General features: G+C 49.3%; 6 protein-coding genes across 6 annotated transcripts; 3 read left to right on the forward strand and 3 right to left on the reverse strand.

Annotated features, from left to right (window-relative positions):
• Positions 1-2,351: 2,351 nt before the first annotated feature.
• LOC128278784 (protein FAM117B-like) lies at positions 2,352-6,546 on the reverse strand. The gene is made up of 5 exons (XM_053017512.1): positions 6,258-6,546; positions 3,196-3,570; positions 2,975-3,126; positions 2,642-2,890; positions 2,352-2,561 (listed from the first exon to the last, which is right to left on the reverse strand). Exons 1-5 carry the CDS (start codon positions 6,544-6,546, stop codon positions 2,352-2,354), a joined length of 1,275 nt encoding a protein of 424 aa, XP_052873472.1.
• A 1,347-nt stretch (positions 6,547-7,893) lies between these two features.
• On the forward strand, positions 7,894-11,250 carry LOC128278026 (uncharacterized). The gene is made up of 3 exons (XM_053016660.1): positions 7,894-8,480; positions 8,543-8,942; positions 10,144-11,250. The coding sequence occupies exons 1-3, from the start codon at positions 7,922-7,924 to the stop codon at positions 11,186-11,188; spliced, it is 2,004 nt and encodes a 667-aa protein (XP_052872620.1). The 5' UTR covers positions 7,894-7,921; the 3' UTR covers positions 11,189-11,250.
• Positions 11,251-12,399: 1,149 nt separating this feature from the next.
• On the forward strand, positions 12,400-13,629 carry LOC128267990 (ornithine decarboxylase 1-like). The gene has a single exon (XM_053004973.1). It carries the CDS (start codon positions 12,400-12,402, stop codon positions 13,627-13,629), a length of 1,230 nt encoding a protein of 409 aa, XP_052860933.1.
• Positions 13,630-14,221: 592 nt separating this feature from the next.
• On the forward strand, positions 14,222-15,585 carry LOC128278343 (translation initiation factor IF-3). Its single transcript, XM_053017056.1, has 2 exons — positions 14,222-14,606; positions 14,663-15,585. The coding sequence occupies exons 1-2, from the start codon at positions 14,272-14,274 to the stop codon at positions 15,102-15,104; spliced, it is 777 nt and encodes a 258-aa protein (XP_052873016.1). The 5' UTR covers positions 14,222-14,271; the 3' UTR covers positions 15,105-15,585.
• Positions 15,586-21,774: 6,189 nt separating this feature from the next.
• On the reverse strand, positions 21,775-23,335 carry LOC128278785 (ornithine decarboxylase-like). Its single transcript, XM_053017513.1, has 2 exons — positions 22,092-23,335; positions 21,775-21,910 (listed from the first exon to the last, which is right to left on the reverse strand). The coding sequence occupies exons 1-2, from the start codon at positions 23,333-23,335 to the stop codon at positions 21,808-21,810; spliced, it is 1,347 nt and encodes a 448-aa protein (XP_052873473.1). The 3' UTR covers positions 21,775-21,807.
• A 26,657-nt stretch (positions 23,336-49,992) lies between these two features.
• LOC128276907 (spondin-1) lies at positions 49,993-53,044 on the reverse strand. The gene is made up of 5 exons (XM_053015370.1): positions 52,191-53,044; positions 51,778-52,123; positions 51,539-51,703; positions 51,279-51,463; positions 49,993-51,201 (listed from the first exon to the last, which is right to left on the reverse strand). The coding sequence occupies exons 1-5, from the start codon at positions 52,938-52,940 to the stop codon at positions 50,893-50,895; spliced, it is 1,755 nt and encodes a 584-aa protein (XP_052871330.1). The 5' UTR covers positions 52,941-53,044; the 3' UTR covers positions 49,993-50,892.
• Positions 53,045-69,885: the final 16,841 nt, after the last annotated feature.

The following is a 69,885-nucleotide window of genomic DNA, read 5'->3' on the forward strand; positions in this document are numbered from 1 at the left end:
CGAATAAAATAAAGTCAAACAACACGAAGTTTGATGAAGGGATAAAATATATGCGTTTAATCTTTAAAATAAACAATGCAGGAGTTAAAAAGAAACAATTGCATACTGTTATGCCTTTACACAATGAGTTCCAACAAGCAAGCAACTACGAATAATTATAACAATACGAAACAATACGCAAGAGTAATCGCTAACACGACAAAAGTAAAAAATAAAACTATAACGAAGGGTTTACAATATGCTACATGCTGTGCTACAAATAAAGGCCTGATGTTTAAGACCGTTCTCAGGACAGCTAGCAACGATTCGCAGCTAACGGGAGTATTTTAAGCGCGAGCCATTACGATGGTGCGAGCCATTACGGTGCTATGCTTCTTTATAATCGTTTGAATTGTGAATAATTTCCAATAAATGCGTGCCGTTGGTCTTGAGTTTTTTATCGCGCATTTCGCCTTATCGGACGACACTGCGCAAATGCATCACACAGTATGGCGCTGTCTTATTCGCCCGTTCCATTTGTTCATTTTTATCGCAGACCATTAAGATTTGTACATTATCTATGTGGGATCCCGTCTTGAGTCGTGTTAAATTGCAGCGCACACGACACGAATGCTTCTCTTCACGACGCCTCACATCATGCAACTAGTTATTTATCGGACATTGGGTGATCGATAAAACAGTTTTTGGAACTGTTTCCAAAATGTCGAAATGCTAAGTTGTTATTCGAATAAAAAGAAAACATTCTTGCAACCTAATACCAACGAAATCTTCTCACAGAATGTTGTTCGTGCGTTCCTTTGCTACCAGTTATGCTTGGCAGGACCAGGTATGCTTTCTCACACAAGTTATGCTTTCTCGCAGTCACATGTTATTCATTTGCATTGATGCGTTGGCCCTCTCAGCATTCCAGCTGCAGAATGGACTGTGCGTCACTTTTGATGACTACTCACTTGGTACACAGCCTGGAACGGACTGTAGTGTGTTTGGGGTGTGTGCACGTAAAAAGCTGGTATAGAGAAAATATACATTTTTGTTACAGCATCACGAGCCACGGTGAGCGCTTATATTGTTTTGATTCTATTGTTCTCTTTGCGGTTTCGTCGATTATTGAGCTTGTCGGTTTGTTCCTATGTTGCTCACGTTTCATTATTGTAATTATCTGCTGCTTGTTACGCCGCGATTATACTCTGTGAGCAGGGCTAGTTTTAATCACTTACGTTAAAAGGATAAATTTGTTAAATGAATCGAAAGCTGCTATGTACGGATGGCACGGGTTCACTTAAAAGAGCTTTTGCGCATAAAACATCTAAAACCAGTTGAACAAAACAGGGGTGACACGGGATGGTTCAGCTGAGCACAAGTTTTGCGATCAACGAAGCAAACGAATCGATTGTACTTTTAAGACATTCCACGAGACAGATACGCGTAGCTTTACTAAATCGTATGAGGTTGTGAGACTTTGTACTTGCCACACGTCATCCTCATGTGCAAATCATATAAATTAACGACGGTCGTGCAGAACCAAAGCGTGGAAAGTGCATGGGCGATGGGCTTTATGGGTTCATATAAATGTTTATAGTTGCTGTGTATATAATGGTATGGATTTGGTTATTCATTGGCCGTTGCCAACCCTCCGCCGCCAACTAGTATCTGTGTGGATGTGTGTGCGTATGTTGCTAATCGTTATTTTGAGATAGAAAAAAATGCCTTCCAAAAACTGTTACTTGAGTTCGCGTTTGCTTATTGACTTGATTCACACATTCCGTGGGTCACACTCTTCGGTTGCTTGCAGGTTACAAAATGGGGGATCGTTTACTCTCGCCCCTCCATTCCGGCAATTCGTAACCTTTCTACTGTATTTACGTATGCGTTGCATATTGGCTTGAGTTTGTTTGTATGATTAGATGGTGTCCCTTGTCTCTTTTGCGTCAACCGCCGCCGCCGTACCGTTCCGTAATAAAAGTGTTATCCCACTTCACACTTCAGGGTGCCGTAAAAAGAGTTTTTCTTTTGGGTTGCCGCGGGGAATAAACCTTCATACAAAATATTTGTCTTCTCATATTAATTTCTGTACCGTGCCGCGTTTCTGTGACGTGTTTCCAGCTCGTACTTCATCACCCTTCGGGCGGGAGTAAACGGAACGTAAACAGAGAAGTGCAACTTGCAACTAACCAGTAGAGACAGAAGGAAAACATTCATATGTAAACATCAAAAAACATCAAATGGAATGACAAAGACCCTTGTAATGGTCCATTGAGATGATAAATAAAATGGCATTCGAAATTGCCGTCGATTAAAAAGACGTCCATCCAAGATGGATGCAAAACAGGCTGGAAAACGAATCTGCGTGCTTAATCAGCGTTCCCAGCGACTGCAGCACCGATGGTACCCTCGGCGTCAGCTTCGTCATCGTCGGCTTCCGGTGTTGTCTTGAGCGTCGGCAACGGCTGCAGTGGTTGAAACGCTGAGCCCAGCGATGGCTTCAGCTGGAATGCGGTGGTGCACGGTTTGAAGCATGCCGTGTTTGTACTGGTATCGGCTTCGGTGAGCTTGAGACTAACCTACAATGAGAGACACCAAACAGACAAACCGTTAATGGGCGGGCGCTTGGCAAAACAGCCGGCACCGCGTGCTGTAATACCTTTTCACAACCATCCGGTGGTTCGCGGGCAAGGAATTTGTTGATCCTAGGCGATGCACTGGTCGTCACGGTGCCCTCGTCCGGTGAAGTGCTCTGGCTTCCGTCGTCGGACGAAAGCGTATCGCCGAGCGGTGTCTGCGTGTTGACCGACCGGGTATCTCCGAGTCCTCCGACCAATGAAACGGTACCGGATGCGTGAAACAGGTCCGCCAACGGTGCCCGGTGTCCCTCGGGGGTTCCGCGTGAGTACTGTGTGTGTGAGGGAAAGGCGCAGAGCGCGGTAAGTTGCACGTTGCACTTGCATTGATCGCGGCGCATTGCATTGCGGCCTACCATCTCGAGCTCCGATCGGCAGCTGTGCTGCTGGCCAGGGTAGAGAACCAGCTTCTCTATCTCCTGATTCAAACCCTCGACGGAGTTGCGCATCGGTCGCATGTGCACGGGCGGACAGGTACGTGGTGGTATCGACACTGGGCTTGCTTTCGCTGTCAAACCAAACAATCGTTAGAAGGTATGCACAACACAACACAGCCGGCCGGTTCCGAATGGCTTACCATTGTTGGGGCTAAGCGTCTGGGAGCTAACGGAATGTTCGCCACGATGGGTGCGCTGCAGTCTTTGTCTTATCACTTTTTCCATCTTCAGATCAGTCGGGGTCGTCGCCTCGGTACGGGTGATGATCGGCGACGAGGAAGTGGACGAACAGGAAGGAAGGCCGCCCTCGGTGCCCGTGGCTGCCGGTGAGCCGTGGGCGGTCGATAGCAGACAGCCGCGGGCTCGCTCCAGAAATGATTCCTCCGTTTGCGTCGCCTTGTCGAACTGCAGGAGCGTAGGAGTGACCAGGCTCCAGGCGGGCGCCGGCCGCAGATAGAGTGCATCCAGCGATGCCGTCCGTCGAATGCAACCCTCATTGAGATTAAGAATTTTACCTACGGAGAAGGGAAACGGAATGGGGTTTGAGTTGGCTACACAAGGTGCACGGGCAACTGAAGCTGCAAACGAAAGAACTACCGTTTCCCTCAACGGGCTTCCTCTGAGCGTTGTTTGATGTGCCTATGGTACGTTGGAACAAATTAAAAATACCCACAATAACCAAAAAGTCTGGGAAAAAGGCCCGGGAAGTTACATTGTCTGAGCCCAGAATCTGGTCCGCTTCGGTGGAGCCTATTTATATTCACCAGCACACGAGGCGGTGCATCCTTGAACGGTGCGCGCCCACACGCGTTGCGGCTTCGTTTTGCCCGTTCCACGCCAAATGAGTTTCAAGGATAAGTGTGCTAATGGTATGCATGCGTAAACGCGTGCAATGGCGCGGTATCCTGGTAGTGGTAGGCAACATTACTACGAGTGTAACGGGAAAAAGAGTTTGCAAATATCAAGGTGTGCATGCGATGCGGTACACGGGAGCACTCGGTTCGGCTCCACGTAGAACACATCGCACAGTATCTGCGAGTGTTGTGGTTAGCAATCGATTTACTCATCCTTCCCTGACTGTAGTAACGCAAGCCACACATGCCCTTTGGAGTCGGTCGCTTACTGGCGGTAGTCAGCGAACCGTAGCTTTGCCATGCACAATGGGCGAGGGTTTAACGTCGAACTGTTTCCCTCCAACACCAGTTGGACGCAGTTCCCCTTCAATCTATTGCTTCCCCCCCGGAATGAAGGGGGTCGAAAATGATATGTAATCAAACCCCGAACTCGCGCAATGCCTAGGTAATAGACAAACATCCGGGGTGCTCCAACGCGTTTCAAGAGGTGTTCCGCTCCGAGAGTGGATATGTACACACACACACACACATTTGCCTGGAGGCCAACAATTGATTCGTTCCTTCGGTAGTGTGCGCACCACGACACCGTACAGTAAGGATAATGGTTCAAGGATAGGGCCGCGCGGTGCCACGACAAGGACGGAGCAAGTGTGCGTTGCGCCCGAGACTGCGCGTGTGAGCGGGTCGAGCGAATCATCGGGCGATTCCTGTGGATATTACGCTACGCGTGCATGCAGTTTTTGAAGATCAAGGACACTATTTGTGCGAAGTGTTTCAATGAGTGTTTGCCGGATGCGCTCCGTCTCTTTCGCGCCCGCTGGGTTAAAAGCAGCGCACACTGCGGCTGTCTACTTTGCCTCGAACATCCTCGTATCAATCGCCGGCAGCAGTCTCTCTCGCTCTCTTTCCAATGGTTGCTATTTTCACAATTTCCGGTTCACCGATTAAGCCGCTGACGACACCGCGTGATGGTTGCCTGTTTGCCGGACGCAGCGTGACGTGGAAAACACAGGACCGTAGAATTTCCACGAAGGCGAAAGCTATTTCTAAAATAAATTACATCCCGCAGGCTTGATTCGTTTTGATTGCACGGTCCTGGTGAAGTCAAACGACAAAAAACAAGGTGAGCAGCGCTGAAATCGAATGGGATTCCCTGCTCAATCATTGCTTCCCGGGTAGTTTCCTGCAGGTTCTGGCCGGGAGGTGGGATACGAGACATTGCAAATTTCGCTCTCATTTTCCTTCGACGATCACAGCGCAACGTAGCGCGCGACCTGGCCGGCCGGCGGGAGCCGAGAGCCTAAATCGACGGAGAGTCCCACGAGTGCAAAATCCGATTGCACGACCGGGAATGTGGAATGGGCTTTGGATGCCGAACGTCGGGAGCGGGTTTCCGTGGCTCGGAAGGGAACGTTCGGAAGAGGGTGTGTACGTTCATTGATAAATAATACTGTGTGCTCGGTGCGCGGCTGCGAGCCTCCTCCTTTGGTGGTCGTCGTGATGCCGACTGCTAGAATGGGATGTTTGCCTCGCGTACTTGTGTGCGTTCGCAGAAGTGTCCTGGTGCGATACTGTTCTACCACCAGCCGGGAACGCCGGGACAGCGGATGCTAATTCACTCGAGTGGAAGCGAGAGAGAGAAAGAGCGGCCGGAACGGGTCGAGTGAGGAATTGGAAACTGAAAATGTTTCTTCGATAAACTCTCCATCATGTTGACGGGCTAAAGGTTGAAAATGTCAAGGCATATCCGACGGAAAGGGACCAGTTTTGGGAGTAAATATGGAGCCCTGTTCAAACGGAATGATCCCTCTTCTGGCATGATGGTTTTTGTCAATTTTCTCAACTCATCGTCCTGTGGCGTACTGTGAATCAACACCAGCAAGTCGGTTGAATTCCTTTTAAGGCCTCGTGATAATCGCAATTACCCCAATAATAATCCGTCTCTAAACCGGTTACCGCGAAGGTCCGTCAGGATGGTTTCCCGAGTCGGTTCAACTCGGAATGCTGGAGAGCTGGCCGAGTAAAGCTATTACGAGTGTTGCGCGAGTGGCCAAAGTACGCAAACAAAACGAACCATCATCGTCGTCATCAGCATAGGTGAGAGTAACCGAAGAGGGCTACGAACGACAGAATCTCCCCGAATCGGTGCCGCTTTGTTCGGCGTGTCGCTCATCCCGAGCATTCCCGGCGCGTGCAAATACTACAAAAAAGGAAAACATGACTAGGTGACTGATAAATGGTATCGCTACGGTCCGCGCCAGGGAGGACAGGAGCGCTTCCGTGGAATGCGTTTCTGGGTTCATTCATTTGCGTCTAGAACAGGATTCAGGCGAAAGCAATTGGTTTACCTTTGCCCGTCAGGGCACCGGGACTCCGGTTGCCGCAGATTGCATGTTCCGGCGAGATGTGGCGTGCGGGTGGTGACAAGGTGGCCGAAAGAGACTTTCCACCGGTGCAGTACGTGGCCTCGGCGTGGCCGTGGCTCATTCCGCTGGGGCTGACGGTTTGCTGGCCACTGGCACTCGTGGCCCCGCTTCCGCCACTGCAATGGATCGAACCGGTGCCACGCAGCAGCAGGGAACTGACGGGCACGAATGCCTTCATCGGTTCGTTGTGCTTCCGGACACGGCTCGACATTCTTCCGCTTCACTTCCGTTGATTGTGTTCGCGTCGAGAAGCGCTTGGGCCCTTCACTCCCGGGACGTTCGGCGAATGGCGGATTCGGTCACTACCGACGGGGCTGTCACCGGCAGGTGTTGCAGTTGTTGTTTTGGCATCCGGCTACGGCACCGTACGCGGCTCATCCGGTCAGAAGTCTTCCCAGATCCGGGCGCCCCGAGAGAAGCAACACTCGGGCCAATCGAACCTGCCGTGCCTACTCAGTCGCTGCTGGCCCCGCCACTAACGACATGTGCACCGGTGCACCGGGGAGTGGACAATGGAAACCTTCGAACGACACCCACAACACGCACGCACGTCACTTCGACGGTGATCCGCGGACGAAGCTTGCATTCCACCGTGGTTAGCACGGTGGTTCGGTGGATTGGTTCGCTAGGGAACGAAGCTGGAACGGTTATGCACTTTTTCTGTCTTCAACTGGAAATGTCTCGGGCGTTTCGGTTTCCTTCCACAATTGACACTACCAACTCTGACGACTCCGGCGCTGGACTGCGAACGCGACACGATGGCGAATGGCGAACCTCTTTGTTTGCCGCGAGAGAGCGAGATTGGTTCTCGATTTGCACTCCGTCGTACGCTTCTGCCTGTGTGCATCGGGATGGGTTTTGGCTGGTTGGTCGGTTGGGGGCCGCGGTACAGGTATCCGACTGGCAAGTAATAGAATTTGCCGTCCTGCTCTATTTAATGCTCGTGAACGAGACCGTAATGCTCATCGCGCCAACATAAATCCGCGTGAGCTGGGGGACAAATGCACGGGGATTGTCGATCTGGCGATCTTTGGTTTGAGTCTTTTGTCAGCTAATGCTTTGTGGTTACAATACTCTGGTTTTGATCGAAAAATTCTGTGGCCATGTTGAATGATCTGCGTTCAAAAAATAAGCAAAATCGAAACGATGGTCACCCTATGGATAGAGAAGAGCGCTTTCTATTGACGTTTCTGAGAGCGTGAGTGACCTTGGGATGCTGTCAAACGGGCTTGGTCACAGGTGCGAGGTTAAAGTCGGACTGAAAGAAAAGGATAAATGAAATATGATAGATTTATTAATATTAAACATTATTGTAACACATTTGTAAATGAAACATTCAATGTGATTCCTTACCTGTTCACAGGCAATACAGAATGTAGAAAACAATAAATGAAGCTGCTTGTCGAACGTTTGAAGCCCGCTTGAACCGTTTCCTCGTGAGAGCCCACAGCTGTCAAACGAAGGACGGACACCGCAAACTCCGAACGCAAACTGTTTTCGGTACAACAACAAGAAAATTTTCACCACCTTGCGTCTGCAGGCGGGCCAATTTCAGGATTCTCCGAAACTTCGCGAGCCGTCTGGAGATGGAGAAGAGTGCAACCGAACCGGTGGAGCCGAGCAAACCGCCAGAAATCGATCCGGAGCTGACGGCATCGGCTGCGACGGCGGTTGAGCAGTGGCGCAACTATCAGCAAGCGTACGCCGCGTACCAGCAACAGTATGCCGCCTACCAGCAATACATCCAGCAAACTCAATTCGCCCAGACGGTCGAACAGCAGCAGATGGCGTACAGTCAGTATTTGGAGCAGCACCGCCAGTATCAGTTCCAGCTGCAGCAGTACGAGCAACACAAGCAGCTGCGGCAAAACGGTGTCCCTGCGGGGAATTACGAACCTAACGCCTCCGGCTGGCCACAAGCGCCCGGCATACCGGCCCTTGTCGATCCTGGCTCGATGATCGTTCAGCAGCCAATAGCACCGTTGGCCCAGCCCGGGCGGGATGCCGCGAACGGTTTCCAACCGGGAGGAACGGATGGGAGGTTCGCGAAGGCAACGAATCCCAGACGCCAGTCACGCGAACCGAGATCCAAGTTCAGGGGCCAAGAGAAAAAGTCGGAACTTCACACCAAAACGACCATTTACGGTAGGCTGAAACAGCGATTGATGGATAGTGTGCCGTCTGTGACCTTCCATTCCAATTTACAGTGAATCCCGAGGACGAATCGTTGTTGCCGGAGGATCTGAAGAAGCTGTTCAAGGAGCTACAGTGCGATTTGTGTCGTACGCGGATGAACTCTCACATTTCCGCCAACATCCACTACCAGTCGAAGTCGCACGAGAAGAAGATTAACCAGTGGCTGAAGGAATACTGTACTCAAACGGGCACTCCGATGCCGGTTCGGACGAGACGACAGCTTGAGTTGGTGGCCGATGCTAACGTCGTGGGCCGTTCCGTGCTTCACTGTGAAGCGTGCGATCTGCAGCTAACCTCGATTCAGCACGCAAACCAGCACTACACCGGACGGCGCCACTACATGGTGGTAAACGGCAAGAAGGTACCGTCGGGAAACGGGTACTACAATGCCGATGGCAAGTGGATCAGATCGTAAGTATTGTGGCCAGTGAGCGCGGGACATACACAAGGGCCCCATCGCCGCCAACATTCAAAGGGATCCATTTCCATTCGACGGCTGCCAATGGTAGGGACCGTTAGGGGATAGAGAACTGTACATTGGGTTCGTCAAGAGGATGGGGACTGCGTCCGCTCCACTAACCCTATGCTACCGAGTACCGTGCCTTTCTGACGCTTAGGACGTTCACGGCACCAACGGACATCCCTACGATTCAGCGTGTACGGAATCGCCACCCGTGGTGGCCGTGCGATTCTGACGGACCATGGAAAATGTATTCCGAAGAACGAAGACCCACTGTTTGGAATTCGCTCTGGAAAACCTATACCAATCCGGGCCCCTGGCTTATTTTCCCTTCGTGTCCCGTACCGTTCACGTGACCGCCTCGAGGGCTGCGCCTCGTTTTCACCGTCTTTTTGTTGCGCCATGTTGCCTTAAACGTTTACAACACATTCTCGGCTTTGTACAACACCTTCAGGTTTGTATCACCGTAAACGGAAAGGCCAACGGCAGCGCAGTAACGCACGCGGTACGAGATGAAGCGAAAGAAAGCCGTGCTCTATCGTGGCTCAATCGGTTGTCCTTTCGATCGATGGCTGGCTGCGATGATCGTGTACCGATCTCGAGAGGAAAGATCCCGATCGAAAGGATAAATCGTTGGTCAAACGCTTCGACTCCCTACGAAGAAACGCATACATCTTATAAAGAGGGACTAACTGTACCGTTTTCCCCCTGGTTAACGGTATGCGTTTCCAACCACTGGAAGCCAGGCCCTGCCGCACGACCAGCGAGCCTTGCCCATTGTTTTTTTTTCTCTCCTCACCATCAACACCGAATCAAGCCTCCGTTTCTTCCCTCGCGTTATTTTTCAGCGTTGCACCGTCTGATGCTTCGTTTGCTCGACGCCGGCCAGCCAGGTCGTTGTGGTGCATTCTTCGGGCACTGATGCCGCCTCTGTACCGTTGGGTTTGTTTGATCGAAGACACCCAGAGAGGGAACCGTTTTGTTAGAGGACCAATTTCGAGCGTTTGCGAAAGCGAACGGAAAGAAAGTTCAACCGGCGCACGGTCCAAAGATACTAGACCTTCGATTTCGATCATTTGTACCCACACCCGAAAAGCCCGTGTGGATCCATGTTTCAGCTCTGTTCGCATGTCATTTTTGCTTCATTTTTAGTGGAAATTTAGCCGTGGATAAGGTGGTCATCCCGGAGGCGGCCGGTACTAAGCGGCCAATACAACAACCAACGCAGGTCAACTCCACTTCAGCCGGCACAGGCGAGGTAAAACGCTTGCGGTTGGAACCTCCGCCGGAGCTGCCGAAGGAACTAGTGGTAGCCAACAGTGGATGGCCTTTAGAGGAGGTCTCAATCACTATGACGGGTCAACCGCCGTCAGGATTGCAACCGATCGCCGGTGGCATCATTGACCCGCCAGCGATTCTAACGATCACCGTCGACAGTGACGAGGATGTGCCGGATATGAGCGCTGGTGCGGTATCGACCGCAGCTGGAGTGGCAGCACCGTTGGTACCACCTCCAACTGTTGCATCGGTTGCTCCCGTAGTGGGGCCATTGCTGGAAAAGAAGCCGACCACGCTGGAGCAGGAGATTCGTAAAAAGGAGGGCCTCGATTGCGTCGACGACACCGGCACCTTCTGCTTGATCTGCGAAACGTCCGTCACGTCCCGCTCGGAGATGCTGATGCACCTGAAGGGTGCCAAGCACATCAAGAAGGCGCGCACGATGGGTATGCTGGTGCGGACAACTCCGTTCAATCCGTCCGACACGATACTGAAGAGTGTCACCAAACCGGTCCGCCAGACGGACTGGTCGCTATACCGGATGCCTTCCGGGAAGTTTTACTGCAAAACGTGCAACCTGATCGTGGCCGACGAGAAGCTGTTCGGTCAGCACTGGTACGGCAAGAAGCACAAGCTGAAGATGCGCCAGGAGCAGACGGCACAGAAGAATGGCACTGTTGTTCCCGTACCGGTAATGGCAATCGGTACCAACGGGGACACTGCGGCGGTACCGGAGTTGGAAGCGGGCACCAGTGTGACTCCCGTTGATGCTGCAGTGGCCACTGGTGCCACGAAGAATGCGCTCCCGTTCAAGCCACCGACGGTGAATGGGGGCAAGCGAGGCTGGAAACGGCCACATTTCTTCGGCAAAAAGGGACAACACTTCAACAACAAGCCCAAGAGACAGTTTCAAGTGTGAGCTTACCGCACTTAGCATCAACCATGTCTGCTCCGGAAACGTCCACGCGATTGTATAGTGAATGAACCACACGATAATAAACCAACGTTTCCTGCTAAACAATAGCCCATGAATGTCGCTCGTAATCTAGAACTAATATCACCACGTGCGGCGTACCGATCACTTGATCTGTCCAGGGGGCCATTTTTAGCATTCAGGAAATTGCACACCTTGTTCAGGGGGACTCCGTTTTATAGGCGGCTAATCCGAAGAGGGGAAATCACGAGTTGAAGCGGCGTGCCCTCCACGGAAGTAGTCATGGTGTTGTAAGGTGCACGGCACTACAAGAATGGCAAGAAAAATACTCCCGCAGTGCTTTGGGCTAAGTGGGCCAAAAGCACTTGAGGCCGATTAGCTAATGCTAATTGCGCTATTTACTGCATTCCGAACTATTAAAAAGGGTTGGACCGAGTCATTCGTCTGCTTCGAGTGCATGGGATCTTCATTAAATTACTCAGTTAAGCATTCCGTTACTCAGTGGATGTGCGGTGTTCATGCAGAGACCGTGTACTACTTACCTACCAGCGAACGTTCCGGGATAGAAAAGCCGTAGAAATCGTGCCGAGTGGATGCGTTGGACGATCGACCCCGCACACTGAGGAGAGTAGTTAGCTTCCGGTAGGTGTCATATTTTCAACGTATTTACATTAAGCAGCGATTCGGTGATATTTGTGAAGATTCGAGAAACGAATTCTGGTAAGGGCTCTCGACCGTCCGGAACGCTGCAAATTTTGCACACTGAATGCCCACGTGGCGCTGCCGTTCGGAGACGTGTGCATGAGACTTCTGTTACGGGCAACACCGTTCATCCGCATTGTCCCGTAAGAACATAATTCTCACACTTTATCAAACTTCGGACTTCACATGATACGTTGATCGATTAGGCATAACACACGAGCATGTATGCGAACAGCCCAACGTCCCGCGGGGCAAGAAAAAGCAATTAGAGGAGAGTTTGTGTGTTTGTGTCTAGAGAAAGAATGCATTGTGCGTGCTCCTAGGGCTGTTGCTATCGCAGTGCCGGGGCCCCAGCTAATGATCTGGAAAGCTTCTATCGGAAAATGCTAGGATGGCTGTTCAGTTCCCAGATTTGACCGCCGCGTATAAGTACTGAGTAATGGTTTTTGTAGTTTCAGTTAAATACTCGCGTCCGTTCAGTGCAGCCGATAACGATGGACGCTGGGTACATTCTGATCGACGAGAGCAGCTCTGTCGAGGAGCTGATCAAGATGATCGCGCAACGTGGTTCGCTCGGGGGACCGGTGAACGTGTTGAACTTGGACGACGTCGTACAGAAGCATCGCAACTGGCGCGAAAAGCTACCCTCCGTGGTCCCGTTTTATGCGGTCAAGTGCAACAACCATCCCGCCATATTACAGCTGCTGGTGGCGCTTGGCTGTGGGTTCGACTGCGCTTCTCGGCGCGAAATGGAAACGATCCTGGGCTTGGGAGTGGGACCTGAGAGAATCATCTATGCCAATCCGGCGAAATCGATCGACTCGATCCGGTACGCGAAGAGGATGGGCGTGAAGCGGATGACGTTCGACAGTGCCGACGAGCTGGAGAAGATTGCCCAACACTTTCCGGAGGCCGAGCTGGTGCTAAGAATACGGTACGATGCACGGGAAGCGCAGCTGCCGCTCGGCCGTAAGTTTGGCTGTGATCCGGACTGGGAGGCGAAACCGTTGTTGGAGTGCGCAAAGCGTCTGCATCTGACGGTGATCGGTGTCAGCTTTCACGTGGGCTGCGGTAGTAGAGATGCAGAGTGTTACTACTGGGCGATAAGGAAAGCGATCGAGATCTTTGATCAAGCCAGCGATCTGCTCGGAATGCAGATGTACCTGCTGGATATTGGTGGCGGATATCCGGGCGGGAACGATAGTACTTTCGACGATCACGTACACTTCATCAACAAAGCGCTGAACGAGCAGATTGTGCAGCAAAACCGAAATATCGAAGTTATTGCCGAGCCCGGCAGATACTGCGTGGAGTCAGCCGTTACGGCCCTCGTTAATGTGCTGTCGAAGACTTACGATTGCAACGAGTCTGGAGAAATCGTTCGCATACGGTACTACGTCGACGATGGGCTGTACGATTCTTTCGATTGGTGCGACGAAGTGGCTATCCCTGATATGCAGCAGGGCGACAAGCGCACCGAAACGGGATGCCTTCGGTCGGTAATCTATGGTCGTACCATGTGCGACAACGATATCGTTGCCAAGGAAATTTTCCTGCCCGAGCATAGTGTGGGTGATTGCCTGGTTTTTCCCAACAGGGGGGCGTACGGTATGGCACTGGGCCGCGGGTACAATGGGTTTAGCTCGCCGCTGGTAAAGATTTGTCTCACGAGGGCAACCCTCGATCATCTGTGTTTGTTCAAGGCTAAAACCGCCGCACGGTGAGCGTCAGTCAGCGAGGCACCATCCAAGTTCTACAAAGCGGTGATTGTTAGCATTTAAGAACTCTACATTTAGTTCAACGCAATTTGAATAAAGTTACATGCGCTACAATGATACTTCGTGACAGGCACTGTTGTTTCTATGCGAGTGATGCAATGTGCACTTTATTTGAAATCAGTTTCACATACGGCATGCGAAACTAAGCGCGGATACATTGTTGATAGTTCATTCACAGTGCATTTAGAGGCGTTAATTAATGCAGCGAAATTCAATCCAACCGGCCAAATGAATCACGTGTCGAAACCATGTGCTCGGGTGGCTTTCCGAGTTCCCAACAACCTTGCGGACAGCAACAACACAACAATTACTACATTCCATTCATAAGCAGTTTTGAGGCGTTTATGAATGGGCATCGGATGGGCGATAGCGAACTAAAATATTCCCACACACCTTTTCGGAGCAAACCACAACGGCCGGTATCTGATTTCAAACGTGTTTCAGGGTTGTACTAGATTTGCGCGCGCCCGTTTGACAGCCGCGTAAACGTCAAACTATCACAACAATAAAAACAGCTGTTTGGGAGACGAATTTTAACTGCGACACAATTTTGACTGTGGTAATGGTGTTAAAAGTTACAAAAGCGAAATGATTTTCATCACACGGATCATCGCCAATCCGGCGATTCGGCGGGTGGCGTTTAGCCGGACGACGGTTCGCTGTTGTTTGCCTTCGGTTTCCGTTCCCACGGTGGGCTATTCAGCGAAAACCACCAAACCGGACACTGGCAGCGAAAGCAGAGGCGTCGCCGGTGCACGTAGCGAAAGAAAAACGAAAACATCTCCGAAAGTAACGCTGATCGGATCGGATGAATCGATTTCGGTTGTGAACCTGGAGGAAGCGACCAAGATATCGAACCGTCGGAACCTGAAATTGGTGAAGGTCAGCGATCTCGACACCAAAACACAGCGTCCGGTTTATCGGTAAGGCTGCCCACTGCTTTCCAGCGGTGACCGGTTCATATGTTATCTATTTCCAGCTTGATGACCGGTTCGGAGTACCTAACGGAGGACTTGAAACGGCGTGAGGAGAAGAAAAAGAGCAAACAGGACGCCACCGTCAAGGGTGAGAAGGTGCTCACGATCAGTGCCCGGATAGCGGAACACGATCTTGTGTCGAAGATGCAGAACGTGCAGCGGTGGCTTAACAAAGCGTTCGAGGTTCGTGTGGTGGTCACCGGGGACGGTGCGGCAAACAAGGCCAAGCTAGAGGACATCGTATCACGGTTCGAGACGAGCGTCAAGGAGTGTGGCAAAATTGTCCAGAAGCGACAACGGGATAACGATATGCGTTTCAACATCCTTCCGAGTGGCGGCGGCTTGAAGAAGACACTGCTCGATGCGTCGAAAGAATCGGCCACCGGTGATGCGCAATCCACCGCAAACCGTGGCATACACACCCGCGCGGGACTAATGGCGTGACAATCACAGTCCCAGGGCAGGGCCCCGTGGCCCGCTGGCCCCACCGGGAAAGGAACCGGAATCAAGCGCACTGCAATTACGGGATGTGTCGCGCTGGTACTGTTGGCCAAATATGCGTTTTGGGCCTATCTACTCAGGGGCGGTGAAAGGTGACGTTTTCCGCAAAAGAATGTGCGGTAAAGTGTAAAGCAAATAAATTAGCTTCATTCTAGACCATCGATTTGTGGCCATTGTTCGTTTTGTCGCACAAAAGGGGGATGCAAATCGAATGAGAGACATAAATTTTATCACGCCACCCAAACAATGTCGGAAAGCCCTTCGGTGGGTCATAATCTATGGGACATTTATTAATGACTAATCCTGCGTTTTTGTTGTTCACCGAAATAGAAGTCAATTGGGAATGCGTTGTCGTGCCTGTGCACCGCTGCCAAACATGTCGCATTATTATTCAGCATCACACATTCGCAGTGCGTTCGCGCGTAACGGAGAGTAATTAAATTATTCAGTTCCATTTCGGTTTCGGCAGTCCGAAAGGGCCGACTGCCATCGATTGAAGGACAAGATAGACGGCCTGACGAAAAAAATAAAACGCACATCGCTTACCAAAGCCATAAATTTATCTTCACGAGAGACACATCCGGCAGCTTCGACAGCTGTGTGCACGGTGAGCGAACACGGTGATTTTTGCGGCCGCGAGTGCATTATTTATTGTGTCCGAAGGCGATGAATATGGTGCCGCGTAGCTAATAACGGTTGGTGTGGTTCCGGTACGCAAACGCAATGAATCGCGCGTGCAACGGTAATAAGCCCTCCGTACTGCATTGTTTGTCCGGACCGGAAAAGGCTATTGGAGTGATCTGTTTGATCCAGTGGTGACCGCAGCGGGCTCAATTGGTCGGTGATGAAGCCGTTTTAAAGGTAGGATAACCAATGTTTAAATAAGGCTTTTCAGCACGTTCGTGTCGTCCTCCGTCCGGCTAGTGAATCCTGGTGGACACTCCTTTCGGGCTGCATAAAGAAGCGGTGACCTAGGTGCCGGTGCCGGTGCCGGTGCAAACAATAAAAGTTCATGATTCAGAAGCTTCATGCCATGGCTTGGCGATCCGGTGTTCGGGCATCCGGAACGAATAACGAGCGGACTTTATTCGCTTGCACCGAATGAGACTGTTCCGACAATTTTATTACCGGAACTGGAGTATGTTTTGAAGTACCTTGCCGCTAACTTGGTCGTCGTGCGCAGGCAACAATTCTCTCTGGCTGCTGCTTCGGAATAACGTTTCGCACCGCTGTTGCCGGTGCGTTGTTTGAAACCGAGGGCAGAATACAGAATGCAAAAGGATATCCTTTCCGGCACGAGGAGCGAGAGCTCTGTCGGTTGGCCGTTCGGTTAAAGCCCATAACTATTGGGCAATATTTTGTGGCTGCACTCAGGCCTCCAGTGCACGCCCTCATTCCCTATGCATTAGAGAATCTATGTTTTATGGGCCAATTAAACAGACGAAAGCACAGCACCGTGGTGCGGGCTGGATTGCACCGACCGAAAACGTCGCTTCGGTAGAGCGTCACAGGCACCGGGCGACCAGCAAAAGAAGGTTTTTCAGCATAAAATAATAAATATATTCGCTGAATTTCTTCCGGGAGCTTCTTGGTCTTCTACTGTTGCCTGCTCGTAAACGAACGTGCCAACGTGCGGCCCTGGTTGGCTGTTCCGTTTTTCGTTAAATTAAATTACCATCATCATCGCCTGAGTCGTTCCGATGAATAGTGAGGAAGCTGGGCCTCCATGCATATTCATCACTTTCCTTGAGCACCGCACTCCGATCGATTGTTTCCATCTGATTGCGTTTCCGTCCTGGGCGCATTATGAACGGTACTTCCGTTTTTCCGAGCCACGTTCTAAACAGAGAGTATCATTCATCTTGCCGACGAGTGGGTGCCTTTTCATCGATAGTCATCTTATTGACAGAATTAAAATGGTTCGGCCTTACTATCCGGAAGTCTACTGCCCGGTGTACTACCGGGCAGTGAAACATGCAACGGTCCAGGACATCAAGTGGTGGTCGAGCACACTTGACTATGCGGCACACGTCCCGTCGCTCCGTAGCGGTGAAGATTTCGAAACGGACCCGAAAACGGTGATTAAGCGTTTCCTGCGAAATCACTGAAGCCAGCGACCTGCTGAGGGTCCGGAATGTGATTAATACACTTTTTACGCGTTGGTTCTAATGTACCGCTGATAGTGCCATTATCAGTGGCCACTGGAGTAGACGTTTTCAGGGGCACGCTTGCGATAGAGACCAGCCTCCAAAAGCCGGAGCTACGAACGCGTTTATACGCTTCTTGCAAATCGTAATCGGAAAGAAACGGAATCCAGTGGATGAATCCTAAAGCAAGGGAGGAACATAAAATTTAATTTCAATCGGAGCCCATTTTTACGGGCCATGGTGGCATACTTTGAGGCTTCCAGATGGTTGTGGAAAACATAAAGACTCCGCAACACTCGAGCAGCACCGGAGAAATATATTAAAATACTTTTTTCGGAAACACTAACTAAGGCTGCCTGTGGTCGGCCTAGGCCCCGGCCGCTTAGGACCCAATCGGGGTTTGTGGTTTGAGTTTCGTGTGGTTGATTTGAAGCAGGAAAATTATTCCATCCGTCTATCCGTCCCGCCGGAAGGCATCGCCGAGGCAGCAAGAGCCCGAGCCGGCTGCTGACAAAGTTTAAATATTCAATTTAAAAACCAAAAATGGTAGCAGCAGCACAATCGTTTTGTTTTCAGAGTCAAAAACCTCAGCCGAGGCGAAAGCTGAAGAAACGCATCGAAAAATGTGTTGGCTTCTGCCGCTCTCCGAGAGGCGGAGGTTAACGGAAAGTAAGCCTACATCCCGCTTCTGGTGGAGCCCACAGGAAACCACAAGAAGCACCATCAAGCTGGGGGGAGATGCTAATGCTTGTTACATAAAATTTCGGCCCAGTGGCATTTGTTGCGCCCACGTTTCGCCCAGCTAACGTTTTGCGAGGGTGTGTTCTTTTCATTTAAGAACTTTGGCCGAAGTTTTCGACCAAGTTTCTGTTTTCGGTAGGCCGGCCCACGTCGGCCGACGGACTTTCTGCTGCTGCGATTGTGTGACACTTTACATTAATTATGAACGGCGAAGTACTTAATGGCTGCTTAAGTTGGATTTTTTTTCTTGCTTTCCTCTGAGTGTCCTTTCATCGCGTTCCATCACGGTGGGAGGTTCTACTTCGTTGGGCAGCGCGAAATGCGCGTTGGTTCGATCGTTATGTCGTCGAGTTGAGGATAATGAGTTTATCCGATACTTAACCCAAGGTCCAACGATTCTCTCGCAAGGACACTCTCGATTTTCCGAAAGATCATCGGCCACCCTCGGACCATGCGCCTCCATCGGCCACCTGCCGCCTCCATTCGCGCGTTTAGTATTCGGGAAACTGGAGTCGGGGCCCAGCCCAGCCCGGCGTCGCCTACAGCGAGAAATTGGGAACGGAAATGTGTTTCTGGCCATCATCATCTCACTCTTTCTCTCCGTCTCTCTCTTTCTCTCTCTCTCGGAATGGATGAGACACAAATCAAACGTTGAGCCTCGGTGCGCGGGAAGAAGCCGATACTCGTTAACAGTCGCATAACCGACGCCATTAGAGTGCCGGGCCAACAGAAACATTCACTTTTATTGAGTTATCTTCGGCGCCATTTCTGGGGCGACATATTGGGTGTGGGCTGTGCTGAAAGCACCCGAGTAGGTGGTCGTACAAAGGGGAAAACAAACAGTAACGGGCCCGAGCAAGGGACGAGGCCGTTCATTTACATGTTTGTTTGCTTTTTGTGGTGATTTCTGTGCGAGAGCCGTCCTTGCTCTCCGAGCGGACAAGTGCCCCGTCCGAAATGGGCGGACGGATTTTGTCGTCTGCGGGAAGTGATGAAAATTAAATGATAACATTCAGGCCCAGTGTCAATACTGTAAACATGCGTACGTGTATAGGGTCGGGTCGATAGTACGATCCACGAACAGGGGGAATCGTAAATGAAGACAGCCGATGATGTTGGTACATTCGAACGCTGAAGGATCGTAGGCCCGTAGACCATGTGTGCCGGCTCCATTAACCGACACGCCACGTAATGTTGGGACTTATTTCGACATTTTCATCGCTTCCGGCAAAACGGGATGGCAAAGCAGTGAGTGTTTACTACCCGGTGTGAGCCCGAAGTGGGCTGTATTAATTTCGTGTTATTTTGTTTTTATATCCGTTTGTGGCCCGCGGCGAGAGTAAGGGATAATCCGGCACACACTGCGGAATGCGTGGAGTGTGTTTGTTCGCGGAAAAAAAATGCATAAAATACCACCCAACCTTTGGCGTTCCCACAATTTCAATTTCATCCCAATACTTTGGATGGGTTCGTATGAAAAACACCTTGTTCGGACATCTAGCACCAGATTTAAAATTGATATCAAATATGTTTTACTCTGCTACTAACGTTTGAAGAGCCTTGAACATTTCGATTGGAAAGGACGATTTCGAAGAACCGCATCGAATGCTTTTCAAAGCCTACGAGTACAGTGGGCAAATTTTGGAGAAAGTTGTTTTGAGTGGTTTGAAAAACTTAAAAACGACGATTTTGACGAGACGGACAAAGAAGAACCGAAAAGACGGAATCTTCGACGACCGTAGAAAATCCGTATGAAAAGTTCGATGACAGTGACCGGCAAACACTTTTGGACGAAGGCGACACTCAAACGCAGCACTAACTCGCGGAACAATTGAAAGTGACTCAAGAAGCCATCTTCCTACGTTTGAAGACCATGGGAAAGCTCCAGCGGATCGGAAAATGGGTTCCACTTGAACTGAACGAAAGACAGCAGGAAAGCCTGAAAAACCACACCGCGTGAAATGCTGTTGGCCAGGCACAAAAGAAAGTCCTTTCTCCGTCGGATTGTGACTGAGCAGCGCTTCGATTCATACGAAAATGTGACAAAGTGGCTTGAAAAATGGTTTACTTGAACATAGGAACCGTTCTAATGGCGTGGCCTCCACAAATTTCTGAAGAGAAGGGACGGATGTATTGACGACGTATTGTACGATGCGAAACTCTTTGAATAAAATATGTAGATTTTTTCATTTCAATGCAATAAACCAGTTTCATACTAGTTTATGTCCAAAAAGCTGCGCCACCTGCGTGTCGGGCAATCACTAACCAGTAACGGTGCCCAATTAGAACAATAGCGAGCCACTGCCACAAACTCGGTGAAGAAACTCCAAACAACATAACGTCATCTAATTGCAAGAGCTTTTCCCGACGCAAGACTCGAGCTCGCCCGCTGTGCCCCGCTCGTCGAAAGGTGTGACGGTGCTCGAAACTGCGCCTGCCGATCTTGGCGCGAAATGAATCAAGTTTAATTAGCACATAATTTCCGTCAAGTTGTGTGCCGTAAACTGTGTGGCGCGATTCTTCCGGAACCGTCCTATCTTAGCGAGCGTGACGATAATTCGCAGGCGCAGGTGAGCTACGATTGCGGTGTGGCTTCCGAGCGATTTTAAACGCCTCGCGCCGGCGGTGGTGATGGTGCCCGGCACTTTAATGAGTGCGCCTTTAATTTACGGCCTCGAAAGTTTGGGGCCCGAAGCTCTGCAAGCTACCGCCACAAAGGATCGTGATTTGTTTCGTGCCAACGGTTGCGAAATCTGCTAGAGTTCATCTTCAAGGCCTCCGGTCTGGCTGGCCGGCCCGGGCCGGGGATTGGTGAAGTTGTTTTCGTGGACACCTCCATCAGTATTCGTCCGTTGCATCATCGCTGGCCCGAAACGTTTCGTAAATATTTTCCCCAACGGACGACGCATTGCCATATATTTTATGACTGAACCCGCTGATTTACGGTCGACCTGTCGGCGCGGGAGTGCCGTGCCAGCGTTGGCCCACCTGCGCCACAGTCAGTCCGAAGACGCCCGACAGTCGGTTGGCCGGTGTGAATCCTTAAAGGAAACTCTTCCGGCGGAACGGTAGCCGGAAGTGGTACGGTTCAGCGCAACCATCCCGTAACGGCGTAACTGAACCTGACGTGACTGCGAAGAAGTGCAACCGGTTGCCGGTGGAGTTGCTGCCGGGCCCGGTATCAGATTTTGATGTTCCAGGCGGGGCTGGCGGGGTTTCCTGTTCCTGCAAAACAACCCGCGCCGTGGCCGTAACCGCCGTGGCCGCTCCGGGAAAATTTTCATCAAATCTAATTTATTTTACCGTCAACAGCGTCGCCGCTGCATTATTGCGCCCGCAGGGTAATAAAAGTGGATCATCTTTATCCCGTGAACCTAGGTGAAAACCTCAAGCCTTCAAGTGCCGCCCGCCGGAGGTCTGATTTTATGTTGCACGGGGCCAACACCAATTGTACGGAGCGCGCGTCGTGAGTGGCCCGATAAAAAAGAAAGGGCCAAAGGCAGAACCCTTGAAAGTAAATTCAAACCGTCGTCCTTCGGCAGACAGGACCGGCCCGGGGACCTAGTGGGACCAAGCTCGGTACTTCGGCCGGGCACGGAAGTACTTTAACCTCAAACTTACTGGACCGATACAGACAGTTGGTGGTGGAACACACTCAGCAGAGGTTGTTAGTTTTCAAACCGCCTCCCTTGAGAGGATTGGGTTCCCTGGCGCTGTGGAGTGGAACTTTTATTTGGCATTAAAAAAACTGCACAACACTAGACACCATCGCTAGTCGGGCCGTCGCTAGTGGTCCGCTGGTCGAAGAAAGTGAGCGTTTTTTGCTTCCAATTTGTGTCACTGATCTCGTGGAGCATCTTCCTGCAGGGAGCCGGAGCAGATAAGACAAGATTCAATCAGACGGTTGATTAAATTAGGTTTCTTTTACGACCCCGCCGTGAACGGGCCATTCTCGCCAGTCTTGAGAATGAAATGGAAATGAATGCACACTACACTGGGCAACAATATACACACAGCCTTGGATGCAAATTCCCGCCCTTACCAAGTGTGCTCGGTGACGTAGACCTGGACGGTGGGCTTCGGGAAACCGTTGAAGTTGGTGGCAAATGTCATACCGTAGGCACCTAGGTTCTCGAACAGAATGTAGTCTCCGATCTGGTGCTCGGGAAACGGGACGTCCTCGCACACGATGTCGGTCGAGTCGCACGTCGGTCCCCAGATGGTGGTCCGGTAGGTGCGTTCCTGTCGGCGCTCGTTCCGTATCACGGGCAGCGCCCGAGCCAAATCGTTTATCGCCCGCAAGCTCACCCAATCGAACAGCGTTCCAAACACTCCGTCATTGATGTAGTACATAATTTGCTCGATTCCACCACCACCGTCACACGAAGACCCACTGCGGATCACCTTCTTGCCCTGGACCGTAGTTAGCAGCGTTACGGCGGAACCGACATAGTAGCGGCCGGGTTCCGCAATTACATTGACCTCCTCGTCGTTGGGAAAGAAGTTCTGTAAAGCACTCTGGACCGCTTCGGCGTACAGATCGATCGGTTTGTTGGTGTCACCCGGAAACCCTCCACCGATGTCCAGAAGGTGTAACCGAAGACCCAGCTTGGACCCAGCGTAGTCGAACAGGGTCCGGGTGGACTCGATGGCACGGTAGAAACAGTCGGCATCCAGACTGCCGCACCCGACGTGGAAGCTCACTCCGATCACCGTCATCCCGAGCTGGGTGGCACGGGCCAACAGTTCCCGGCCGTCACCTCGGGCATCGCAGCCGAACTTCTTGCCCAGCGCTATCAACACGCGGTCCGCGTCATGGCGGATGCGTAGAATCAGCTGCGCCTCGGGATACTCTCGGGCTACCTTCTCCAGTTCCGGCCCGTTGTCGAACGTCATGCGGCGGATGCCGTGCGATCGGGCGAACGCCAGTGATGGAAGCGATTTGATCGGATGGGCGAACAGGATCCGTTCGGGGCTGACGCCCAGCTCCAGGATGGTGCGTATCTCGGTTTCCGAGGCACAATCGAAGCCGGTCCCAAGCCGCGCCAGTGTAGCGAGGATGGCCGGATCGTCGTTACACTTGACGGCGTAGAACGGGGTCACGCGTGGCATCTTACGCAGCCAGTTGACGTGCTTGCGGACCACATTGTCCAGATCGAGCACGTGGAGCGGGTGCTCCCGTGGCCCGGATGCGACAATTCGATCAATTTCCTTCGAAACACCGTCAGTGTTCACGCACGGCAGCACGGAAACGTTACCGTACGGGGGTTCCGAGCTCGGGTCCATCCGGCTTCTGGTCCGATTAACGTCACGTTCGGGGTTGTTGTGTCGCGATCGGCACTAAGCAAAGGCAAGAGTTGTACTGCGCATGGGCACGGTCGGCAGCACGCTGGAAGAGCTGGGAACAATTTAAATAATCTTCCCTGTGGCTTTGATCTGTCAACCAGTGAACTGCTCTTTAATCGGTCACCTCGGTTGAAACTTTGATAAGGAACCGGTCTGTGCCTAGCTACTTCTCGGGTTGTGTTTGGTGTAAGTGGCGTTTTTATTGAGTGATTGCTTGTTTTCTTACCGGACGTCACATCGTAGTTCTAACCTGCTGACCATCGAAAGGAGGACACTTTTTGGTTGCATTGAATCGGGCCTTCGATAAGATGAGATTTTTGACACTAGCGTTCCATAGTCCATTGGAAGAAGAGAGATCGTGGAGCTCGTAGATCGGATGGACAGGAGAAAACTTATCGTCCCTTAGCACCAGCGACAACTGGAAGCTGCGGACGGATGGTTGAACGAAAGTCAAGACTGATTAATTATTTTTTTTCTACAGATTTTCCTTAGCGATAGAAAAACACAACGGTCTGCCATAGGGTGGTCAGTTTCTTCTGCCTCATGTTTACCTACTTTCATTTTATCACGCTGTCCAGACGGCTTCGTCTCCTGCGGCAGGTTGCAAGATAAGGGACGGTGCACCTTTTAATCCGCACTTTGCTATCGCGCCCAGTACCGTCTTCATTATCGCCGGAGCATTGTCTGACTTCTAAGCTGTAAAGTGCGATGAGAAGTGAGCCTTTTTTAATGTCATTGTCCGCATCGGGGTTGCGGTTGGTTGGTTGTAGACAGCGGATGGTAGCGGAGATGCCATGATAAAATCATCGGAATATTTAATAACAAAATATTTCCCAAAGCTTGAGACTTGTGACTGGCCGAGTTTAAAGGTGATTAAAATCTCCGAAAAGTAGAAAGCGATGCCGAGACCGTTCATGACGTTTCGGGTGGATTAATTCCGTGCCGACCAGATAATGTTTCTAGTTTGAACGAACTTTTGCTTATCGCTATCACCTTATTGTGATGCTGCTTTCTGGACAATTTTAAGGCACAGTTAACAGCAAATCAAATCGAACCCCACGTATCATAAACATCAGATTATGCGGAAGGATTCACCCATCATTCAATTGGAGGCGGCCCGTTTGGTAAGTACAGCAGCAATTGCGACACTAATGTTCTGTTCTTTCTTGCCACCGAACGCCACTGGTTTTAATGGTGTCCTTACCTGGCGCCGGCTACTGCAATGTAAGCAACGCCCCGGTGTCTAGTGGCCAATCTAGTTTTGTAGTGGCAGTCAACAGACAGCACCCGAGGGACCCGTTGCAAATAGATATTTATTTCCGTTCCGTATTTCATTCGATTTTCTGCTAGCCCTCGCTAGCCGGCTACTGGCCACTGTGCCGTCGTTGACAGTCGTTGTTTCCCCGGGCACGGCAGTCGGGTTGGTGAGATATTCCATTTCCGTCCCGGAAACACATCGCACCGGGCGGTTCGGCGGTTCGATACGAGGGCAAAAAAAAAGAGGTTTGTATCGAGTGTAATGGTTGCTGAAAAATGTAAGTTTTCCCCTTTTTGCCTGCTCACATGCTTTCGCTTACCGGCGCGAATGTGGGAATTTTCCCCAAGGCAATGGGGTCCGGCGAGCTGAAGCATGTCCTGTTTTTCCTCCCTTTCACATGTCGGTCCATATCTAGTTTGGCTGGCTCCGATCGGTACCAGCACTGTGACCCGTGATCGATTCGATTGTGTGCCGCTCGGGGGAATCCCGGCTGCGGAGGACCTACGGAGAGCGAACTGAAGCCGGTGTACCAAATGGATGAAGCGGTGTTTGTTGAGCAGCACACGGGGGGACAGAGTGGCAATGGTTGGCGCTGGCGTTGAAGTTTCCATTCAATTTTCTTCACCGCCAGACGAACGCAGAAGTGCCAGCAAACGTGCCAGAAACCGATGCACGAAGAAGCTGAGCTCAGCGTCTGGTGGCCATGACTGCGCCAGTCGCGTTGTCTGGACCAGGGACACTTTTCAACAAGTTGACCAAGGACTCGCACCGGATGCCCGGACAGTAAACAGAGGCAGTTTAGATACGGTTACGATACAGTGTCATACTGGCCGGTGCCGAATTTATCGAGATGTAAAACGACTTGCCAAAGGTTTGCTGTTTCCGGGCCGACGTAGTGACCCGGCGAGGTTAAGGAATTGAATCACATCGTCCTCTAGTACGCGTGTTGTAGACAAAATATCGTAACTTTCGGGCACAACGCAGCACCATAAATGCCATTATTAAAACAAATTACTGGCCGGGTTCTTCCTGTGCACCACCATCCACCATCCGGAGTGTTGAAATGGAAAATGGCGGTGCTATATCAGGCGGCTTGCTATCCAGTGTAATGGCCGCCCTGTCCAAACCATTCACGCTTCAGCATTCTCCATTTCAATTGTGAGTCAGTGAAACATTTATTTTACTTATCTCATCCATCGGAATACACTTTTTATACGCTCTTGCGTAATGCCGCCCATTTTATGGCCCAACGGAGGTTAGAGTGCCATTTTCACTTGCTTTTAGCCGGCGTCGGTTTCGTTCCGCCGGCCGGACATTAGATCATCGGCCCCCATTTGGATATATGAAGATGTTCGGGCTGGCGGACGCGCAACGTGGCTGTGTGAGAAGAAGTTTTATACCGCTTCCTGGTCCACGCGTCCGGTCCCACGATCCGGCATCCATCGCAGCACTTACACACACTTTATCGTGAGCAAAACGCGAGAACGACTGCCGGGCGCGTCGTCGTCGTCTCCGTTTCCTTATCCGTGTTCTTGTGTTTTTTTCTCGCTGTTTTCTCCTGTGTAGCCGTCGCCGGAAGCAGATCGTGAACCGGAACCGGTTTTAGGCGGGCGGGTGTCAGACCGAGTCGCGAGAAAGGTTCTCCTCCCTCCGCTACTCGTGCATCATTCTTCGTGCCCGTCGCCGTTTGACTAAATAAGCCGGGCAACTGGCCGGTTTGCCGCCGTAGGTCAGGATTAGCGGGACGGTTGAACGGAACATCGTTATGATCGGTCGAAGGAACAAACTGAAAACAAAAATAGTAGAAAAAAGGGCGCCCCAGTGGTGACTCCTGGCGTTGTGGTTTGGATCCTGGGCGGTCGGTTCGCTTTCTCCCATCGGCAACATGGCAGGCGTTGAAGCAAGCAGTGTTGCGAAGGCGTTGCGTTTGACAGGTACGTTCGTGGCGCTCGAGGAATCGCGCCCGCTGTGGTCGAGCGTGCAAATGAAGAAGCGAATTCTAGCCGCAGGTCGGCCGCTCGGACGAAACCGCCGCTGTTCCCTGTCGACGGCAGACGAGAAAGTTAAGACGAGCTGTTGAATCGCGCGCAGCAATACCGGAGAAACCGGGCAGCCGTCCTGTCGGAAATGGAACCAGGATAAGCTTTAATTGAATTTAGTGTAATAGAACAGGACCCGGAAAAAGAGCAATTAGTTCGTCGGTACGCAACGATTGGAATAAGTGCCACTTTTTGCGCCCGACTGGCGGACATATTGTGCATGAGATGAGCCTTCCGGAAGTGTGGGAAGCCACCGGTGCCGTCCCCAGCTACGGGTAGTATTGGTTGGCCATTGCCATTGGCCATCGCGAATTATAGGCAGCTTGTGGCACTCATGGTACTTGGAACTTTGGAAGTAATTTACATTTTGTTATCTGTCAGTACTTCAACTCTGGCACGGCAAGGGACTGGGCTACCGAACTCGATAGTAATTAGTTTACCCGAATACCAGCATCCCGAGGTGTTCCGAGTATTTCAAGGTAATAATTTATGTGTGTGTAACTGTGAGAGGAAGGGATATTTCAGCACAGCTTATGTTGAATTATGAATGTGTTTCAATTTATTGTGGGCCCGCGTTTTTGTCGCTGCTGCCGTGTATCATTCGAACCGTTTACAAATTGCGTAATGATGCGCATGGTAACAGTTTAACGCACTGCACAAAATCACCCGGCCATGTTGAACACGATGGTGTGGATTAAACATTTTCAAAGCCTGCCCCGTTGAAAGCTTTGATACGTTGGGCCTGAAAGGTCGCATGAACATACGCCCATATCGGGTGACGTAAAGTGGATTGTTGAATCGCATCGCATTGTGGTTCTCGATCCACTATCGAATAATTCCCAGTAGGAGAAAGTGATAAGCCTATTTCCAATCCGGAGAGAGGTTGTAAAGTTAATTCCATCACCATGGTTCCGTTTGATGATGTTGGCGCCCAATGCGGTCGCTTTCATGTTGTTGGCAGAAGCATACAGTTCTGAGAGCTCATGGAACGGACGCAATGTAATTCCCGGAGCCCAGTTATTATGGGGAGCAAAATTTTAAACGAATTAAAAACTGCATACGAAAACTCGCCATTGTTTTAAAATCGATTATAAAGCTGACGGCGGCGGCGGCGGCTACTGATCTTTTTACGGTTAAACCGGCAGCGCCACTTTTGTGGGTTGTAAAATGAAGTTAATTATTCAATCAGTGGGTCCACCGGCGTGCGTTGTACGCTTTTGTGGCCATCATCTATTTTAAAGCACCGGTTGCCGGTCGGTTGCGGTTTTGGCTGTCTGATGTCCCAAAGACAGGGCCGGGCGTGTTCGGAAGCGAAAAACGTTCGCATAAACATAAATAATTAATTTTTCGCTCACAAGCTCCACGGAGCTCGTCGAGTCAACATCATTAATACGGGAAGGGTTCGTGAAAGCCATTATCCCTTGCTCCCAGTGGCGGCCGCAGCAGCAACACCACCACCGGCAGCAGCGACGGCGTGCAATCAACAACAAGCGGTGCAATCAGATGCACCCGGTAGCACGCCCGGAATGCATCCTCGTGCATCCCCGGCCAAGCTTTGCAATTAATGAAAGCTTCAAATTCCATAGCTCAACCCTTCAAGCCGAGGCGCGAAGGTAGGTAAACATTTGCTCGACGTGCGCGAACGCTGAAGGTGCCATTCGCCTGTTTGAATTCAGCGTTTAATTTGTTTTTCGTTCCTTTGTTTCCACTTTTCCTATTGAGAGGGGAGAAATGTTCTACAGAAAAAAAGGAAGCAATGATTGGATTGGATTTTAGTCCTTTATTAAAGCATTCTCATAAATACCAGAACCAGCATTATGCTGGCTATCGATTTCCCGGACCCGGACACTTTACCGGAGTGATTGAAGCCATTCAATAAAACGTTTCGTACTTGATTGGTTGTCACGGTCGATGGCGGAGTTTATTACGTATTAGTCCTGGTATCACCAATTGATGAGTTTTCGATTGAGTGAAACGTGTTCTATAAGCTAGTTACGTGACCAGTAAACCAGATGCTTCGGGCATCTTGAAGAGTCGAGATAATCGTTTCGGGCGCCCCTAATGTGCAAAGCGGGTATAATTTAGAACCGTCTCCAGCCCACACACACACACACAGCACAGGACAACATAATCTTGGGCGAGACGATTGTAGCACGATCGCTGTATGTTCGTCTGTGGCCACTGCACGACTTCCGGCCCAGGACAAACAGATGCTGCCTGTTCGGCTTCGAACAAGGCCTCCCAGTCGCATCGCGGAGTTCTCAAAATCAAAGCATAATATACATATTATTAGCGTTTGCCGGGTGGTTAACTGAAATCCAATGTGTTGTGTGTGTGCGTTTCCGGTGTACAACGTGCGGACACACCCTGCTGGGGGCACGATTAACATTTATGTAAATCCGCCTCCTGTCGCACGGTTCCGCGAATCGGCCCGTCCCGACCGTGGGTTTGTCATTCGGTTCGACAGCCGTTTTGCGTACGTTTTGCAAGTTTTGCAAATTATGTCAGCATAATTTCGCGCCCGCCTCGTCAGCGCTTCCTCGTTCCTCGGCCAGCTGTCGCAGACCACGACGACGACGACGACCGTCTCCGGGGAGGGATTTCCGGGTTGCGCCATGATAGGACAATCAATCCCTGCGGTGCTGCTGTCGGAGCGATAGTAGCCAATAATGTTGAACGTTACTTCCTGATTACTGATGGCACGTTGTCGTTCGCTTCGTTTCCGGTTTCGAGGGTATGAATGTGGCGTTGGTATTTAAGTGAAATCGAATTCAGTGTTCACGGAATCCGGACTGCTGGCGACAAAAAAACGAAGTGAATTTATGATCTCAACTTTGGCGATCTTAAACGCACGCCCGAGCCTTGGGAATGTTCAGCAGCCCGCACGGCGCCATTTATTCGTCGTCGTCTGAACTTTCATCAACATCCTTCAACCCATTAAGACGCCGTTGCTTTTATCGCTCGGAAGCGGAAACGCCATTTAATCCCGCACAGCCAGCCAGCCTTATGAACTTCCAAATGAACTTCTTCGCGCTAAGCTTCGATGGAGTGTTTCATTTCAACTGCAGACGACGACCAGAGCGAGGTCCTGCCGGAGGTTGGGCCGGTTTTTTTGCTCCCCTCCGCCTCACGGTCGCACGGTGGTGGTTGGGCGAGCTGCATTTGAATTGCATGGATGCGTTTTTGCAACAACATTCATCGTCGTCATCGTCTCACTTGGTACGAAGCCTTTTTTTGGGGGGGTCGACGTTCGACCCGCTACGGTGTGTGACCGTCGAGTGCCGTCGTTCTTCGGCGGCTTCGGAAGTTTCGACGATCAAGTCAGCAACGGCAACGGGGCCGGATGGCGAGTGGCGAGATTTCGGGTGAACCCGGTGTGGGCCCTTTTTTCCCGCCGGGTCGGGTCCGAGGTTTTTCTTACACACGATAATAGTCCGCATGATATTCTTTATGGTACTGTGGCGCTGTGATGATGATGATGATGATGACGATAATAATCACGAGCACTCGGTTGGTGGCTCCATCGGGCAGCTTGCGACTTGTGCCCGCTAAAGCCAAAGGAAGAGAAGTTATGAAAATTGCTTGCACTGCACATTTTTTCAACCGAAGCATATCTTCCATCTGCCGAGCGCCATCGAGACCGAAACGGGCGAGGCTCTCGGTTTCTATGCTAACACCGACTCGGCACCCTTTGCTCCACCCAGCTGGGCGGTCGGTTTTTTTTCCTTTCCACCAACATGCGGCGCAGGCAAATGCGGTAGAATAAAAATGGCAAAAAGTGAAGAAAAAGGGCCGGGTACGTAAAAATAACCACCGATGCAGAAATGTCCACCGTGGCGTGCACGACTTGTTATGAGTATAAATATTCAGCTCATCAACAAGAGCGCACTGTTGTTATAAGAAAAGGCTGCAGAGAAAGCATGTGCTGCAGTAGAGAAAAGTGGTTTCGCCCCGTTTTTTGCTGCCACGTCCTTTTTCCGATGCCGGATGTGTGCTGGCTGGCCGATCGGTTGCCTGCGCGATGGTACCGATAAAGATGAGTGGGGAAAAACTCTCACTTCTTGCCGGAACGGGTATTGATCTGTTATGATTGAATTATGCTCAGATACTTGTCGTTAGAGATAGTTGGAAGTGAACGGAAAGAAGCCGGTCCTCAGCGCTCCAGCTGCTCTCGATGGGGATGCGTATCTCGACCGGACGCAGGCGAACGGTGGACGTGGTACCGATTCATGAGGTGCTCGAGTGGTCGGCGATCGACATGAACGGAAATGTACTTCTGATGGGATGTTGAAGAGGTTGTGGTGCTTTAAAAAAGCTCCTCTCCAATTTGTCGGAACTCTTAAATCGTTCTTTGATTGCGTTCGGTTCGGAAATTATTTTTCAATTATTTGACCGCATTTCTGAATAACTGTTGAAATGTTTTAAAATGAACTGAACTTCGCCAAACATACCGTGAGGCAGTAATGAACAATTTCTTGAAAGAATTACATTATTGAAGCCAGTACATAAGAAAGCTTTTTAAAGATTGAAAAAAAAACAGCCTTATAAAGTCTTATACAAGAAAAACAGTACTTCGCACTGCAATGAACATGCTGTTTTTGGCACGCAGACTGTCGCACTTCAACCAACAAACGATTTAGCAGACTAATGTTCTCCCAAGACCAAGGGCGTCCGTTCGGTTGATTTAATTTGATGGAAAAACTCCGCTCTCGAGCGGAAAACCTGTCGAGATTCTTGTGATTCTTTCCGTTTGAGGCTGAGTTTGCAAAAAGCCGCCCAACAAAGGGCGGGCTCAACTGAGGGATTTTCGTTTGTTATATTCTGACACTTGACTGCGGGAAGACCCTCCCGGGGGACCGGGGGTTTTCTCGCAAAATTAGGGTATCACTATTTTTGAGCACCCAATCCCGGCTAGTACCCGTCAGGATTACTCGACGGCAACCCGCGCCCGAGTTCCGCAAGCTGTCAGATGAAATTTGTATTTACCTTTCGCTTGACACAGCGAAAATGTCAAGCGGGATGTCACAAAATATTTCTCCGAACTTCGGCCGAACAAACAAAATCGGAAGCTTCTTCCAAAACTGGCCCGCGTCGAAAGTATCGTATTCGACGCACGTCACAATCACCAAACGGCCCACTGCCACAAACAGGACAGGCCGAGACACTTCAGAACTCTGCGGCTCTTGCCAGAACCGGTTCTGGTGGGATGGAGAAATGATAAGTTTGACTGTAAAATGATCTCTAGGCAAAGTTTGGAGAGAAAGTGACAGGAAAATGGAAAAGCAAAATTTTCCCGGAATCATCTCCGGGATAAGGACGCGTGGGGTTGAACGGAACCGACACCGGCAAAAGCTCTCCCCAACCAAATTTCAAAGTTTTGAGAGCAAACTTTGAAGGCTAGTTGAAGGGAAGATATTGAGATGAAAGATTTTCCAACCAACAAAAACTGGCCACCGGCCAGCCCCGGCGAACGGGGAGAACAACAACACCGGAACGGGAGCCTTGTTGAAAGCTATCGAAAGTGAGTACGTTACGTGACTTTTTGAAGGATCGCAACATGGCCGCCCACGTGGCCATGATTGATTTGCGATCTGGGGCACGCAAGCCCCGGGAAAGTTTTCCCGGGCGAATGTTTTCACAGCAAACAGAAAACCCCAAAATCCGTACCCTTCTCGGCCTCGGCCGGCGAGTCGAGCATCTTAGGAATATTTTCTTTTCGCTCCGAAAAGGATGCACCCGAAAGGTTATCGGTGAGCTACGGCGAATCCTTATTAGGGCTACGTAAACTTCCAAGTCGAAGTATGTGAAGCACTCGGTTGGGAGTTCATTACCCTGCGAGTATTGGTTCGGCGAAAGTTGGCGCCAAGTTTACGCTCGAGACGTTCTGCGCGTTAGCGTGAAGGCTCCGGGGTCGTTCGCGGTGGGTTCGAATGAAAATGAGACCGCCACCAGATTGGTGCGGCTAGGAACGATGTAAATAAAATGCTTCGCAGAAATGGATACTTAATCTACTCGGGATGATTTGATTAATATTGATGAAGGGAACGGTCATTGAAATGCGTCTCCGGGAAAATTTATCATCTTTTTGTGGCCCAAATGGATTGTAATTTTGTAGAGGAAGTAGAAAAACCCGCTTCAGCATTCCGGAAGCAGATAGCAACATAATCTAGAAACCCTTGGCTGGCGTACAGTGCTGCCAGAAATGAAAGTAACTATCGATCAAGCCACTCTCCTCGCCGGGGTGGACTCGGACTCGGGAGTGAATAAAAACTCATTGTCATCTTCTAAATTGTCCCGGAGCGTTCAGCAGCACCAACTCGGGCTCTGTAGCTGACCTGTGCGCTTCCGGGTCCGAAAATTGGATCCATCCACAGTGATAAATGTACCGGCAGCCCGTCGTCAAACACAACGCCAGCATAAATAGAGTATAACGTGAATGGGCTCCAGCCAGGCAGTGCCAGGATTCCGCCGCCGCTTCTGTGGGCAAAGAATAGGTTAACCGAGTGGGGCAAAGAATTCTTCCAGCACGGTCCTCCTGGTCCTGGTTTCCTGGGGCTGTGAGGTGCTTTTTGGTACAATGATAAATTTGAACCTGCTAATCTTAAGGCCAGCAAAAACCAAGCAACCCAAACCAAGGAGTCGAGGATGGCCGGTCGAGCGAAGGGAGGCGAAAGAAAAATGGTCTGACAATTATATTTTGCCTTCAAAGTTGAATCGGGTTTTCCAGTGGGCCACCGACCGGCGGGAACACAGCTTCAATCGTCTGAGTCAGCAAGAAATCAGCCGGGTGCCGCCGGCGCTGAAGAAGACCACTCGGCCCCACTTCTAAGTCTGATGGAGCTTTATTAGATGGTCACGTTACTTGAAAGCAAACAAGTTGCGCGCGCGCCCTCTCTTCGGGAAGGACAGTAAGAATTGGGCAGAGATCCGGGGAACCGCCCATGCCCCTGACCCTGCTGGTTTTAGACTGTGGATCAGCCAACCGAAAGAGAGCGAGTTTGCTCCGTTTGCTACGCACTTGTGCACTTCTTGAAGCTGCAGAACAGCATACTTTTTCGAATCGATAGTGCTCGGAACTGTTTGCTCGGTGACATCTAGGATTGTAGAGGGACCCACCGAGGACCCAGCATTTGGTTTTTCTGACATCACACATTTCAACTTCACGGTTGCATGATATCCGTTTTTGTTTTCATCCGGTGCCACGTGGTTGTGGGAAGGGGCTTTTAAAATAATTGCTCTGTACCGTACGAACGGTGTACATATGTTTTGAACATTTTGGACAAACAGCAAAGCGGGCGCGCCCGGAGTTGGTTGTACCGGAGTTCCTGTGTTGCTGGGAAGTTACATTAAAGCTTCACACCACTCGACGCGACTTCGTGCACATAACATTCGCTCCTGGTTCGGCCTGTCTGAGGGCGTAACAGTTGTTTATCAGTGCAATTTGTTTGATTGCAAATAGTTTACATTGCGTTGCCATTTCGTAATGGGATTCGGCAACGATGCCTCTTATCTGGATTGTGGGCACGGATTCCGTGATTGACATACCATTCAGTGGCGAACGATGAAGGGACCAACCCTGTCTCCGCGAAGCAGATTGATGATCATTAATGGCGGCAATGATTGAAAAAAACGGTTGAAAGTTTCACTATAACGATGATGCGATGATACTGTTGTCATTATGTCCGACATTGCGGCCCGCTACAGTGCGTGTCCTTTTTTCCGGCCCACTTCGGATAAATGAATTTGAAAGGCGTATTTATTTGAATATGAAATGAGCTCGTGGGTTTCTAAAACTAGCAATGGCCAAATGGAACGGAACAAAACGGAGCATCCTTTAATGGTCCTATGGCCGCCACATCCGGCACTGTAGTCGGGGGGATGATTTTGGGGAAATTAAGTTATCCAACCCCGACACCACCGTCCGCAGCAGGTCGCCTTCGGCCGCCTCGAAGGGTCCCGTCGTCCTGGCAAGCCGAAACTTAAACGCTGCAAAGGCGAAGAAGTGGCGAATTTTAATTAACGATTATTTCCGCCAAAAGGGCAACGCGCTTTTTTCCCCGGATGGTTCCCTTTTCCGGGGGCCCACGATGGGCAGGAAATCTCATTAACGATCGAGAGTCAAAAACCGCCGCAGCGACCAGCCCGGAAAACCCGGGGCCGTGGCGGGCGGACGTGTAACAATAGAAAAGTGTGATTTTTTGCTCGCTCCTTACTTCGTAGAGCCGGCAGGCAGACGAATCCGTGTTTGCTGCCAGATTCCCGTGGGCAGGGGGTGGCCATAATTCGCATTTGTAAAACAAATGATTATAAGACAAAATTAAAAATCAATAACGAGAACGGCCATTGTCACTTTAAGGCTCCGTCAGTGAACGTAAACAGGAACGTCCCAATTAAAGTGTTACGTTTCGAAACCGATCGATTCTGTTGCCATTTTCCCGATTAGCCATCGGCGATCACTGTGGTCGATATTGATTGGAAAAATATCGATCGCTCAGTTTGATGGCTTAATGCGCCCGGCCTGGGTTTAGTTGTTTAGGCCAATCCAAGGCGGGGGAGCTAACAAAGCGCTACAAATTGTTCGACGACCAATCATAATCGCCATCCCGCCGGTGGGTGGTATGAAATGGAATTTTATGATTGCTGGTAACGCTCGGACGCGATTTTTCTCTCCATTTGCTGTTCGTGCAGGTCGAGCTTTCGGTCGCCCTCTTCGCTCCGTTCGCTTTTTTAATCATAATGCAAATCTTGATGGCTTGCCGGCCCAAAACGTCGCTTTTTGTCTCCCAACAACGGCGTCTCGATTGTGAAACGAAGTGTTGTGACTCGTGGTGCCTGGAGGGTGGATCAGATCGCTTCGCTTTATCCTATTTATTGCCGAAGTAAATCATTCGTTCGATTTATTAGCATAGATTTGGCCGTTAGAGCGAGCCCTTTGCTCGTTGGATTTTCACGGAAGGTCACGAAAAAGGAGAAAAAAGTCGCCCGATAGGTTGCCATTTTGTTCCTGCCATTTTAAATGATTTGTTGCACGGCTTTTATCATCGCAGTTTCATCATTCGCAGGCGTAACGCTTAACTTCTGAAGCACTGTACCACAATATTTTTGTTATGAATTATGAACAGCAAGTGAGAATGTAGCATATTGAGATTTCTTTTTATTACTAACAAATATTTGATAGATAACAAAAGCATCGTTCGCAAGCAAATGCGACGTTAATGGGAGGCCCATAACTTTGCTCACAATGACGCGGGTGATTTATTGATCCTTTTTATGGGCGTGCGGGCTGGAACTATACATAAATTTGGTGAGAAAATAAATGATCCTTTGATGAATTGAAGAGAACTCCCAGGCACTGCCCTCTGGGTTGCCCGAGGGGGGCGAAAATCATATGCATTTCAATTAGCGGCACATTGAAATTGGAAAACAAATAGCCCCGGGCTATTTGTGGGGTACAAAAGCGTATTCCGCGGCCCCCCAAAAAGGGATGTTTTATGCGAGATAATGTGCGCAGTTATATTACTTTTTATGAAGCCCGTAAAAAGCGGGTGGTTGGTTCTTTGTTTCGGGCCGCATTAATTGATTTCCATTGAACATCCCCATTATGCTCGCGCGTACGGTGAGTTAAATAATGTAATTCGAAACAAATGGCCAAACAGGGCGCATAATTGATGCGTGTTTCTAAATAGTGTACCGCGAAACAGACTCATTAACGTCTCCCCTCGGCGCCTCAGCCGGAACAGATTGCAGCTTTGTGATGCTCGATTTTAAAGCGAAAGCTTTTTTTTCGAGCAAAAGTTTAATGTCTCTTTCGCTTTTCTGCTGTGCGTGAGAAATAAAGGTCCCAGAATTAAGTGCCCCCCAGGGCACACGGAGGTTAGTGGCTACAGAAACAGGTAAACCAGGCCCAAGTTTAAATAAATCATTAAATTATTCGCTGGTTGTTGCGAGCGTCGACGGTCACCGGGCAATCACAAATTACCCAAAGTTATCTCGGCTCGGCGGGACCCGGTTTCGTCCGGGCGTCGCACACGCACTCGATAGGGACCTTGCGCGGGCTGAAAAACGACACTCAAAACGGCGATAAACCACCTGCCGCCTAAAGGGAGAGTCAACAATTTACATGATTGAATTTATGGCGGAAGGACACCTCCTCGAGTGCCGAGTTGGTTGGACCCGCCAGCACGTTTTTTTTAGCTGTACCTCGGACCCGAAACCGAAGTCATCTGTTTATCTGGCTCTCGTAAAGGGAGCAAATTAAAATCCAATTTCGGATATACCGAGCCACCGCGTGGTGTGTGGTTTTATGAGGTTTTAAACGCGGACGCAATGGGATTAGGGATGTCAGGAGCCGGGCCCCAGAGAGAGGGGGAGGGGGGGGGGGCAATTTTAGATGTCGACGGTCACAATTTATATCGGTGCGCCGGTTTCGATTTTATCACCCGCCGCGAGAGCTAGGTAGAGCTTTCAAAAGGAGAGTGGCTTCAATTTCAATGCGTAGGCAAAGCTCGGAAAAGCACATCGAGAAAGGGCGGCAGTTCTTTCGCCCACATCTGCCTCCGCATCTGTGATGCGTTAGGGGTCTATCTTTATCTTCAAGGAATTCTTTTTTTATGCTGCCTGCCTGCCTACGGTCGTTAGCATTCCTTGGCGCGAAACAACACTTCGTTGCATAAGGCATATTGACATATTTCTGGAGCGCCGCCGGTTTATTGGGCCGCCGGTCACATAAATCTTCGTGTCATGCGTGCGTGTTCTTTCGATGATTTATTACGTGCCCTGGTGACGGTAATGCCGTGTGTAACACGTGCCGTTAATTGATTATTGCTCGAATCGAATCGGGCACATTACGATGAAATTCGTAATGGGCATGTACTTTCAGTTCACAGTTCGCAGGCAGAGTGCAAGTGAAACAGGAAATATCTATGCTGTGAAGGATTTTACGTAAAATTGCAAAAAAACAGGATGTTTATTCATGAGTGTTTCTACGGTTTCGGGCATATTAATGTTCATGCTCGGTTCATGCGGGATCGGAAGGAAACTGACGAAGCGACCCAAAGTGTGAAAAAAGGATTTTCCCCGTTTTTGTGCCCTTCGGACCCTTTGGATGTTCTTTATGTTGTGCCGGTTCCGGCCCCGGCACCGGCATGTAACACGTACGTAGGAAACACTTGTTGTTGGCATTTTTTCACGCACGATCCCGATCGAGAAGCACTTTCGGCACACTAGCCCGACCCGGCTCGGCTCGACCCGGCGTTGGTAGGTGTTCTAATATATGGTTATCGTGGCCAGCGTCCCACGTAATGGCAACCCCAAACGGCCCATAATGATATTTAACCCATAGTTGGCGAGCGATTTTTATGGCCGTGCGCACCAACCCTGTTGGAAACGGTTTGAATCCGATCGCCCTTGTGGTCTTCGGGCCGATAAACGGAGCACAATAAAGCAGCACGAGCACGGCAACCCGGACCACCGGAAGCTAGAGCGGGGCAGGAGCAATTCCTGGGCTGGGCTGGTGTTTGGAATTGGATTGCAATGAGCGCGGGAAATGTGTTGAACGTTTGTAACTAACCGGGCAGTTATGTTATGTATGTGCGAACAGTAAATTCACTGGTTTGGTTAGCTTGGCTGGTAATTTTGTCGCTAGAAATTGGAAGCTTCTTCCAGGCGAGCGTGTGGCAGCAGGGAGTAGATTTTTGTCACGAAACGCACACCGAAAAGGCTGAAACCTTGTATCTTTCGTCCTTGAATTTCCGAAACGTTGACACTCGAAACGTGCACCAGGAAACTTTTGATACGTGCCCGGGGGACTAGGATTCGTGGATCGTTTTAATCCCGTGATAAGAACGGGACAAGGCTAAGTCAACCTCGCCTCGGGGGGAAATCGTGACAGCGAGCGCGTGTTCCGGGTGCTCTCGCTGTTGTGCTAGAAATGTGTGTGATTTAGTGCAAATTTTAACAACCAACCGTGTATAGCGAAAATCTCTCATTTGTCGATACTTTGCCACATTTTGTCCCCACTCATGGGCACCGTTGGCGAATGGTTATGGATACGGTTATGCTTCCATCAAACAACGGAACCACATCAAGCAAACATAACCGGCACAGCCGTTGTTGTGCGAGGTCAAGGGAACTGGGTGCTGGCACACATTAATACCCTTTCCGTGACCTAACGCTCAACGGACGGACAAACCTGTGGCACCGAGTTGCGGGAGCATCAGCAGTCCCAGCATGTGCATCGCGTCCATCACCGTGGAAGGCTACCATAACACGCGAGTTTATTGTAATGGAAATCCGTAATCTAACGGCAAGGATCAAACAGGAAAACGGCGACGAGATGTGGAACGTGTGGAAAAGAAGGATCGAGAGATAATTGACAATTAAAAGTAATGAGCCGTGCGGTGGCGAAGCCATGGCACATCCCAGCGCCGCGATGGTTGACACCGATTGACTTCGAGCAGGAAGAGGAGTTGCCAGGATCAAGGGGCACTCATTCCCGGTAGCGTGCTCTGCGATGTCGACGCCCGTCGCTGTTTGTTTATGAATCGAGTTGAGGAATCGGTTTTCCGTTGTCAAGCACCTCGTTCGGCGTATGCTACGCTATGCTACATCGAATGGGGCAGGATAGTACGCCTAGCTTTTCACCAACGGCAACAAAAAAAAGGAACAAAATCTGCCTTCAGTGCTTGCGGACGTGGAAAAACATAGAAGGCACGTGTTGTGGTTGCAAATGGTGCATCCGTCCGGTGGTAGTCGGAGCCATCCATTGTTGTACAGCCATCGGGCCCTGGATACTAATTCCGCAAACGGAACAGCTCACGCACCTTTGTCGAAAGCTTTCCAATTACGTGCATTACATACGTGACGCGCTCGCCCGATTGCCAGGGGCCAGGTGTAGAAAAGTGATAAAAAATGGCGGAAGTTATGGTAACGAAGCCGGACACGATTGCAATCAGGGCGGGATTTATGCAGCCCGGCCGAGCCTGTTCACCGATGGTGGGTTGTAATGAAATGTTCATTTTACTTGAATTTATAGACATTAAGTATGTGTTTTAAAGGGTGTACCTGTCAAAAATTGGTCAAACAAAAAAAATTGTAAATCAGTCAAAAAATTTATTAAAAAAACAAACAATATTTCTTTTGAAAGCTCATTTTTTTTTTTTTTTACATATTATGTAAAAAAAATATCATTCAGTTCTTTGTTTTAAGGAATGCGAATTGCCGGTCTTTTCATTTTACTCCTTTCATCAACTCTTGTACCGTTTTCTTGATCGCTTTCTTTGCTGCAGAACGTCAGTTTTTTTTTTAAGTTCCATCTCACTGACAACTGTTTTAAGAGTCTTTTTGAAGTTTCGTTCGACGATGGCCCAATATTTTTCGATTGAGCGGAGTTCTGACGTGTTGGCGGGGTTCATGTCTTTGGGCACCACCTGGACGTTGTTTGCAGCATACCACTCCATGGCCTTTTTTCGGTAATTCCAAGATGCTAAATCCAGCTAAAATAGAAAAGAACCCTTGTACTTTTTTAAGAAAGGCAACAGAAGTTTATTTAGAGACTCTCGGACATAAATTTCCTGGTTGATGGTCCCGATCGCGATTTAAATGTGACTCTTTAAACCAAGGGATCAGATAGCCTGCCGTACGAGATATTTCTTTGCGAATTTCGACAGCTTTATGTTCCTGCAAATCTCTTCTACCTTCCTCTTTCAGTTGCCGTATAGTACTCCTGTCCAGGAAGCTGTTTAAGTTTTGCCTAGACGTAGGTTTCATCATCCTGCACTACGCAGACAATTTCGTGATCATCTTTATGCACAGATTCCGCGATCGTTTTCTGGCCGACATGTGTTGGTTGTCGTCACGATTTGGAGTCACTACTTTCTTGTAGAACGCTACACCAGCTCGTTTCTTCGATGCACGGTTGTAGACGATACTTTCAGTTTGCTTGCGACATCTCGGACGGAGAGTTTGGGATTCCGCTTGAAGCAACTGATCACTCATTTCGTCGTTTTCGAGGTCTCCTGGTTCCGAATTCCACCTGATCCAGTCTTTTTGACTGTCGTTAAACGTTCTCCGAATATTTTTAATACATTGGTGACCGTTAATTTTGCCACGTTCAACAATTTCGCTAACTTGGCGCGCGAGTAATTTGCATTTTCGCGCTGACGGTGCAAAGCTTTGAAACGATGCTCCTCTTGTTTCGACGGCATTTCCACAACTGAAGGGCAAATGTCAAAATCGAATAATATGTATGATACTACACACACAAATCTTTAAAATGAGAGGTGTAAAAGATTTTTTGATGCACTATGAAAAATAATGCGTCAAATTGAAGTTGACCAATGTTTGACAGGCACACCCTTTAGTTTAATTTTTCTCCGATCAGTCAAGCAGAAAAGGTTTCAAACCAACCTTAAGTAACCGACCGACCTTTGTTCCGAGCTTAAGCGTGTAAGCTTGAAGGCTTTTTATCAATTCATTCGTTTACGCTGGGCAGTGCATTCAACCTAAGTGTAGAACTTTATGCTGGCTCCATTAAAATAAGCATTTTATAGTTATTTTATTAAGAGTCTTTCTATTCGAGTTACAGATCATAATTTTTAGCTATTTTTAAACTTCTTTCTACGACGTTCTGTAACCCCCGAGTTGATTCCCGAGAGGCAAGATATAAACCCCACTTCAGACGGGGTCGCTTCGTGCGAAACCGTTGAATCTTGGAGAAATTCTTACGCTTGCGCTTATCGCTTTAAAACACTCCCGCCGCCGCCGCCGCCGCCGCCGCCGGTGGCCACAAATTGCACAATAAATGTCATTGTTGGAAATTTGCGGTCGAACTTGGTCCTTGGTCGTTGGGCGCAGCCTTGGGCGGCGCAGACCGGGAACACAATAATAAATAATAATCATCAGTAATGACTTTACAATGGCGCTGCTGGCTATCTGTTCGCTGTGCCTGTGCCCCGTGGGACACTGCCTGTGGCGCCCTGCAGGGCTCTCACCGCCCGGGATAGTTTATTAGAAAGTTCCACAAAGTTGGCCGCAGCTTAGGGAACTTGTCAGAGATAAGGTAAGCGCTTCGGTATTAGTTTACTTCGATTACATCCCCGCCCCGGTTGGGGTCAGTTAGACCCCGGTGCGGTCGGTGTAAGCAACGTTCTTGGGGGAAGGCACGCTGACTGCGTACGTCTGCACCGTTCTGCGTTGGCTCGTTGTTTAAGTGGCTCCGGCTTCACTTTTGTATACTTTTCCTTAGGGGACAGGATAATCCGGGTGTAGAACACGGGGCCCATTCGGGGCCGGATTTGCTGTTGGTCGTTTATCCTCGCGCTAGAGTTATAGCTAAACTTTCTCCAATCTTCCCGGTAGCTTCATATTGCCGGAAATTCAATCCGGTTAGGTTAGGTATTTACCCACCCACCAGCTACTTCAATTGTTGCGGTGGTCTGCGGTTTCTCAAGGCTGGCGTGAAACCATGAAATTACCTAGTTTAAAACAAATCAAGCCCCAGCGAGCCCTCCCTGATCGGGCGGCCCGATGAAAGGGAAAAAGGGATAATTTACCCGTGCGCCATCTGCGACCTGTGACGGGGCGGGCGCCTGTTGGGTCCTAGGCCGGCCCAGGGTGCATCACAATTTATTGTTCGTGCTATTAGCTGCTGACTAATCACGTTTGTTGTGGTGACGTTGTTGTTGTTGTTGCTCTGGTGGTAAACTGTTGGCACAAGGGTTTAGACAACGGGCCCCTGGGGCCTGGCGGCCGTTTGACCTGTCAATCCAGCCCTGTGTTGCCCCGCGTGGTTTTCTTGGCCAAACCAGGACACATTAGTTATTGTGCTTAAGGCCTATAGTAGAGTTGAATTCTTTCCCGTTTTCTCTCCTGCTGCGCCGTGATAGGGTATCTCCGGGTGCGACGATCGGTGACAAGCAAGCAAGGAAGGAAGCCGGCAACATAATCCTCGATCATTAATTTCCTCCAGCTGTGCAGCTGTGGTGAATGCTCTCTTGCTGACCTTTTCCGCACACACACACACACACCCATACACTCCGGTCACAGGGCAAGCGTGGTGGGAACGAGAAGGCCGCGGGGCACCCACCATCACACCATGCGCGGGAGATGAAAAGGATAAATGGGTGGACGGAGTCTGCAAAGCCTATAATTTTCCCGTGACCTTTAATTAGGGCCGAAGCTTTGAGCGACAAATGACTCCATTTCCGTACGCTGTCGTTCGGATTTCAATCGCCCTGTACGATGGGCTGTTAATTTATAAAACCTGCTACGGACGGGCGGTGGGTGGATGGACTTCCCGGTAGACTTTACTGTTGGGTTAGCGCAGAGGACCCGGCTTTAATCTTTCAATAATAGCCGATAAGCTGCTGCGGATGGGAAAACTTCACAAAATCGACGTCCTTACAGAGTGATGGAGGGAACACCGCAGAGGACACGCATTAATGGGAGAGACTGATGTATCGAAATTTTACCAATAGTTCTAATCAAATGTCAATAAAATGCATGTTCTGTACATTTAATATCTTGCTGGTCGGTTGTAAGTGAATACTTTCCCATTGTTTGCAAATGCTGCTAACATTGGAAAGCTGGCAAGCTGGCTGGCACTTGACAACGATTCATTCAACAGACAATTGACGGGAATCCTTTTTCATTGGCCGTCATTCTATCGGAACATTGTCGTACTAATTTCGTAGCGTGCTTTCATGTCGCAGGTCGGCAAACGCTTAACGAAGCGCCTTTCATCATCGATTACTTTCAAAGTTTTCCGCCCGATTGCGGACCGGTACGCATCACGCAACATGTGGAGCCGATTACCGTAATGGGTTTCGCGCCAAAGGGCAGAGTTTCCCCCATTTCCCAGGAAACACCGTATGGTTCGCAAATGGATTGAAAATCCATCAATTAACTACAAATTCAATCACTGCAAGAGTTTCCCGCCGGTCCGCGTGGGCTCGTGTAAATCCCTTAAGCTGAGACGGTGGGCGGTATGGTCCGGCCCGCCAGCATGCAACTGATGCGTTCCAAGGAACCGCAACACTCCATTAGGAAGAGTGAGACAGAGAGAGGTGGTCCGTGCGCGAGGTGGCAGCGATGCGTTACTTCCTACGGGGGTTGGGTTTTCGCTCATGCGATTGTTATACTTCCTTCCGGTCCGTGGTCGGCGTCTAGTTTCGATTTCTCCGAGGGCTTACGGAACTCTTGCTCCTGTTGGCCCACATGCTCGTCCTGCATGGACGTGCTGGTTGCCACCGGGGACCAGGGCAGGGGCTCGATTCTTTTCGGTTACGGTTTGATGCGTAACAAAAGCCACGGCGTTCGCCTGGACCGTTCACCCTCTGTTGCCGTTTTGGCCTCTTTTGTAAGCCCCGGCCCCGGTACTGCATGGTTTTTGCCACTGATTCTGATTCGCAGGAAACTATTATCCTGGGAGCTTTTCCTTTTTAATGCTACATTAGGTGGCCCGATGGGCCCCGGCGCGCTCCGGAAAGGGGATTATTCTTCTTTTCCGCTCGTTTGGGTTTCTCCTTTGGGGGAGGGGGGGGAGCTCCAAAAATACTAATCACGGTCCCAGTGTGGGTTCGGGATGCGTGTGGTTTCTGGAAGGAGCCTTTTCCGTACATAAATAGGATAATAATGGAACTCCTTTCACGGAGCTCTAGTTTCATTTGTAACGCTTGGCGCTTCTACTATATACTCGATATTTGTTGGCGTGTTAGGGAGCCGAAGCCGTCTTATGTCTTACGCTTTTCTAATATTGATGTCCGGAACATAAAAGAAAATCTCAAATATGTCGCATCCGCTTGCCATAAATGTAATTCTCGAAACTTGCTAAGCTTCGTTAAAGAGGCACAAACGACGGGGTTACCGAAGCGGAAACTGGAGATCTCCGCCATCTCGGTGTTGCGGAGCGGATACAACCCTGCACGGGGTTTATTTCCGGTTGTATTTCCGCATTTTCCACCCGGCCTTGGGTGACCGAGAGCGGACCAGAAGGTCTTAATAAAATTTATGACGAAGCCATGGCATCACAACGCAACCGACGAGGCATCAATGTGACAACCGTGCCGAACCTGAAACCGGAGCCGGGCTGTCAGGTTTAACAACATTTGTCCGATCCCATGCCGTGTGTGTGTGTCTGTGTCGAAAGATTGAGTCCTTTTTCGGGGGAGCGGGGTTCCAGCAAAGGTCCTTCGGCATGCCTTTTTCAGTGCCACCGATGCCTGTTAACATCCTGATTATACGCGGTGGCTGTGTATGATCCAATAGCTCCGGCCGTAAGCCGACGGAGTGAGAGTGCGAGACGGTGGAAGGGAGCGTTTGCGGTCGAGTGTGGAAATTTTGTGGCAAAATGATTGAATGTTGGCTGACGGCTCCTCGTTCCGGCCCCGGGGAGGATTGGGCCGGAAAATTGTGGAACTATTGGCGATGGAGGAAGCTCGTCCCTTTCTGGCTCCTGTGCTGCGTGCGGGCAGATAACCTAACGATGATATGCGGCTGCTTAAGCCGGTGCCTCCGCTATCCTGAAGTGTGCCGGGATGGGCTATTCGTTCTCCGTAGTCAATGGCATGCCGTCGCGCAGCAAGCAGCACAGGAATTGTATATTCAATTGGTAGAATTATGGGTTTACCAGAAATCGTTCCCATTCTGCAACAAGCAATTCAAACCTCAAACATCCCGAAGCATCCCGTCCCAGCCCGTCGTCGGAGTCGGAGTTTCAGAGCGAGCGAGTGGCGAGAATAAATTGTTCACTCGTTCGACGCATTTTGGATACATTTTTCACCCATCGGCGGCAGGCAGGCATTCCATAGCGAGCCGGAAAACACATCCCCCCGACCGGGGCCGGAACCTCGGAGATCCTTGTTGGTAATCGGGCAAAAACGGGGCAGCAAAACACGCTCACGTTTCGATCCGATGTTATCTTGTAAATTGTGCAGCCTCGGCTCTCGGCGCCCCGGCCAGCCGAGCGCACCAATGTTTGATACTTGTCTGGCAGAATGAATGAACGAGTATTAAAAGGAAATTCTTCACTCACGGATCCACGGACGGACGGAAAAGTATCGCTTGGAGAAACAGTAGAAAGAGAAAACGCAGGGTGATAAAAAATGGCGTGCTGCTTGGTTGTTGCTGCGAGGTTTTGTTTTCTTATAACGAAGTCAGAAGAATGGCCCAAGATAATATCCTTCTATTTATTAGAAAACGAATCGAAGTGGCACGAGCGACCGGTGAGATCGGTTTGATTTGTGGATGGTGATTTACGGGGCGAGATACCTCGGCCGACGCCCGGGTGGCGTTTTCTGGCACCATTTTTTGTTTTCAGATTTGTTCGCTATGAAAAATGATCATTTGCCTATCATGGGAACGATTGGAGGAAGTTGGAGGAAAAAAAGTTTACTACAATAAATGTTAAAGCTAACGTTCATAACTCTATGTACAATGCGAGCCCCCGATGTTCGGTTAACTTTATCGGCTCAAAACTTTAACGTATTAGCTACCGTGTCGGGTCGGGATCTTCTTCGCCCATGGAAAGGCGCACAAAAATCCAATAAATATAGATTGTTTCGATGCCGGCAGTGGCGGCATTGCCCTCAGAGGCGGCCCGATAAGAAGTGCTTAACGAAGAGCTATTTTTCCACCATCTTATCTGCTCGGTTCGCAACGCACAGCCCGGCGCCCTCGAGGAAACCCGGTAGCCGGAGAGCGTTCCGACGAGCCAACAATATTCCGGCCGGCTTACTCATCGGATCGAATGTTGTTCGTTTACAGGTGAGCGAACGGTAGGCTCCCGGAGGTATTCGGAGTTCGCGTGTTAACCGAGTTAACGAATCGCCGGAACGTTCGACGTTTCAAGCAAACTGCTCGAAATTGTAGCCGTGAAACTCACGGCTTCAATTCTGCGCCGAACCCGATTAGAATACACAGATAATGACAAGAAATTATACTCGCCGAATTTGTGGCCCAGAATGAAGCGAAAGTTCAAACGCAAAACGGGAATTCTGAGGTGTCTGCTGCTTGTTTGCGCTGCGCCCGGACAGGCCAGGTCAGTGTTTTTCCATCACTTGATCGGAGTCTAGACGTCATGTTGCATGGCGTTCGTTGCGTTTGTAATAGTTGCAACCTGTTTGTATGGCCGTTGAAGAACTATCGACGGAGTGGTCGAATTGTGAGGCAGGTCAGTAATGGTCGCCACAATGATCGAGAGGTTAGAAAGAGACGGGAAATCGGAGTCTTCCTATCCTTTAGCACTATCCATTCAACGTTGTGATGCGTTCGAATCTGTTCTTCTCAGTGATCAGACGTGCATGAGGCGTGTGCAGATAAAACCTGTCCTTAGACATAACAGAGACAAGAAAGGTTTAAACTCATTTGCTATCAAGTTCCCGAACCGAACCTCCGCCCAAGACCTGCCCCAACGCGAAACCTGTTCCGGCGAACAGGGGACAGTGAAGAAATGATGATTTGCTGTATTGTGTCTGACTATGCGCTGTCCGGTTTTTGTAACCCGACAACTTGTTAATGGTTCAAAAGAACACCGTATCGAAGAAATTCCGGTGGACATCTTCATACACGTGTTGCACTCCGCGAATTAAATTGATTCGAAACACTATGAGTTGAAGCCGTTGATGCCGTTATTGACGAAAAACTTCAAAACGGATATCAAAACTCGGTCGATCTCAAGAAACGGCGCATTATGAGGAAAAGGCGAAAAAAAAAAAATCCCACAATGTGTCGCATTGTATGGCCTCCAGGAACGCTTCTATGCTCCAGGAACGCCTAGTCTCTTGTGAACCAGGTACATCAGAGAATGCATTAACAACGTTTAGAACAACCTAGTACGACAGCTGGAAGCATCTTCGGACAGATTGTGTGTGGGACAGCCTTACGAACCCATCCGGTGCTTGTGCGATCAGTTCGAGTTTGTGCCTCTCAGTGATCAGACGTACCAGAGATCCCGCTTTCATCTCTCCAGCTTTCGCTTCAAACATGTCCGGATTCTCTGAACCTGAACCTGTTCCGACCGATCTTCACCGCAGTCGGCGAAGAGCCTTACGTCCGGTACGTTGGCTAATTTGGTTAATACTCTTTTGTGTTCTGTCTAAGAAAGCGGGGGGCTTCTCTACCAGGAAACATCTTGTTTGTTTGTTCAACGAAGCTAAGCCCAAATCTAAAGAGTACCGTATCGAAGACACTCCGCTGGACCTCTGCACACACGTGATATACTTCGGGGCGGTAGTCGATGGGGAGTACCTTGAGCTAACGACGCAGGATAAAAAGGTTGATATACAAGAGAAAGGTTTTCAAAAGTTCGCCGATCTCAAGAAACAACGGCCTGATGTACAGCTTTTGTTGGGCGTTAACAAATGGTCAGAAAAAACTTTTCAAAAGCTGACTGCCTCAAGCAATACACGAAAAAACTACATTGATAGTGCCATCCGTTTGTTGAAGCGATATAATTTCGATGGACTAGCGTATAAATGGTACTATCCGAAAGAACTAATACATAATTATGCTACGTTAAACGAAGAAACGAAGCAAGCTTTCAAGAGTGCCGGACACGATTCGTGGACAGTTTCAGTGTCTGTTGACGGAACAGATAAATTCATTGGCGCAGGACTCGACCACAAGCGCATCTGCCAGTAAGTATCAGCAACCGTTTGGTGTTCATTACATCAGTCAGAAAAAATGTGATTATATTTCTAACCTTAGATCGGCTGATTTCGTTCGCCTTCGAGTATGGCGAAAACCGGAGTACACAAAAAAATTCACGGACGTCCCTTCTCCGATGAACCGGCGAAACTTTGACAAAGGTGATCTCAAGCACTACAACGTTGTGGACGCGACAAGAAACTGGATCAATATCGGATGTCCCAGGGATAAAATACAGCTGAAAGTGTCGTTAAATGGCTTGATTTTCGATTTGGTTGACAAGGACGAGCGCGGTGTTAATTCTCCTAGTTGTAGTATTCCGGATTTGGTGCCGTACAACAAAATATGCTCCCGACTGGACAAAAAACAGGAGAAGGACAAAAAGAACTGGGTTAAAGATTGGGACGCGCGAAGTATGTCACCGTACGCGATATCCGGGCACAAGTGGATTGGTTATGAAAATGAAGATTCTCTCGAAGAGAAGGTACATTTCGTGGACAGTGAAGGTTTAGGAGGATTAGTGGTCGATTCACCTGATGCAGATGATTACAGTGGAATTTGTGGAAGGAAGTACCCTTTGCTGACGGCTCTTTTTGAGGCTTACAAACCAATCTGGTCGACCGACGACGACCCCTTTGTCTTTGCCATCGAGCGATCCCGTCGTGATGTGATCCCAAGGGGAAAGAAGAATTCATTTTTATCACGAGAAGAATACACGAATTAAGGCACATATGTTAGGCGATCTTCATTTCTGTGTTCCCCAACGAAAGACCAAGCCCGGCCTCAGTTCCAATGGAAAAATTAAATGCTGTGTAGTCTATGGATTAACTCAGAAAGGTCCACTATGAGCTGTTACGATCAAACGAAACCTTCACCGTTGTTGGCAACAAACGATACAATTGAGAAGCACATTGAAGCGGCACTAATATGCAAAAAAAAATTAAATTGTGATTTTCGAACCACGCCAACGCAAGGCAAGTTGTAGGTGAAATAGTTAAGCACTCGTCGGGACCGTGGTAACACATTTGTATGCTCGTGAAAAAACTTAAATCCAATGGTCGAACCTTAAATACTCAGACACATGGGACCTCAAACACCATACCCGTGGAAGATCGTAGCTAGAAGATGTACTAACTTGTACTAGAAGCTTACGAGAAATGACAGTTTCGAGAGTTTGCTTCGAACCGATAAACATTCTGGACTTATTCTCCGGACTCACGGTCCTGATAGTCCTATCAGGACTAAAGAATGCGCCTACTCAATAAAGTCACTGCGGTACCAGAGGCACTGTAGCCGAGGTTCGGTTCTAAACTATAGATTCGTGCCGACCAAATAGAACCGCCACCCACTGCCGTCGAAAACCCACCAGCGCCAGGAGTAACAAACGGGTTCGCTGTACTGGTGACGTGTTTGGCGTGCCATCCGTGGTGGTAAACGCGGAGCACGGCGGTGGCAGTCAAAATAATGCCAGTATTTGATTTGAAGAGCGCGAATTGTGTTCGATTGGGGTTTAGGTTTTGTTGTGGAAAAACCACCGGCTCCTCGTCGTTGTCCGTGGTGGTTCCCAGTTTCCCAAAATGAAAATTGTATAAAATGAAAGAAAAAGGAAAAAAATCGGCAAAATACAAACCACGCGCCGCAGAGTACAGAGTTACGTGTACTTCATTTTATTCGATCTCGTTAGTTGAAGGATACATGATGGTGTTTGAATGTGTGTGTTTCTATGTGTTCCGTGTGCATTCCACTTCAATCCTGTCTCTAACACACATCAAACTCTCTCTCTCTTTTTTATTGCACAACACGAACCTACTGGAGCCTGCTTTTCTCATTCTATCTCATTTACTCTCTCTATTGGCTATCAAGCTCGGTGCAATCAACGTCACGTGCGACGTGTCAGTGTGGTCTGCTCTACTACTGCTCCTGCTGCTGCTCCTGGCAGGGTTACTAGATCTGCATCGGCGGGCCTATTATACGTAGGTTCGACGATGATGGGTTTCTCATGCTCTGTGTATCATGCACCGGTTTTTGGATTCCACCTACGTTTTTTTAAACTATTTTTTGTGTCCGTGAGGGTGTGTTTGTGTGTTATTTTATTAGTGTTCCGGCACCAGACCGGCTTCGTTTTCTCTGTGGTCTGGTGAGGGAGCCCGCCATGTATGCTTCCGATAAACGAGAGCCGCCGAACCCAACGGGTCCGAAAACACAATGCGTCACCTCACCTCAGCCACAGGTCCTCCGACAGGTCCGACAGGTCCTGACGTACGTGTGTGCGGCTTCCAATCCAATCGACCTGGTCCACACGCCGGGCGCCGACGGTTCCATGCATCAATGTCGGTCGCGCGTTGCGAGTGAGCGGCAAAAAAGGGGATATAAAATATTGAACGAAGGTGGAAAAAATGGGAACGAAATTTTTCATGCGCAGCTCGATTGAAAGGTACGGAAATTCGGCAGCACGGAAAACCGCACAATTCGGGAAAAGCTTTCCGTCGGTGCCGTGACCGGGAACGTCGGGAACGGATCTAACCTCTGCCGGCCGTCGACGCTGGACCGGCGCCGAGTTATTTGCCCAACAGGCAAGGCATGATATCACATTTCCGCTCCTCGAGCCGGTGCGGACAGAAGCGGCCGTTCTCCGGGTTGAGCACGTAGCGGGTGCGCTGCTGGACGGCGTAGTCGCCGCAGGTTTTGCTGCAGGGCGACCAGGCCGACCAGCCGGAGTACTCGCACTCGATCGGCTCGGGCGCGTAGCGGGTCGAGGGCCCCCACGACGGGTTCGTGTCATGCCGGGACGAGTCGCAGTGCGAGAAGCAGCGCTCGACCTTGCGCAGCTTCCGCGGACACCGCTGCCCTCCGTTCGCTGGGTGTACCTGTGAAGTTGCGGAGGTCAGTAAGCCCGCAGAACCTAGGCGGCAAACAAAGAGAAAGGAAGGAAGCAAGGACTGACCAGAATGGTGCGGCTCTTGGCGCGGAATCCTTCGCCGCAGGTTGCGTTACAGGGCCCGCGCTTCCAGTGTGACGTTTTGCAGTCCTGCTTCAGGTCCGTGTCGGAACCGCCGGCGCCGTAGTCGGAACCGCCGGCACTGTTTGTGCTGATTTGGTCCCGTATCGGGATGTTGGTGAACTTCCGGTCTGAGGGCCAGAGAACGAAGGCGGACGTCAGAATCCCGAAACCGAATCCGATTCAACCCAGCCCGGAGCGCTTACCTTTGCTGCACGTATCGAGACAGTCCTCGCGGGACATGAAGTTGTTGTTGTTGCCGCCGCACCCGGTGAAGAACAGGATCGAGCAGTCGTTCTTGTCGCCATCGTAGTACCAGCGGGTCTGCGAGTCCCGACAGTTGCCCGGTTTCGGATCCAGGAAGCACAGTTCTGGGGGGGCAGAAAGAGGACCACGCATTCATTCGAAGACCGGAAATCACGGAAAACCCGAACCTGCTCCGTACCTGGTACACCGTAAAGTCCGTCGCAGGGTGGCAAGTCGTGGCCGCAGGTTACCTCCTCGACCGTCTCCACGCCGTAGCAGGGATCGTTCTGGTCGGTGATGTGCAAATCGTTGTCTTCTCCGTCGCCGTGATCCTCGACGCTGCCGTGGTCCTCGTCATCGTCGTCCTCGTCGTCCCCGTGGGCCGGTCCGCGGCGCCGGGTCATGTAGTAGTTGACGAACCGCTTGTGGTGCACCTTCATGCTCTTGTTGATCGGCATCCGGGTCCGCATCTTGCGCCCCAACCCGCACGTCACGCTGCACGGACTCCACTCGGACCACTGCGTCATCTTGCACTTGGGATTGATCTGTGGTAACGAGACCGCGGACGGATTAGTATTTCAGCTGGTCTGGGAGGGGGGGGGGGATAGTTACGTCGGAGCTGAGGACGGGCTGCGAGATGTCACCACCGCAGTCCTCGTCGCACGGCACGGTCTGCTGCAGGAGCGGCGGGTTCGGCAACCGTTCGCACTTCTTCCGGGCGCCCTTCTTCCGGTACTTCCGCGAGCGAGTTCTGTTGCCCCGCCCGCACGGCGAGCTGCACTCGCTCCACGGGCCCCACTCGGTCACCTCACACTCCGGGTCGCTCTGGTAGGCTTCCTCGATCTCCTGGCTGTTGTAGTCGCAGTCCCGATCCGTGCCGACGCACGGCCGGCGGTCGAACAGCTTCTTCTTGCACTCCGTCTGCTTCGCCTTCAGCGGGTGCCGGTAGACGCGGCGCCGCGTCTGCTTGCCCTTGCCACACCGCGAGCTACAGTCCGTCCAGTCGGACCACGGTTCCGTCTCGCACGCCTGCTTACTCTCGTTTTCCTCCTCGTTGTCCGCCTCGCAGTTCTTCTCGTACAGCCGCTGCCGGGAGAGGTAGATCCGTGCCAGCGGTTTCATCTCCGTGCCGGACGGATCGTAGAACGGGGACCGTGGGTCGTTCGGGAAGTTGGACTTGATGCGCCGGATCACGTCCGGTGGGTTGGTCGGCTGGTCGGGCGCAATGTACGTCGGCCCACTGTCGGTGCCGGCGTCCCACGGGTACAGGTTCAGGATCTTGTTCTCGATCCACGAGCAGTTGGTCAGGCACAGCTCGAGCCCCGACACCCCCACGATCCAGTCGGGCGACGGGTCGATCATGGACACGAGCGACACCAGGTGGTGGTTGGAGTCGACGCGAAACACGGCGAACGTTTTCCCGGTCACATTCGGGTACGAGATGCCCCGGGCCTTGATGATGGTGCGGATTTTGTCACTCTGATGGAGGGACAGAGAGAAATCGATATCGTTAAGCAATTAACAATAACTCCAAAAACAATGATCGGCCGACAAAAGCCTTTTACATTGATAATGTTAGTTGCATGGTGATATATCAAATGTCGTATGATATATTTCCGATTGTTTGAATGATTATGAAAAAACAAAGAACCATTGTAATTCTGACATCTTTACTAACTGCGCATGAAATTCGCAAACCTGATTGACGATCCACCATGAACTTGAGAATCCGGATTGAACCAATTAACGAAGCTTTTAACCCATCCGAATCGATGCTTATGTGATCAGTTTAAGTTCGTGCTTCTTGGTGATCAGGCATAGCAGAGCCGTTAGCAAAGCATACCTGCTTTCATCAGCAAAAGAATTCTTTTTTGCATCAAGTCCGAGAATTAATCCACCGGAGACTCACGGGGAGAGTCTGTTCCGACGGATCTTCTTATGTGCGTCCAATTCTTCGCCTGCGCATCATCGCTACTTGACCACTTATGTTAGTGTATATATTAGAGTTCATTGCACGGTGATGTTCCTTTCTGCATGAAATAGGTCTATTAATGTAGATTCGCTTTACATCCATGTTGCATGGCGTTCGTTGCAGTTGTAATAGTTGCAACCTGTTTGTATGCCCGTTGAGAAATTATCGACGGAGTGGTCGAGTTGTGAAGGAGGTCAGTAATGGAGGCCGTGATGAACGAGAGCTTAGAAAGAGATGGGAGGTCGGATTCTTCCCATTCTTCAGCACTATCCATTCAATGTTGTGATGCGTTCGAATCTGTTCTTCTCAGTGATCAGACGTGCATGAGACGTGTGCGATAAAACCCGTCCTTAGACATAACAGAGACAAGAAAGGTTTGAACTCATTGGCTATCAAGTTCCCAAACCGAACCTCCGCCCAAGACCTGCCCCAACGCGAAACCTGTTACGGCGAACAGGGGACAGTGAAGAAATGATGATTTGCTGTAATGATGATTCTGTCTGACTATGCACTGTCCGGTTTTTGTAACCCGACAACTTGTTAATGGTTCAAAAGAACACCGTATCGAAGACATTCCGGTGGACATCTTCATACACGTGTTGCACTCCGCGAATGAAGTTGATTCGAAACACTACGAGTTGAAGCCGTTGAAAGTAAAGCACGAAACATTTCAAAACGGATATCAAAAGTCGGCCGATCTCAAGAAACGGCGCACTATGGGAAAAAGGCGAACATTAGGCGCTTTCAAAGTTTGACAATTTAAGTTAGATTTCATTTAAATATAAAAAATAAACTATGACCAATCCCAAGTTTTAGCCGTCTGGTTTGCGTAGTTTCCTAGGATCAATTATCCGTTAAAGTTGAAGGAGTGATAAAATTTTTTCGTTTAATCCAACTTTTATTGATTACTTTAAAGCGATCGTTTGCATGGCTTTCAAACGATAATGTACTTTCATTTTATACAATTCAAAGGGTACAGTCAAAGGGTTACAATACAGTTTGTCAACCTTGGTAGTTCAGTAAAAACTTGTGTCGCATTGTTTCGTCTAAACTAGGTATTGAAATTAGAATTTAGCTAATTACCAATTATTTCCAGTATGTAGTTATCATGTGCGTGTCTTTTTGAAAGTGCGACCGTTACGGTTATTTTAAGAAAACTCTTCTACGCACCAGGAACGCCTAGTCTCTTCTAAACCAGTCACATCACAAAATGCATTAACAACTTTTGGAACAACCTAGTACGACAGCTGGAAACTTCTTCAGACAAATATCGTTTCGCGACGCAAGCGTTCCTTTGAATGTTGCAGTTATGGATCTTTACGATCGGAAACGGTGCTTGTGTGATCAGTTCGAGTTAGTGCCTCTCAGTGATCAGACGTACCAGAGCCGTCAGCAGAGCAAACCTGCTTTCACTAGCAAAAGAAACATGTTCGGATTCTCTGAACCTGAACCTGTTCCGATCGATCTTCACCGCACTCGGCGAAGAGTCGTTCGTCCGGTACGTTGGCTAATTTTGTTCATGCTCTTTTGTGTTCTGTCTCAAAAGGCGGAGGCCTTCTCTACCAGGAGGCATCTTTTTTGTATGTTCAACAAGCCTAATTCTAAACCTGAAGAATACCGTATCGAAGACACTCCGGTGGACCTCTGCACACACGTGGTATACTTCGGGGCTGTGGTCGATGGGGAATACCTTGAGCTGACGCCGCAGGATAAAAAGGTTGATATACAGGCGAAAGGATTTCAAAAGTTCGCTAATCTCAAGAAACGACGGCCCGATGTAAAGCTTTTGTTGGGCGTGAACAGATGGTCAGATAAAACCTTCCAACAGCTCACTGCCTCAAGCAACACACGAAAAAAATACATCGATAGTGCCATTCGTTTGTTGAAGCGATATAATTTCGATGGACTAGCGTATAAATGGTACTATCCGAAAGAAGCAATACATAATTATGCTACGTTAAATGAAGAAACGAAGCAAGCCTTCAAGAGTGCCGGACACGAATCGTGGACAGTTTCAGTGTTCGTGGACGGAACAGATAAATTCATCGGAGCAGGACTCGACCACAAGCGCATCTGTCAGTGAGTTGCAACAACCGTTTGGTGTTCATTGAATCAGCCAGAAATAAGTTGATTATGTTTCTATCCCTTAGATCGGCTGATTTCGTTCAGCTTCGAGTACGGCGAAAACCGGAGAATACAAAAAATTTCACGGACGTCCCTTCTCCAATGAACAGGCGAAACTTCGACAAAGGTGAGCTTATGCACCACAACGTTGTGGACGCGACAAGAAACTGGATCAATATCGGATGTCCCAGAGAAAAAATACTGCTGAAAGTATGGTTAAATGGCTTCCTTTTCAATTTGGTTGACAAGCACAAGCGCGGTTTAATTCTCCCAGCCATAGTTTTCCGGATTTCGTGCCGTACAACAAAATATGTGCCCGACTGCAGGAAACGAGAAGGACGAAACGAACTGGGTTAAAGATTGGGACGCGCGAAGTATGTCACCGTACGCGATATTCACGTGGATTGGTTATGAAAATGAAAATTCTCTCGAAGAGAAGGTACATTTCGTGGACAGTGAAGGTTTAGGAGGATTAGTGGTCGATTCACCTGATTCAGATGATTACAGTGGAATTTGTGGAAAGAAGTACCCTTTGCTGACGGCTCTTTTTAAGGCTTACAAACCAACCTGGTCGACCGACGACGACCATTCGCCTTTGCCATCGAGCGAGCGTGATGTGGGCCCAAGGGAAAGAAGAATTTGAGAAGAATACACGAATTAAGGCCATATCTTAAACGATCTTCATTTCTGTGTTCCCCAACGAAAGATCGAACCTTCGGAAGACCAAGCCCGCCTCAGTTGCAATGGAAAAATTAAATGCTGTGGGAAACCGTGAAAACACATTTATATTCTGGTGAAGAAACTTAAACCCAATGGCCTATTCTTGGATACACAGACACACAGAACCTAAGAGCTAGGTGATGGATCATACTTTGAATAAAATATGTACTAACTTGGCGTCTAGTTTCTTCTAGACATCCAGGGTTTGTAGCCGAAAACTTTGGGGTTCCCCTTATTAAGTGCCACCAGCTTGCGTATTGCATTAAAATTACCACAAATGAAAAACAAATTTCGAAACGAACTGTCGTTAACGCGGAACAGGGTGTGGCAAAAGTTATTTAAATGTTAATTATGCTCAGCTCTCGTTTGGCAGCGGCCAAACATATGGCCCGCCCGGCGCACGGACGGAACGATGGGAGCACAAATGGGTTAATTAAGTTACATGCATCTTAATGAGATTCTGTTCGCCAAATTTTATAATCTTCTACTCGGGCCTGGGCCCTGGGGTACGGTTTGTCGATCGGGCAGGCGTTGATCTGTTCAGCCCATCGTACAGGGACGCTCCACACTTGGCGCACCGTTGTAATGCATAATGCATTCGGTTTCCGGTTTCCCAAGAAATGGCTACCACCGACGAGAGGCGTGAAAAGCGTGCAAATGAATAACACGAAACTTTGTCCTTTTTCTTAGGCAATGGGCGAGTAGCGTGGTGAGTATTATGAATGTGTGTGTGTGTGTCGTTTCCGACGCGGTTTCCATTACGCTACTTTATAGATACAAACATAAATGCTGAATGCTGAATTTCGTTGTCCGTTTAAATGAATTTATAATACAAATTTCAATTAAGCAGTTTTTCCATTCCACCAAACTATGCCTTCCCATTACGACATCAACACGGAGCGCCCATAATGAAACAGTGGGCCCATTATTTACGAACTTTGTTGCAGGTGGCACAGTGGAAAGGAGCACGTACCCGAACCCGAACGGAGGTACCGAAAAAATGCATTACGAATGCCGCATTTAATTTATGCCGACAGAAGGGAAATCGCACCACCAACGTGCCGGCGGTGCCGGGTGCGGAACGAACGAATGAAGACAAAGCACCCGTGCACTGCCGCGTTTCAACGTATGCTCGCCTCAAGCACGGAGTAGATATGAGCATTTATGAAATGTTACCGCTTCAAACGCGTTACGGTACCGCCTCCGTCACAACTCCTGGGCTTGGTGCGCTGTGGCCACGGAGATTGGCCAGAGAAATTTCCCCGGAGAAACTATTTCAGTGTAGGGCTGTAGGGGCGATGTTGCGACGGTTGGAAGGATGCGCTTCCCGGAGGCGTCAAACGAGTAGTGGTGGTGGTGTAAAACGGCTTGAACTGCAGCGTGGCGGAATGAAGTTGAAGAGACTGGAGTGGATTAAAGCTGAGGGCTGCGTGCTCTGACGTGGCGGTGTGCAATAGGCGGTTAGTTGGCGTTTAGTTAATCCACTTTTTTCGACACCCTTTAGGGTTTCGGATTTACATTTTACATTTTTTCGGATTCTAGCTGTCGCCGTAACGAACATATTTTACTTTCGGTTGCTGTTTTTGTGGGTATTTGTTTTAGGTATTTGACGACAACAGGGGCCTCAAATGGGGCCTCAACAAACCTCAAGTTGAACACAGTTTGAACCCAAACAAACGAGATTCTTTGAATCGAGTACATACTTGTGAGGGACCAATGTGGAAGGTATGCTGATACTGGAATGGCTTCCGAAACGTTATGCAGTCTTCTTGCTACGTAATTTCGTGCGTGACAAGGAGAGATGATATCTGAGCTCATTTTCAACGCTTCCCGGAGATTAAATAATCGATGTGGCTTGCCCAGAATTGGGTCTCCTGTGGGACTGCACTTCAAATCCGAGGAGAGTATTTGATTACCTACCATTTAGCAAAAGGAAACTGACATTTTCTTAATACAAAATGTGATCCCTTCGAAACAATGGGACAGATTAACTCGATAAATTTCGTTATTACAGCCCAAGAGGACTGGCTTTGGATTTTGACTAATTGGCTTTGAGTCTTTCAGACTGAGCGTGTTGGTATAGGGAAATATTTAGTGGACAAAGCTACGGAAGAAGTCTAAGGTGGCGAACGGAACAACGATTAACATTAATTAACTATTAACAAGAAGACTTGTCTGCAGTAAGATCGACCACAACCTATCGGCCGTGGTCAGCAGTTTGGTAAAGAATTATTCAAACAATTCGCACTTTATCTGTCCGTTAAACTTTGAAGTGCTGATTAGTGCCGCTGCCTGCTTCTTAACTTGTCACAATTGACGTGCTTACGAGGAGCAACCCCATCAGAAGCTAAGCGAGAGTGGCATCTCGGCAGTGAACCCCTCTCCTGTTGCCACTGTCTATCGCTTGTGACAGCCGCGACCATCGATTTGTGCACCGAGATCCGAGAGACCACTCTGCCTCCTACTCCGGTGGAATTCAGTTCCACAACAAACTTCGATTACATCACCGGGAAGTAAAAGTTCTGTGCGCTGTTGTGTGTCGGTCGGTCTCGGACTGCTGTTGCCACCCGGTGGAAAAGTTCGGTGTACCCAACATTCAAAACATTCTTTGTCCCGTTGGCCGTTCGGCTTCGGACGGGACTGTCTTTCGTTTATCTTTTCTTACACTGCTGGCAGCGTAATGCCGCCACAGTGACTGCCGGATGCAGAATGTCTCCTCTTTCGGTTTTAACCTTTCAAAAACAGAGCGCTTCCTGAGCTGGAAACCTATTATGGAACCCCTAACCAGTGCCACCAGTAGCAGCGGAGAATGTGTGTTTGTGTGCGCGTTAGAAGGAGCAACATTTGAGCGACTAGTTGGCTGCACTGCCGCATCGGTTCGGTCGGTGTCCATCCCCCGATGGAGACGCATGGTGTCGCTGGCTAACCGATGGAGGCGCCTGGTGTTTGGTGTGTTCCGTGCCGTTCCTTAGGGACCGGGCTCTTATTTCAACAAATTGTCCTGTGCTTTGCTCCCGACCGAAAGGGGTTTTGCTGCCGAGAGCTGTCAGCAGTGCCGGACTGAACTCAACCGTCCGTCCGTTCGCCGGTCCGTGTGTGGGTTGCTTTTCCTCGTTGGAGATGGAACAGTTTACTAAAACCTCAAATTCCCGCACGCTAAAGCCAGCCTTGATAGGTGGATTAAAACGGTCGCCCCTGGAAAGTGAAAGGTTGGATGAACAGCACCGGGAGCTCGCACCCGTTTTCGAATGGAGCTCGGAAAATAAAACTCGTTCCCGGAAGCGAACGAACGAAAGCGAGTGTCCTTTTTATTTTCGCTTGGAACGCATCGACATCTTCCGCAGCAGCAGCCAGCAGCTGGTCGGAACGGGTCTCGATTGTAAAAAGGAAGTGGTGCTCGCAAGATGGAAACGCTATGACACGTTCGCCTCCCCAGCGCAAGCCCGGTGTGTGTGTGTTTTCCTCTTTTCTTTTGTGGCGTGAAAAAGTGAATATTTTGCGCACAGCATGAATTCGCAAAACTTTACGCCCGGAAGACCTTTGATGTCGACGGATGATTTATTCCTTCGCCCGGCAAACTTTTCCTCCGCTCACGGGGCGACGGTCGTCGCGCCACCTACGCGGGGTTGGGTTTTCGGCCTGAGCGAACATTAGCCCCGCCGGGGATAGATAAAACCCGGCTCCCGGATACTTCAATTGCAAGCGACTTTCGGGTTCAAGCTGCGAAAAAATAAGCCTGGTTTGTTTCGCAGTTGGGTTTTATTGGAAAAAAGGGAGAAACTTTGCGTTAAAAACTTTGCTGCTTTTCTGCATATTCAACCGAGGTTATACCATTTGCAGGTGAAGAAGATGTTGCGTACTTGTGGAACAATGAAGCATATCTTCCACCTTCCATTGTTCCAATTCTCTTTAATACCGTCTCCCAAAATGTCACAAAGTTTTTTTTGCTCCAAATAGCGCTCCAAATAGCAAAATATCTAGGATACGGAATGAAGGGCAGCGAACACACGTTTGCAGGCAATATTTAAATACCTGTTGGGACGTTGCGTTCGTTCCACTGTCCACGAGTTGGCCAGCTGAAATCACAAAGAAATACCGTGCATTCGTTGTTTGTAAAGTTCTTCGCCACCATCTGAAAAAAGCGTCCGTTGGCTGGTGCGGTGTTCGTTGCATTTTCATACTGCTCGAAATAAGTTGGGCCGGATTCCGAGGGCTGTGTTGATTTCGAGTTATGAAAATAGATCCGAGTTTGCTAGTAAAACTCGGCGTTGCTTTTCTTCTGGCCGAAATGTCAGAAAAACATAAAAAAAAACTAAAGTTCAGCCGAAACTCAGAAAGAAGAATTATTATTGAAAATAGAAATGTTAACCTTATTCAAAATTCATCCGTGGGAAATTGTATTCAAGAAAAGCTTTACATTGATGGATTAATATGAGAAAAATGTATACGCGCCGGGACAAACATTATTCTTTTTGTTGAGTAATTGAGTTTTTCATGTTCCAAGAGTACATAAGCAGTTCATCCGTAGAACTTTTGTCAATCCCGCTGGTTGGTACCTTTGCGAAATACACGTACGTTAGCGCAAACTCTGCCATCAGAGATACAGACTTCAGTGCATCAATCACAAAGTTAAATCCGTTGTAAGGCTACTGCACTAATGATTAAGATTAAACGGTTAGATTAAAAATTAAGGATAAATTGATTGACCAGCCCCCCATTGGCCTTATGCAGTGGAAATAGTGCACGTGTGATGATCATCAATATAAGGAATCATTCGTCGTTGAATTCTTGAATCGTATTGTTGAGTCATCAGGCCAAACAGTTAGTTTTACCAGCATAGCAAAAGTTTTATTAGCAAAGCTGGCAGCAAAGAACACTTTTCTCCACCGACCCCATTGTAATCATCGTTAGAGCCTGTGGTATCATTCTGCTTTAAGAGTTGGCTAATGCTTTTTCAGTTAGAAAACAACACAGTACGAATAACGTGAGCTCAATAAATGCCCATGAAAACCTTCACATATGGTCGTCGTTTCTTAAGATCAGCAAACTTTCGATATCTGTGAAGCTTTTCGTGCTTCGAATCCAACGATACTAGCTCGCAGTATTCTGGATCGATTTCAGTACTGGAATGTATTCGATTCCGTATTCTTCGGTACTGCAATAGCTGTAAATACGAACAAGTTGAATCCTTGTAGAGTTGGTCGACGCTGTTACAGGCAGAACACAAAAGAGTGCAAAGTTAGCCACCATTCCGATCGAACTTCTCTTATATTTTTTAGCCTCTCATTCATTATTACGACTTTAATTGACCCGTCGCACGACTCGACTACTGACTTGTCGGTTCTACAATTCAATGGCTTACAATGAGGATGCAAAACCGTGATAAGCAACGAATACTATTCAGCATGATTCTAATCCGAACGAAACATAAACAAGTCGTTTTTTTTTGCAGAAAGACACGATGCCGAAAATAGAAACTCTACCATCGGCGATTGCGCTGATCTACAATTTATGTGCCATAAAAACTTACCTTTCTTGCTTCAAATCGATCTATAAGAAGAAGTTGGACAACAATTTTTTTTAAAGTTTATAAAGACGCTTAAAGGAAAACTTATTGCAATGCTGCCACGTAAATGTTATTTAAGAACCTTACTTACTTTGCCAACTTTTACAGCAATTACTATGCGCTCGCTGGTCAAGTAGGAACTATGACGTGGTGTGAGTTTCTTCCGCGCTAATCTTTCAACGATCGCATTCAATCAGTTCAACCTTGCTACTTGACATACGGAACTGATACGGGGAAATCCCGGGACTGACACATCTCTGTACACCAACTGTGTTGATTGTTGATTTATTTCCAAGATGTAAGTATGGTATTCGAACAGCGATCATTCAGCGAATTTAATGTCACCAGAAACCAGCACTTCTTTTGCCTCGGACCAACCTACCGAAAAGATCGTTCAATGGCAAACGCAATAACAACGTCTTCAGTCTCCCTGTTCGCTTTGTAAGGCTCCCAGAGGGCTGTCAGCAAAGGGTACCGTTTCCCACAGACTCCATTGTAATCATCTTTTTCCAAGCCATCGACCACTAACCCTCCTAAACCCTCACTGTACGCGAAGTATGCCTTCTCGGCGAGAGAATTTTCATTTTCATAACCAATCCAATCTACACCATGGTACGCGTACGGTGCCATACTTTGCACGTCCCAATCGATTGTCCAGCCCTCTTCCTGCACCTGGGAGCATATTTTGCTGTACTCCATGAATGACGGCATCATAGAAGAATTATGATTGGTAGGAGCATTAATGCCGTGATCGTCTGCGTTAGCCAAAGTGAACTTCCGGCCACCAAAATAAATACGCAGCACAATCTTATCACTGGGACACCCGTTGTTGATCCAGTGTTTGGTCGCGTCCACCACGTTGTAGCGCTCGTTGAGTCGTGTGTCGAAGCTTCGTCTGTTCTTCGGAGAATGGACGTCCGTGTGTCGGGAATGTCGAAAAACCGAAATGATAACAAAATCAGCCACTCTAAGGATGAGAAACATAATCGACATTTAATTCTAACTGTTGTAATGGGCACCAAACTGTTGCTACTACTAACTGGCACGTGCGCTCTTGGTCGAACCCGTCCCCAATGGCATCCTCTCTTCTGTGACCAATAACGGAAACGGTCCACGATTCGCGTCCTGCTTTCTTGAATGCTTGCTTCGTTTCTTCAATCAACGTAAGGAAATTATGTTTTGTATCTTGGTTTCGCCATTGCCATTCATACGATAGTCCATCGAAATTATATTTCTTCAGAAGATTGATGGCACTTTCTATGAATGTTTCTCGTCTATCGTTTGAATCAGCGATCGTTTCACAAATACGGGATACGCATTTAACGCCTATCAAAAGTTTCACATCGGGCGACCGTTTCTTGAGATCGGCCAACTGTTGGAATATTCTCTCCAGAAAGGCGGGCCATGGAGTGAGGATATAGTGATGCCCATCGATTAAACGCCCGTAGTAAATCACGTGTGTGCAGAGGTCTACCGGAATGTCTTCGATTCGATAACCTTCGGCTCCTTTCGCGTGCGGTTTGTACATACAAACAAGCAATTTTCCTGTGTGGTTGGCCATCGCTTCGTTTGGCAGGAAAAAACAAAATATGAGCAACGACAGCCAACAGCTCAGTATGGCTCTGTACTGTCTGCGGTGGAGCTTCAATGGAACCACTGTTTCACTAACGATCGGTTCGTGAAATTGACTGCACAATTTAACACACATTTCGGTTGTGGGAGAATTTATTTGGCTCCTGCTATGACTGTTAGGTTCACGTCTTATTACTAAGAATCACAAATTCGAACTGATCACAAGCATAAGTGGATCGAACTGAACGATAGTGAAACTCCGATCCCTTATCTCTCTCTGATCATGTTTTTTATTGCTGAACCGACCCATTTCTCGACCCGACGATTGCCTTCACAATCCGCCAACGGACAGACACATTGCATGATCGTTCAAGCTTGATAAGCGACGAACGTAAGAGATTGTTATTATTAAACACATAATACGACAAAGACAAGCATGAGAATGAAAAAGTTTTGTCAAGTCAATATGAGATAGTCGGTTGAGACCAACTAGCTTTTATTTACATAACAATTTCAGTTTTATTTACATACATCGAAGCGTGAGAAGCCCTTAACTTGCATCTCACCATCCATCGCTTCGGTAGGCAGACGCTGCTTTCCTAATACTATATTTCAACTGGAAGCTTTAATAGTAACACCAACAAATAAAGTTATCAGGTTTAAGCTCGTTCCCGTCGCCACGTAACCGCACCATCGTTTGTGGAGCTGCACCGCACAGTAATTACATCGAATAATCTTCATAATCGCCCCGGCCGGTGCCACGAAGGTATGTTTTTCTCGAGACTCCGGAACTCCCGAAACCCATCCAGGCGAGGCGGCTGACACGGGAAGTACGGTTTGTCTTGAGAGAGCTGCTCCGCATTGCTCCTTACAGGGCCTTTTCGGCATGGGCCCGAAGATATTCGCCGAACGTCTCGAAGCCGCCGGTTGCGAAGAAAAAGCCAAGTGATATTAATAATCACGAAACCACTTAAGCTCCGCGCCCGTCGCTAGTTAAACAGAAAGTTGATTTGCATTTCGGAAGGCCTCGGGCCCGTCGGGTTGGATTGAGTGGGTTAAATCGTTCGGAATGGGAGTTTTTCGTCTTCACCGTCACGGCACGGCATCGAACGGAATAATTGGAACCGGCAAACCGGCACGCAAACACGGTGGCGACGATGATGGCGGAACTCTTAAAGATTTCGTCCTTGCCGCCCGAGCTAAGGCCACGGGCAGTTTTTGTATAATTAATATTTAATTCAACCTGAAACGGAAACACAATCGGTACAAAAAGGAGTTATGCATAACCAGGACCGAACGGAAACCCGACCCCGGGTTGGGCGATTGTGAAGTATAATGGTAACATAATCCAGCAACGGACGACCAGGAAACGATGAATGGGGTTAAACATTGAACCATTGTCCGCAAGGAAAAAATATATTAAACTTAATTGACGGTCAATAAGACCAAATTTTGTTATGTTGGGCAGTCATTTGCAAAGCCTTTGGCAAGGAAAAGCTAAAAGAGAAGGACCGATAGACCAGAGCGCTTATGATTAAATTGCAGGCGGTAAAGTCTTCGGCCCGTCATTAGGTTCAGAAACAATTGTGAAGATTATTTCAATTTCGTTGTGAATGAATGCATATTTCCTTCATTATGCAACGTTCAATTTGCATCTTATGTAGCGCAATAAAACGGCACCATCATGTAATTTGGAGAAGACTCCCTGGTGTAAGCTGCTTCTCGGAGCTGTGGCGAATGCAGTTTTTTTCTATCACCGGACGCCATTGGACGAACTGAACGGGCAATATAAACAAAGCACCCCGTAAACCGGAGTTAGGTTGAATTTTTCACTCGCACCGGAAACTCGCCAACGCCGATCGGAATAAAAAGGAACGCAAATAGTGAGCTTAAGGCCGGCAACATATCGCCAGCTGGTCCCGCATAAAAAAAAACCCGAAAACCCCTTGAGGCTGTCGCGGTACCTGCGTCGGTGCCCCGGGCGCCGAGGTGGTTAAATTTAAAATTAAAATCCTCACAATCCACCTAGGAGACGGCTCATCGAATGCTCGACCACCCACCAACCGACCGGCCGGCCGGCCAACGATAAATTCTGTGGCCACACATGCTCCGGCGCCGGGTTTATTTTCGCAGGCTCGTGCACGCACACATGTGCGTGGCCAAACAGCTCAGGCCTTTGCATCGCCCGGTTCCGGTTCGGGGATAGCCTCAAAAATCCGGCATTGTAAATATTGACCCAGGGAGGATTAAGTTTTTTCCGGAAACGGGGCCGAACGCTGGCCCGGACCGGATGTACCATCCGAAGCATCATCATGAGCATTTTAAAGCGGCAACCGGAAAGGGGTTCCGGCACGGAGGGACTCCCGGGAAGATTACTTTTTTCAACTCCCATATTTTGACTTGTGCGTAGGGTTTTGTTTTATGTTGGGTTCTATTTTTTCTCACTCGTGTCGATACCGTTCCGATGGGTTTTCCGACTGCAAAAGGGAACGCTCATGCCACTGGATTGCTCAGCAAAGCGTGTACTAATTCTAATACTGGTCCGCTTTAATCCTCACAGTCCAGCACAGTTTCGGTTATTTTGCCCCGGGTCCGTATTGAAGCGTGTAAGCTATCGCAAATTGAACTGGTTTCCGGTACGGACGCTGCTTGTAGCTCCAGATGAATGTGGAACGGCTTCACCATAAATCAATCACTGATTTATTGGTGGTCTTTGTGGCATCAGGTCCGATTTCCAATCACCAACAAGCCTGCTAGCACCGAGAGAATGGAAAGATTTAATCGATTTAATGCACATTTTGCTGTGTTGTTCGCACTTCATTAGTTTACCCTCTACTCCGGGCAACGCATTCTTACCATCCTGGGTGCCGGGTGCCACCACCTGAGGCCAGCTCGACAAATCATCGATTTAACTCAAAGATCTCAGACAGGTCCGGGGGCCCTGGTGCTGCTCGGAAAGTGTTGCCTTGCCTTGCACGCGTACTGAAGCGTTTGTCAAATAAGGTGCTCTGTTCGGTTTATTGATTTATGTATATTGTTTCCGGTCGCTCGGGCCGGTATTGTTTATCCGCAGCTGAGCAGCACCGAGCTGATGATGATGATGGTTCGAAGACGCTGTCGATTGTGTTGGATAAACAACGTCCCTTTCCAGTACCTGCCCTGCTGCCCGTGTTGTCCTTTTTTCTGTATCCCTCCACCCACCTACCAGAAGTGAAGCCCTTTGTACTTTCCCCGATAAGGTCGGGTTCGGTTGTCGGCTGCCCATGAATATCCAACTCAAACAAGGTCTCGGGCGAGTCGTGCCAGGAGGTGTAAGTTGGTGTTGTCCGGTTCACTCGATTCCAATGCGTCCAATGAGTTACAGTGCGCAGCATAACAGTCAACGCGAATGTTTGTTCATTTTGATGAAATCCGATACTTTTTGCGTTAAAGTGTCGTCCGGCGGAAAGTGCTAGGGAGTTCCATCAACTGCAAAACTTTGTGTTTCAAAATCGTACTCTCTAGCGAAACAAAGTGGAGGATTTCGGCCGTCCGGTCCACCTGAATCAACAGTCGATTACTCGCCAAAGTGCATCCGAATGCCCTGTTGCAGAACGGCACGCAAGGAACCTATTGATGAAGGACCGCTCCGTTCCAAGGGTTACTAGACCGACGGCAAAAACTGTCATTTCCATCGAAGATAAACAGAGCGGCAAAAGAGCCATTCATCAGACCCAGGCTCCCGGCCAGAGTAGGCGCAGAGCCGATCCTTGCACGTTGCGTGAAGCTGTCTAAACAAAACGGGAAAGCGAAGGTCGGAGAAAAAATGGTCGCCACCCGCTGTTGTATCGAAAGGACGGCCGAATCACGTCGTCGCTCGTTTATCTTCAGTGTCTGAGGATGTGCGATGCGTTGCGAGGGGCTAGCCGGGTACGCGCTATACTGAAGGTAGAGCGATGATGATTGACACGACACGGCCAGTGCCGGTTCGGAATTTGGCGGATGGAGCGATCCTGCGAGCTGTCAAACGATGCAAATCCAGCGGAGCTTCAGATTTTGATGAAATTTCCAGAAAACGTAACACACGGCCACCGGGGCTCGGTGGTAGTAGTAGCAAGGGGGACATCAATCTCCTTCACCAAGTTGCGGCATGGGTCGGTGCGACCGTGAACAGATCTGACGCGCAGACAGATGCTCTGGGTGTGTGTGTGTCATCTTCGATGGCTCGTTCAGGCCGTCGCGCGTTACGATGATCGTAATTTTCGTAGCGATTTTGAACTTTTGGTTTCGCCGGTGGATCCATTTTTTTTGTCCCCCGAACATTCGGATCGTGTCTGAAATTGAACGAGGAAATGTGCATCGAGACGGAAACTGTGTCATCTCTGCCATCGACGAGCTGAGTCGACGTGGTCTCGCGAAATCGTTTACCGCGCGAACCATCATGGCAGAGCTCCGGTGCGGAATATGACAGTGAAGCCGCGGCGTACCCCGCTTTGTTTCGGAGTTTTTGATGAGACTTCAAGTGAAATGGTAATTCGTGTCGGCCCCCGTTTTTGCTTCCGGCGATCGCAAGGATCGATGCGGACTAAGGATTAAAAGTACCGAAGGGCTTTCGTGCGAGATTGGCAATTTATTTTGTGCCTCCGAACGCTTGTCGCGCTCCGGCTCGTCATGTCAATCAACCATTCTGTTTCTGTTTCACAGTTTTCTATAGTTTCTGACCTTAAGGATATTCTGTTTCGATTTTCCAGTGTCAAACCACAGAGGTTCAAAGCCAGGCACTGGAACGAGCCTTCTGATGAATTTGCGTACCAGGGAACCCCGTTATTTGATGGTTGTAGTAAACATTCTTCACTAATTGATTAAGGCAGTACAGCAGACTGCATTCTACGGCCCCAAACGGGCTCCTTGGCCCAGAATCCCGGGCCGTGCAATAGCAAACAACGAAAGTGTTTTAGAAAGCCACCGGCAGGCGTTGAGAAGGTAATAAATTAAGTACGAAAACAGCACTGCCTTTGACCGTCATCTCGAAGCGCGCCTCGTTTGAGTCCCCACTCTCCGGATGCTGGCTGGTTGGCAGGTTAAGGACGGCCGAACGTAACCATTCGTAAGAAACCCGTCCGTTTGGAGTTGTGAGAATTTTAATTAAAATACTTCGTAAACACACGCCAACGGGAACCCCCTGTGAAGTGGCCTGTCTCACTCTTGTTTTAAACCCGCTTGTGGAAAACCCGCTATGGAGCGCAAAAACTCCCCACGGTGGCCAACCACTTACTTAGCGTACATTAGCGTGTTTAATGTGGAATGCGATGCGTTTTTTTTTTATGATGCGTGTTACGAAGGACCAACGGACAGCGCGCATAAATGGACAGTAAATGCGCTCGGTGATAAATAAATTCGCATCGTTAGCGATGGGCCACACACTTCACACGTCACCAAAAACCACAAGCAGCTCGACCTGGTGTGGTTCAATTTTCTCACCAAAAAGGACACTTTAATGGGGCCAACTTTAAGTGGCATGTGCTACCGTATCACCGTTTGCCGACAAGTGCTGCTTCACTTGATTTATTGCAACGCTCGTAATGACGACAAAAGCACGTGCATTCGATACTCGCCTGCCGATAACGGGTGGGGGGTGGGTGGAGGCGGGCACCCGAAAATAAAAAGCATCGGTGAGCCGGGCCATGCTCGGGCCGGGCGGGCTGGCAAAGCAAAGCTTGCACGTGGTTTCTGCAGTTTTGAGAGCGGCACTCCGGGGAGAAGCGCCTTCGTATAAATACGCTATATCCTTGCCCCGGCACGTCAGCGTCATGGTCGGCATCTCACCCGAGATAAACCATGGAAACCGGAAGACGCAACCCTCATGAGTGTGTCCCCATTGACAGGACCGACGACGATGGCGAAAGGCACGAACGACGAGCGACACACGACGCCTGCCCGCTTCCGTGTGGGATGAGCCCTGGCCGGATGAGAATGTCAAACGCTGACAGTGCCGGCTCAGCATTCGTCGCATGTACAGGCCATTGAATAAATGATGGTGGCACCTCATGCATAACATATGTGCCACTTCCCCGCTACGCGCTCGACGACGGTGACAAGAAGCTGTTGACGTGTCCGGGCGCTTCGCAGGCCAGGGCCAGGACTACGCAGCATTTGGGGCTGCTCGCTTTCGGTAGACGGCGTGGTTACTAATTTTACTTCCCATTATGGGCATACGGCATGGGTCACCCGACTCTGCTGCGGCTGCGGAGGGGTGGACAAAATGAAATTGCTAATGGACCTGCTAGGTGCAATTTAAACGCATTTAGTGACACATTTGCGACCGAGCCTGCGCGGCCGTTCGGAATTAATTTACTAGTTAAGGAGCAGAATCA

This window comes from Anopheles cruzii, chromosome 2 (genome assembly GCF_943734635.1).
Source record: "Anopheles cruzii chromosome 2, idAnoCruzAS_RS32_06, whole genome shotgun sequence".
In the NCBI taxonomy this organism is placed as follows: Eukaryota; Metazoa; Arthropoda; class Insecta; order Diptera; family Culicidae; genus Anopheles; species Anopheles cruzii.

Excerpts from the sequence above, each read along its gene's own strand:
- LOC128278026 (XM_053016660.1), top strand. The coding sequence starts at position 7,922 with ATGGAGAAGAGTGCAACCGAACCGGTGGAGCCGAGCAAACCGCCAGAA. Across the intron at positions 8,481-8,542 it reads CACCAAAACGACCATTTACG|TGAATCCCGAGGACGAATCG; the intron begins GTAGGCTGAAAC and ends TCCAATTTACAG. Across the intron at positions 8,943-10,143 it reads GATGGCAAGTGGATCAGATC|TGGAAATTTAGCCGTGGATA; the intron begins GTAAGTATTGTG and ends CTTCATTTTTAG.
- LOC128267990 (XM_053004973.1), top strand. The coding sequence starts at position 12,400 with ATGGACGCTGGGTACATTCTGATCGACGAGAGCAGCTCTGTCGAGGAG.
- LOC128278784 (XM_053017512.1), bottom strand. The coding sequence starts at position 6,546 with ATGTCGAGCCGTGTCCGGAAGCACAACGAACCGATGAAGGCATTCGTG. Across the intron at positions 2,891-2,974 it reads GCCGATCGGAGCTCGAGATG|TACTCACGCGGAACCCCCGA; the intron begins GTAGGCCGCAAT and ends TCACACACACAG. Across the intron at positions 2,562-2,641 it reads CACCGGATGGTTGTGAAAAG|GTTAGTCTCAAGCTCACCGA; the intron begins GTATTACAGCAC and ends CTCTCATTGTAG.
- LOC128278343 (XM_053017056.1), top strand. The coding sequence starts at position 14,272 with ATGATTTTCATCACACGGATCATCGCCAATCCGGCGATTCGGCGGGTG. Across the intron at positions 14,607-14,662 it reads ACACAGCGTCCGGTTTATCG|CTTGATGACCGGTTCGGAGT; the intron begins GTAAGGCTGCCC and ends ATCTATTTCCAG.
- LOC128276907 (XM_053015370.1), bottom strand. The coding sequence starts at position 52,940 with ATGATCGACCCGTCGCCCGACTGGATCGTGGGGGTGTCGGGGCTCGAG. Across the intron at positions 52,124-52,190 it reads AGCCCGTCCTCAGCTCCGAC|ATCAATCCCAAGTGCAAGAT; the intron begins GTAACTATCCCC and ends TCGTTACCACAG. Across the intron at positions 51,202-51,278 it reads CCAAGAGCCGCACCATTCTG|GTACACCCAGCGAACGGAGG; the intron begins GTCAGTCCTTGC and ends GCAACTTCACAG.
- LOC128278785 (XM_053017513.1), bottom strand. The coding sequence starts at position 23,335 with ATGGACCCGAGCTCGGAACCCCCGTACGGTAACGTTTCCGTGCTGCCG. Across the intron at positions 21,911-22,091 it reads TACGTCACCGAGCACACTTG|GAAGATGCTCCACGAGATCA; the intron begins GTAAGGGCGGGA and ends GGCTCCCTGCAG.